At 37.1% G+C, this 53,605-nt stretch overlaps 4 protein-coding genes and 1 long non-coding RNA gene across 8 annotated transcripts; 3 read left to right on the top strand and 2 right to left on the bottom strand.

The window, feature by feature from the left end:
• The first annotated feature begins 431 nt into the window (after positions 1-431).
• On the top strand, positions 432-2,729 carry LOC148869114 (uncharacterized). Its single transcript, XR_016107989.1, has 2 exons — positions 432-1,829; positions 1,921-2,729. It is a non-coding gene; the product is annotated as an uncharacterized LOC148869114 (long non-coding RNA).
• A 3,479-nt stretch (positions 2,730-6,208) lies between these two features.
• LOC148869113 (protein EMBRYONIC FLOWER 1-like) lies at positions 6,209-14,650 on the top strand. 3 transcript variants are annotated; one of them, XR_016107570.1, is made up of 7 exons: positions 6,209-6,471; positions 7,069-7,158; positions 7,317-7,518; positions 8,327-8,757; positions 8,831-10,533; positions 12,026-14,115; positions 14,209-14,650. XR_016107570.1 is itself a non-coding variant. In XM_088971496.1 (6 exons), exons 3-6 carry the CDS (start codon positions 7,364-7,366, stop codon positions 13,817-13,819), a joined length of 4,083 nt encoding a protein of 1,360 aa, XP_088827622.1. In that variant the 5' UTR covers positions 6,209-6,471; positions 7,069-7,158; positions 7,317-7,363; the 3' UTR covers positions 13,820-14,650. The 3 variants fall into 3 exon arrangements, 1 of the variants encoding a protein (XP_088827622.1); XM_088971496.1 differs by having other exon boundaries at positions 12,026-14,650; XR_016107571.1 differs by lacking the exon at positions 7,069-7,158 and having other exon boundaries at positions 6,260-6,471.
• Positions 14,651-18,090: 3,440 nt separating this feature from the next.
• On the bottom strand, positions 18,091-21,476 carry LOC148869112 (cyclin-dependent kinase F-1-like). The gene is made up of 2 exons (XM_088971493.1): positions 20,991-21,476; positions 18,091-19,131 (listed from the first exon to the last, which is right to left on the bottom strand). Exons 1-2 carry the CDS (start codon positions 21,474-21,476, stop codon positions 18,205-18,207), a joined length of 1,413 nt encoding a protein of 470 aa, XP_088827619.1. The 3' UTR covers positions 18,091-18,204.
• Positions 21,477-21,702: 226 nt separating this feature from the next.
• LOC148869111 (cytochrome c-type biogenesis CcmH-like mitochondrial protein) lies at positions 21,703-23,968 on the top strand. 2 transcript variants are annotated; one of them, XM_088971494.1, is made up of 4 exons: positions 21,703-21,846; positions 22,639-22,812; positions 23,340-23,471; positions 23,562-23,968. In XM_088971494.1, the coding sequence occupies exons 2-4, from the start codon at positions 22,669-22,671 to the stop codon at positions 23,736-23,738; spliced, it is 453 nt and encodes a 150-aa protein (XP_088827620.1). In that variant the 5' UTR covers positions 21,703-21,846; positions 22,639-22,668; the 3' UTR covers positions 23,739-23,968. The 2 variants fall into 2 exon arrangements, with proteins under 2 accessions (XP_088827620.1, XP_088827621.1); XM_088971495.1 differs by having other exon boundaries at positions 21,755-22,561.
• A 7,708-nt stretch (positions 23,969-31,676) lies between these two features.
• LOC148869110 (rac-like GTP-binding protein ARAC7) lies at positions 31,677-35,075 on the bottom strand. The gene is made up of 8 exons (XM_088973446.1): positions 34,633-35,075; positions 33,924-34,011; positions 33,696-33,805; positions 33,377-33,440; positions 33,219-33,283; positions 33,050-33,115; positions 32,821-32,927; positions 31,677-32,140 (listed from the first exon to the last, which is right to left on the bottom strand). The coding sequence occupies exons 1-8, from the start codon at positions 34,729-34,731 to the stop codon at positions 32,110-32,112; spliced, it is 630 nt and encodes a 209-aa protein (XP_088829572.1). The 5' UTR covers positions 34,732-35,075; the 3' UTR covers positions 31,677-32,109.
• Positions 35,076-53,605: the final 18,530 nt, after the last annotated feature.

Here is a 53,605-nt window from a genome sequence, read left to right as displayed (position 1 = left end):
AAGTGTAACCTGTTCATGATCAGCCATTAGCTCAAAAGTTGAGATATCTAAAGAGCTGTTAACATTTATTCTTTGAGTTGAATGATGAACAATCTCACTGCCTGATCACTCTTTCATCAATAAATAAACATTCCTCATATCTACATACATTCATCGACCCATCGGTTGCATCGTTTTGATGGAAATTAAAGCAGAGAAAAAAGCAAAACTTTATGCCTTTGCTTTGCTGTTTTCAACACAAAATTACTATATATATATATATATTTACTTGGTCAGTTATGATCCAGAAGTAGCGTTACCTTAGCAAACGTGTGGCCGTGAGACTGTGAGAGCCTTATCGTGTTCATCGCTCATTGATGGTCACACAGCAAAGATAAATATTCTTAATTGCTTGATTCTGCCTTTTTCTTCTTAAAAAACCCAACCCCACCAACGCCATTGATTGTTTCAAGCTTCAACAGCTTAATAATATTTTGGCAGAGTACTGGTGCAGGAATGGAGGGTTTTTGGGTGGGCAGAAAGAGTGGAGGATTAGAATTCTGATCAGACAAGTTCAGCTTAAAGAAGTTCAGCAGATCCTGAGTACTCATTCCCATTAACTAGCTATGGGAGTGGGGCCCCTCATGCATCGCCTGCGAGATGGATATCGATGTATTGCTTCACGAATCTGGAGCCGAAGTTTCAAATTTTTGTACCAAAGAAAAAGTTTTGAATTTCGAAAACTTGGGCCGTTACATAACCGAGTCCGTGATATATATATATATATATATATTAAATTTATAGGTATTTCGGACGAAATATTTTTGTTAAATTTTTTACCATTTTACTGCTTTTGTTTTTATTAATCCGACATTTCAGCCGAAATAAATCACCGAAATCGCGAAAATTGACCGGCATTAATCTGAAAAACATGCCGACCGTCGCTGTTGATGAGGATTTTTTAAATTCTGGTCATCTTCACAAGGATTTATTGCAGCAGTGCCTCTCTCTATTCTAATGGCGTCTAGCATTTTGGTGGAATGATTATACTCTTGGCTCGCCATGAGAAAAGAACTCATTCACAACCTCTGGAATGTTCTCTATGTGAATTTGTAAACATGTACCACTGAGTCTTGGCTCAGTTTCGAGTTTCGAACTACAGCGAGAAGCTTTTGCAGAATGATCAGACAAACCGCCATTGAGCTTCTTTAGTGCGTGCAAGAGAGAACAAATCAAGCACCTGGGCTTGATTTCAAGGACGCAATGGTTGACGTAGATAGCTGAAAACTTTCTACCATTTCTAGCTTACCTCAAAAGATGTGATCGGTGTTGGTTAATGTAGATGGTTGAAAACTTTCTCAACAATGCATTTTTTTATTGCTTTCATCACTCTATACAGAGTCTTTACAAGCAGGAGAAGACAGTGCAGTGTTTCGTGATCTTGGTACTCCATTTTTTTTATTCCATCAGCTTATGGAATTCTCTGTGAAAGATCTTCGTTCCTGGCACTGAATTGCTTGAATTTCCTGATGCTCTTCTTAACTCCTCTCTCTCTCTCTCTCTCTCTCTCTCTCTCTCTCTCTCTCCATTTTTTAAGGCGTTTCATGCACGTAATTTACCATATCTGGCATTCCCAGATTGACTGCATCCAGCCCGAGGGCACATCTGCTGCGACATCCCAATAAAACGCGAACAGGTCAGCGAGATGGAAATAAATTCAAGACATGGCATGAACTTCTTTGTAATTTCCATGGCTGCGTGCCCGTGATTCATTGGGGGTCGCAAGGGAGTGCGTGAAATCATCCGGCCCAAAGTCTCGTCTCGATAAGAAAATTGTATCTGTCTTACTGGTAGATCGATCGAACTGCATACTTACACCAAGCTTGTTACTTGTGCAACTCTGTTTGATCTACTCCTCTCATTCGTTAATCTGGGCAGCAGGTTTATTGTATCAACATTCGTTAATCTGCAACCTTCCCATTGTGGAAGCTCTTCAGAGTCATCTTCTTCCATGAGGGTCGCCATTGACATGATGCAGCTAGCATGCAAACCCTGAGTTTATCTGTGTACACTTCTCTCTAATCTTTCATGCAGTCAACCCAAAGATGGTATTTTCTGAAGAACACTTGCAGATGTTTGATTCAACTGTCAAGTTTCAATGGAGGATGACAATATCATGGCAGCCTTCCAGCAACCTATCCCTTGTCAATTTATGCATGCTCTCAGTGTAACCCAGCTTAGATATTACAAAGACAAGTGCAATAAGCGCAACAGAATTTCCACAACTGGATGCGATTTCCTCTCGACACGCAACTGAATCCTCCAGGACTCGACAAAAAAGGCACGTTTATGAAATAGATATGACAGTGTAGATCAAGACAGAATATCACTATATCAATCTTTTGCCACACTTCCCTAATGAAGCTGAGACCTGCTTTATGGTTTATACTACTTGTGTTCATAAGTCTTAACAAGAACAAAGTAGCTTTGGAAGATTTGATTATAAGCTGCATGTTTCATCCATCAATAACCAGCTTGAAGGGGTTCAGGTAAGATCTTTTTAGGTAATCTAACATATAAAAGTGGGCGTTTAGCAGTAAGCTTTTAAATGGGTTGCTTCGATCGCTTACTGTGAACTTATTGGATCGCGTGATGCTTGGATTTCTCGGCCTGATAAATCTTTTCCGATGTATGTTCATGTTGGGTTGTCATGACAGGAAGAAATATATATATATATATAAATTGAATTATCGAGGTTTCTACGTACCAGAGAAAATGATTATGATGGAATAGAACTGCACACCTCAATTAATTAAAGTTATGAGATCTAGTTTAGTTTACTCCAGATTTGATATTTCAGTATTCGTCGTGTCATTTCATTGAATAGAAATGGGTATCAAATGCTACCACTGTGTATCGAGCGGGTGATCCAATGATATTAGATCGGCTACTGTATGTTGGCGCCAGAGGCTAATTAATTACTAAAACCCAAGCTCTCATTATCTTGTTTGGAAGAGTAGGGTCGTTGAGCATTGATTTTGGGTAAATCTGGGCCTCAAACATTAATTAAAAGGGCATAGGATACTACTTATACTGCAGTACTATTCAAATTGCTTTGCAGAAAAGCATTTAAAGGAAAACTGAGCGATAATCTAAAAGAAAATTTTCATCATCATGAAATGGGTGTACTTAAAAACTGTACAGAAAGATGGAGTAATTAAAGGAGAATAATTATGGAGTCTCCCCACCTTACATATTGCTAATCACTATTACCACAGTAGGTGAAACTATTACAACTACTACTATATATATGAAGAATCAGACTCCAAGTTATCTGGGCGCAATGGTGGTCTATAACAGCAGGACCCAAAAGGGATCTTTGAAATGAACACCTGATCTAACCAGATCATCATTCTGATTATCATCTTGATGCTCCACTCAATCTGGGTTCTGATGGTGGGAGAACTTGTTGAGTTGTTTCTGAGATACCATTATAAACATCAAGACTACAAGTAGGGCAGATTCATATGAAGCTGATTCCCTTCATGGGGTGGTGGGTCCTACAACCCACATTGGAGGATTAACCCCGTTCAATGTATAGACTTTCTTCGAATATGTGCTGTTATTTCTTTTCTTTTCCTTTTTCTTTGAATCCCCAGAAAGAAGTTAAAGAACGGAATTTGTTCGGATGGTTGCAATCATCTGATGAAGTGGGGCATCTCCTCTGCACTAACCAAGGAATGGTCTCTATCAGACACCATATTGGCTGTGCCCCACATGGAGCCATACTGAGTTCGTAAACTGTTATCCCATCTACGTTTCTCAGAGCACAGGTTTCCCATTTGGAGTTTTTGACAACGCCATCAAAGAGAGTGAAAACAAGAAATTAAACATGTACTCCTTTACAGAGGGAGAGCTCTCCAGAAATTGAAACACAAATTATTAGACCAAGTAATCCCTTAAATCTGGGTCTCTTCAAAATAGATCCAAATTTGATCTCTCAAGATTCGCACCCTTTAAGCCTCTGACGCCGATTCTGCTGCACTCGATATCTCAGGATAGAAGAGTCAGCAATACGCCATGAACTCGCCTGAAACGCCTCTCACTACCATCAGAAATTTACGCAAATCGCTTTTTCTAGCCTTTCGCAAAAGCATTAAGAATCATCTTTTTTCTATAATTGTCTCTTATATCCTTTTTGCAGGCTTTGTAAAGTGCTCAGTCTTTACGCTAGAAGCACTTAACAATATTGTAGATTTGATTGAATTAATTGGGCTAAGGAGGTTAAGTTGGAACAGCTAGTTGAAAAAAAAGAATGCACAAGTTATCATCTTCTGCGTGTGTGTGTGTGTGTGAAGTTTCAGTGTTTTAAGCAAAGGAGTTGTAACTGTGCTGGAAGAATCTCAGTTCTGATCAGTTTATTCTGACAGAAAACCTGTTTGGATTCTACAGCTAGCCTTTAGATTTCCATCTATTTTGTCATTTCATTATTAATTATTACACGAAAGAATACAAAGATAACATGGTCTTCTCTGCATGCACGACAAGCTGATAAGCTCACTTATGGGTGTTTCTCTTTAAAGTAAAAAAAAAAAAAAAAAAAAAAAAACAAAAAACAAAAACTTTGAATCAGTGTTTCAGTAATTTTCATGCAAATATATCTTCTTCCCATCTATGGAGATGGCTGTAATGACAATAAATGGCATCCTCTCTCTCTCTCTCTCTACGCAGCTGCCCAAATGGCAAAAATCTGGGGGAGGACCTGACTTAGATCAAGCATCAAAGCCTTTCAATATCTTCTTTTACTTGATGAGAACGCTTGTCAAAACCCTCTCTCTCTCTCTCTCTCTCTCTGACCTGAGTTAGATCAAGCATCAAAGCCATTCAATATCTCTTTTATTTGAGTATTTAAAAGAAAAATCTTTCATTCATTTGAGCGTTTCGTAACCTTTGGTAAGGTTAAGCCTTTGAAGCTTAAGTTAAAGTTGGGGAGTAATCTATTTAATATGCTTTAAAACAAGGCCCACCACAAACCAGGTCTTGATAGCTGATGCCCTGTCCCATCTTTGTATCGGCCAAACTAGTGGAAAAAAAGCTGCTCTGCGTCATCAATGGGGCCATCCTCATGTATTCATATATGGGCATGCATGTGTGTGGACTTCCATGGCTTGGAATGTCTACTTCATTTTCTTATTACCCTTTCATGTCCAAGAAGACCAAGACATTTGTACTTTTTATTTTGGTGATCTTGTGTCCCCCACAACATAAAAAGAGAAAAACAACCACCATTTGATCTAAACCAGAGATAGATTTTAGGTTGGAGGCTTACATCCACTACAGTAACTTGTTTCCCCAACTGCTCAACTTGAAAGTTTTCTTGATGTTAGTGGGGGCCACTGTACTTGCTTGATTCCTCCCACTTCTTTCTCTCTCTACATCTCCCTCTCTCCTCCCCCCCCAAAAAAAAACATATATATATATTACCATAAACTCAACCCTAATTTTTTATAACTACAACTGATGAGTGGTAGTTAGTTTTTTCTTAGAATAGTAACACTTAATTTGCAATATCAAATTCTCTTCCCATCAATCAACTAATCAATCCAGAAGCCAAACATTGATTATATTGGTGGTTGGGAATCTCTACTATATACCTCATATTTAATCTTTTGAGGGATGTGTTTAAAATGGGGTCCCCTTATTTGGAGATTAATTTACTCGTATGGTCTGTGATTTCAATTAAATTTTTTAAATGATCCATCCACATGATCATTAGATTTTTTTTTTTAACATTCATTCCATTTAATATGCCGTGTTCTATAGCACATTGTATCCAAAAATTAAGAACAACTATCTCATGAATCATTCTCATTTCTACTCTCAGATTTTGGTGGCAAGAGAAAAGGTGGCCAGTCAACAGATTAATATGCACTATTCATCACTAGTTAAGGGTATGAAGACAACAAATTTACCTTTCGCTATTAGGGTTAGGGTTTGCTTGTGGTTGGGCTAGGGTTAGGGTTCCTTCTTTTGGTTGTCCACAAATTAGGATTTTTAGGAAAATGGGTGGTGATGATAAGGGCAGCACCGTAAACAAGGGGACACGTAGGAGGTTTTCCATTCCTCTGAGTTCTCTTTCTTACACCACACACAACACGCGAATGGTACAACTTACGACATGTCAATATGTCATAGCGCGCTTTTAAAATTTTCCCTTTCACGGATAAAGGAAGATGAGAATAAAAAAAGATAAAAAAAGATCTCTCTCTCTCTCTCTCCTATCGAAAAAACCATTCAAAACCCTAAAAGGTAGGGTTTCACCAGCATTCGCACTCGAATTATGATCAACCAGCTTTGAATATTGTTGCTGGGTTGATCTGTTGAGCTTCGCTCTCAAATGGTCTTTGTTCTAAGATATGTTACTAGGGGTACCGTTGAGATCCGAGATCGAGCTGATGGAACATCGTTTCTCCTGATTTTCGTTGAGATAAGGTGTGTTGGATCTTTCTTGTTACTCTATGATCTTTTCTTTAGACGCCCGTGTAAGTGGCAGCTCGGTTCTAGCTCCGGTCCGTGTTTTAGGTTTGCTTGTATGTAATTTCATGTCGGGTTCATCTTGTGACTTTGGCTATTGCTTTTCAGTTCATTTTATGCTAAAACTCTAAGTCTTCTAGCTATCTATAATTACTGTTTCTGTTATATTTTGTGTGTAGAGTTTACTGTTTCTCAGCTGCGAATTCATTCTCATATACTACCCTAATATCTATTTGTTTTCAGATTAAGATGCATGATTTTATGTTATATTATAGACTTGGTAGAAATACGCCTCAAGATAGTTGAGGGTTCTATCATGAACCACAAGACATAAGAAACACCTTTTCTTGTTGGAAGCTCTCCGGTTAGCAAGTAAACCAGAATAAGTGTTTGTTTGTTCTCTTCGAAAGTGTTATTTTATGTTGTAATTTGCAATTTCTGAAGGTGGGTTCAGCTAGATAGTTATTTGTATTATATGAAAACCGTGGAAAAGCAAAAAGAAACATCTTTTCTCTTTAGCTTCACTGAGGAAGTGAGTTGTTCTAATTCTTGCAGTTAAAACCAATCATGTGCTCATGTTCAATCTGGATGATGTTACCGTGATGCAACTAGATCTTTGAAAGGAGTCTTTTAGTCGTGTGACTGGTTTCAAGCAGTTCCACCTTTCTCTGTTAAACCATAATTTTACTTGTTTCATTCCTCAAGTGCAATAGTAGGACTACCCTAGGATTTGTACTCTTCTTCAGTAATTAACATGATTGATCATCCCGTTACTCAATTATTTTTTGCATGAATGTGTGTAGGAACTTTATCCCTTTGGAGTGCAGTATTGCTCCTTTTGTTGTGTAATATGGAGGAGAATATTATGGGGTCAAGTAACTGTGAAAGAAGTGATTCAACTATTATTGCCAAGTCTACTATGTCAGTCATTGAATCAAGATCCATTGGGCATGTCTCTGCAGACAATAAAAAAGAGGGAGGCAAGTGTAGGCACTTTTCAATTCGGTAAGCTTCAAATGTAGTTATTTATAAGCATGCTAAAGTTAGTTACCCTTTTTGCAGAAATTCTTCACTAGGATAAACATCAACCTTAATTTATTTCATATGGATTAAATGATAAGGATTTTCTTTAATAGAATAGTGTGGTAATATTGCCAACTTAACTAGTGTAGTCTTCATGTTCATGAATTATGATTCTGGATATTTTGTCATCTTCTTTGAGTCAAATCAAAATTTTAATTGGGAACCTTTTATGCTGAGTTTGATATGTGAAATTACTTCCTCAAACAACATTTTCTATCTAAGTTATCTGAACTTAAAGTATTCCACAAATGAACTTGATATCAAAGAAGTACTGGATTATTTTGACATTCTTTCTCAAGATGATACTTGGATTATTGTAGTCCTTTATCAAGTGATTTACACTATTAAAAGAGGAAAGCAGTCTAATGAACTTATATTTGGATTATTGTACAGTTTCTTTTGTCTTAAGGAATTTATACTTTACCTTTTTCAAAAAAATAAAAAAATAAATAAATAAAACAGGAAAGCAGTCTAAGTAGTCACAGACAAAGATCAAGGATAGAAACCTCAGTCATCCAACCCTGCAATATCTTACTGAGAAATGGACAAGAGATTGAATATTGGGTTGACCAAGGGAACCTATTTTGGAGTGCCTATGGTTATGCTCTTAGAAGCTTGTGTATTGAGAGTGCTTTGACAAGCATAATCTTCTATTTCATGTTGTAGATATGGGATATATAGATTCTTTCTCAAACTTTTCTGGTAATTAATCATTTATTTGTGAACACAGTGGATATGTTGCTGAAATGCGCAAAAAAGACAGGAAGGTTTGTTGGCCATTTCCAACAGTTGGTAACCATAACGATATGGAAAAGCTTCCTCCTTTGTATGTTCCAGAATTCAGATGGTGGGGTTGCCAAATCTGTCTGCAGAAAATTGTTGCTAAAGATTCTCCATCTGAAGCTGGAATGCTTGCCAATTGTCATAATACTGGAATTAGAATCAACATGAATTTTTCAGATGGAACTCCTGTTATACTATCCCACGGTGATGCACAAAGGTTGCTTCATGATTTTCAACACGCACCTGCAATGAACATGTGTGGAGAAAGAAAAGCCGAATTAGATGCTTCTACTAATGTGAATGGTGTTGAGTATAGGCCATTATTGTGTGGTGATAAGAATGAAAAGGAAGCTGAAATTGCATATAGTATCAAAGAAGGTATACTCATTTCTAGCCCCTAAATCTCAAAGAAGAAACCAAAATCGTTTTCTCATTTCTTTGTTTTCTGCAGATTTCTGTAGATGTAATGGCCATTATGGTAGTCCAGAGGATTATGTTAACCAGGTAATTTTGAGACAAACTTATGGTGGAACAAAAGATGATCCATACTACAGAAAGGAAAAGTTCAGTAGAGAAGGTAAACTTACTATTACTTTTGAAATAGACAAGCAAGGCTGCAATTTATCTGCCAGGGAAACTGCAACTGCTTCTCCATTTGTTTCTCATGACAAGAAAGCTTCTAAAACTATTCATCTGAAATCAAAGAGTGATGAATTAATTGAATTTCATAAACCAAACAACGAAAGGCATGGAAATGCAGTTGCCAGGGAGAATTTTAGAAAGCTGAAATGCATGAGAAATGATTCCAAAAAAATGTATAACAAGGACCCAGAAGTTTGCACTGGCAATGTAGGCAAAATGAATGGACAACACAGGCACATAATGACAGAATGTGTGATATCCAAGGTAGCAGATGCAGGCATTCAGAAGAATGAGTCTCCAAATACTGCCACTTATCAGATGGGCAAACTTAATCCAATGGATCTGGATGAGAGTGACTATGAATTCTCTGAAAATGATGAGAACTTGATTGGAGATAATCTTGGTTATGAATATCATGCAAACCAACTTGGGGGTATTGGTGTTACTTTGCAGAAGATCAAAACAAGAAAGGTTCGTATGTTGACTGACATAATAAGAAGCGAGGTTTTGGCTGCATCCAACAAAAATTATAGCTCTGAGAGAGATGGAAGCATTGATCACACCAAGGTTGAGGGTGCTCAATGTAAAGCATCACAAAATTCTTTTTCTGAGGCAGGCCTATTTCCTGAAGTCAAAAGTCACACCGCCATCCAAGGAAATGATCAACAGGATATTCTGGTCAAGAAAAAGAAAAGGAAGATATCTTGGGATGAAGACAAGGGGCCCTCCAGAATGATCCAGCCCAAGGATGCTCCTCAAAAAGTTGGGATCTCTAAGGGAGATGCAGAAATAAGAAATATTGATACTACAGTTACTAATTTTGAAGTAGTTGATACATCCATTAAGGTGGATTCACATCCTGGTTCTGAGGCAGGTTTGGCCAAATGTAGAAAAGATAAAAAGATTGTCTTGTGTAAAAAGAAGATGCCTAAAAGTGAATGTAGGCAACCTTTCTTGGAACAATGGCAAGAAAGTGTTCAAAGAGAAGTTCAGGTTAAGAGGGATTTACAAGTCAAGTGCGCTTGGGCTGAAACCATTTCCCTTAAATCAGCAGAAGATGCATTTGCTGGGAGTGATCAGATATCCGGTCTTCAAAGTTATGTTGTTCCGCCAAACAATGGTGGCAAACATATTTTGGGTAAGAAGAAAAACAGAATTCCTCCAGTTGATGGAATGCCCTTGAATGATGCAACAGGTCCTTATAAATCTTCACAAAGTGCACTTGCAGGGAGTGATCAGATATCCGGTCTTCAAAGTTATGTTGTTCCGCCAAACAATGGTGGCAAACATATTTTGGGTAAGAAGAAAAACAGAATTCCTCCAGTTGATGGAATGCCCTTGAATGATGCAACAGGTCCTTATAAATCTTCACAAAGTGCACTTTCTAGAATGGGTAGCCATTGCAGTATGAAAAATCATGTAGCAACTGATAGAAAGTCTATCATGAGTAAGAAGTGTGACAATGTGTCCTCTGTTGAAGGCAGAGGTTCTTTCCTAACATGTGAGCCAAAGGTAAGGGCTTTTCTTTTGCTTGCATTTTTATATGTGTGGCACTCTTTTTCTTTGCAGTTCTTTATTAGGTATTTGCTAGGTACTTTTTTTAGTCTGTCTTCCTTCCTTGTTCATCTCGATACTGCAAGATACTTTATCTGCAATTTTTGCTTTAGAAATATGTTGTGTGGTGTTATGTTTTTCCCTTTTCTGATCCACTTTCCTTTGTTGTTCATGTGCACCCTATATCATGCTATGTAGGATTAATTTTCGCACTCAACTTTAAAAGCTGATCATTCCAATAACATTTAAGCATGAAACATACGCCTTGAACCTTTATGTGTTACAGAAGCATCCCAAATCTCCATCTTCTGCATTATAATCAGAGAATAACAACTAACTTTTGACAACAAATGAATATTTGTGTGGCTAGAGAAAATTTTGTTAGCTTCTATAGCTTAAGAAGGTTTAAATAGATTAAACAGATTATTTGCTTTGATCTAAGCATATAACATGTTAACATGGGTATTTATGATCAACTATTCTGTTAGTTTGGAACCATTATTGTTCTCTTGTCATGAAATAATTTTGGTAACAAGTGTTTGTTTACCCTTGCATTCTGGAGATCCAAGGAATATGTACTTTTTAGCTTAATTGAGTATGTTCTCCATGAGATACACAATGATTTTTTTAAACAAGATGACCATTTTCTCATCCAGTGACTAAGCCTGGAATTTATAGAAATTCTCAATCTAAACATAATTTAAAATGGCATCTTACACTTTGGTTAGCAAGATTTGATTTCAGTTAAATTTAGATATAATAACAAGATGATGTAGCAAAATACCACTGGAAGGGTAGTTAGAAAGGTGTTATCACATTATTGAGTCATGTTAAAATTGACTTTAAACTGTCTCTCAAGTTTTTTGGCCTAAATGTAGGTATTTTGATAGAAGATGGCAAAAGGTCATAGAAACAGGCTAAGACTAAGTTTAGCTTTTCATCACAAAAACTATAAACTATCTCGTTGCTACTTGTTTCCAACTTCTGAAGCAACAGTATATCAGCATCTATCCAGTGAAGAGGCACTGGTACTTCTTTTGGGCTTCTGGTGTCTCAGTTTATATGTATTTATTGCTTCTGTATCATGACCACATTACTGGGTTGATTGGGTCTTTTTTTTTTTTTTGAATTTAAATTATCTCTGTTTTCTTCATTACAGAAGTATTGTGTCTAATCTCTTTGACTTGTGTAATCCTGATTAGTTTATCAGTGCCTATGGATGTAATTTTCACGTAGGCATGCATATATATACAAAAATTTGCGTGTAGACATCCATGTATATACCGTTTTTATGTCAGTACATGCATATAGAATTTTATGTTCTTTTCCTTTGATCTCTTTTTCTTTTGATAAGTTCTTTTCCTCTGTTCTTTGTTTCTCTAAATATTTTCTTCTTGAATTGTTCCTAAGGTATTGCATTTGTATAGAAGTATTGATGTACTTATTTCAGGAAACATCCAATATGTGCAATTATGAGAATGTTACTGAAGTTGATGAGATTCCAAAAATTTCAACAAGTCAATGTGATCAAGGGGCTGATAAAGTGCATGAACAGGCAGTTTCTGATGACATCCCCATGGAAATTGTTGAACTTATGGCCAAAAATCAATATGAGAGGCGTCTCTTTTATGCAAAAAACACTTCTGAGAAGAGGTTCAACTTGACAGAAACAATTGACAACATCAAGGGTGCTCATATAACAAACTTTGCCGAAGCTCCTGAGGATGAGCCATTGGCATTGCTGCATAGGAAGAGCTCTCTCATGCAAAGCTGGTCCAGCAATGCAGGAAGTGGCATATGTTATAAAAGTAAAAGTGTTAAACCAACCAAATATGCTGGCTGCCCTACTCATGCCAATGGATATAACACCATCAATTTCAATGTTAGCCAGTCAGAGAAAGAACCTGCTTCTATGAGGTTTACTCTATTTCCAGAGTGTCAAGGGAAGCTATCAACTGGATTTCAGTTTCCTTTCACTTGTTCTGAAAGAAACTGTGGTACTCAAAATTGTAATTGGAGTAGGGATATGTTTGAGCACAGATGTCCTGGGTCTTGTTTCCAACCAATAGAAGCACATAATGTGTGTCAGAGCTCTTCCCGGCAGAACTCATGCTGCAAGGAATTATATGATGTTTGGTCCTCTGTGAGAAGAAATAACATGTCTTTTGGAATTAATAGCCCTCGGGAATTTCTCACTGAATCAAGTAACATAAACATGTTCTCCCAGTGTTCAGTCCCATTACAAAAGGGGAACCTGAACATGAATCATGGCCTGAAATTGATTAATGAAAATGTATCCCATCTTCAAAAGCAAAAAGTAGGCTTTGAAATGGATATAGAGAATAGGTCACATCTTGCTTTCAGGGATAAAGGAAATGAGTGTCATTCCAAAACGGTAGGGCCATTGGATCTGTATACTAATGAAACAATATCAGCAATGCATCTGCTTAGACTCATGGATGCTGGGGCATGTTCAAGTACAATTGTCAATGTAAATGGGAACCTGGAGAAGTTCCCCAAAAAGCCTCTCATTCTCAATGATCATCATGACAAGGTGTTGTCAAGGCCAGAATTTAGAGTATCTAAGAAGAGTGAGGCCTTGATTGACCCACTTTCATGTGATTATTTTGACAAAAACAATCATCCAGGAAAATCTTTTGAACATTTTCCTCCAGCTCATATGGTAGATAAGATTGGTTCTTCATTACATAAAGATGGAAATTTTGGAAGAGCTATTGGGTTTACAGATGTGTTTGTGGCTAAAACCAAACCCAACTCGCTTACATTTCAAGAAAAGAGGAAAACAAAAAGTTCCTCTACTCTGGCACAAACCAGAAGCCTGAAATCACAGAGGTCTTCCTTCAAAAATGATATTTCTAGAAAGATTCGTGGATATGTTTCTAATCATGATCTGCCAAAAGGGTTCTCATCTTTGGGTTCTATTCGATATGATGTACAATCACAGGTTGGAGAAGAATCAACCAAGCATGTTCAACTGGAAGTCAGTAAGAAAGCTGAAACAATATCACCAGTGAAAGCCATTCGTAAGACTGAAATTTGCACCATCAATAGAAACCCAGCTGATTTTACTCTTCCTGAGGCAGGAAATATATACATGATTGAAGGTGGTGATCTACCATATAGAAAGACAACATCTATTGATAGAGTTGGCATGATTAATATGGATGGGCATAAGAGACAGAGGATGAAGCTCACAACTATACCTGTAAGCCCTCGACAATGATGAAAAGGTGGAGATGCAGCTTTAGGGATGCAATTTTTGGAAATTGAAGCATCACATGATATCAAAATTATGTTAGACAGAAATGTCTTTTTTTTCAAATTCAGGGGCTTTCTTTGATTATTCTGTCATCATAAGTCGTCCAAATGTTCTTGCAACTCTGTTAAAACGCTAAGTATCAGAAAACAACTTCTCACATATCACACATAGATCAGGCATCGTGATTCTTGAAACCTTGATTCATGGAGCTTTTACAGGCCCACATATGGGGAAAAAAAAAGCAAGTTGTGGTGAAGCAGGTATTGCTGGCATTTTGATATTCTTCAACCTTGTAGAAATAGACCTCATGATTTTCAGAACCAAGTGTACTGTGACGTTTCATGCTTTTGCAGGTTAATGAAATTCAACAGTTCTCATTATATAGAGAGTCTCTTGAATGACTCCTCTGTTTCAGTCAACTGTAGATATTGATGGTGAAGTGTCCAGACGTTCTGCCACTAACCTAGTAGTGGAAGTGGAGCAAAGAGCATAGCGATCAGCTGTTTTAGATCCAACAATGTGATCTCAAAATCATTTCTATATGTATAATTATACTAGTACTCCTTCCAGTTGCAACTCTGCAGAGGTAATTTCAGTTGGATCTCTTCTACTGTCAAAGCTTTGCAAGATTTGCTAATCCAACAGGGGAAGGAAGTTTCTACTATACGATGCAAATATGGTGTCTTTGGATGAGTTGGGAATAAGACTTATGGCATGAAATTTGGTATTAAAGTGAAATATAAATAAATCAAACTTTATCCCCAGAATATAAATCTGTTTCTTGGGTTCACAAGATTTTCCTTTCCTACTTGTCTTTCATTCATGTTTTCATGGAATTAGCTAAAGATGTTCAGTTTTCTTTTATTTTTATTTTCTTTTCCAATTTAAATGCTGTGACTAGGGGATACCTATGTCCTGGTGCAATATTTTGAGGACTTCACATATGAAAGTCATTATTCCATTGTCTCCAGTCAAACTCGAGAACAGCATTGGGAGTGGATGCTGCAACCACCCAAATAAATTAAATGTTAGTAATTGCTTCTTAGGAAACTTGCTGTGAGTATTATCCGTCTCTGTCACATTCAAAATCTTTCATGGGTATGATCCTGTCAATGCATATAGATGAGTGACCAGTTTGTATCTTTATAAGGCATGAATTCTGGAATATAAGACCTAGGCAATTGGCTGGTTGATTAGTTGAAAGATCAGCTTGACCTACAGTTAATTATGTATTTTTTTCAATGTTTTATGACAAATTATCTTTAGGACAAAGGGGGAAATCCTGGGTGTTCATCCTTGTTAGTTTGTAGTGTAGGGAATGTGCAATTGTGAAGAAGGGAAACTTATAGAAAAAGTTCTTTTATTCTTGTTATTAACCACTTTAAGTTATTTATTATTTGCTTATTCGATTCTAGTGGGGCTTGAGGATGCAACCTACACCTTTATCTTCTTCTCATGTGTGACATGCTGTATGCTAACTAAGAAATCTTTCAACTATAGCTGATTGTGTAATAACTGTTAATCTGAAAGTGTTTCAAGAGGCTTAACCATTTGTTAAGGGATATATCCAAATTCCAGGTGACCTCAAACCCTAACCAAATTCCTTATTAGGCTTAATGGTAGCATGATTGCTATTCATTCTTCAAACACTTTCAACTATAACCAATGATATCATCTGCTTTCTTAATTTATTATTAGCAACAGGAATGCTAGGGAAATGTAAACAATGTTCCTTGTGGTGGTGATCTCTTAACAGGTATGGCAAGAACCTTCCCATATTGCTAGCATTGCTAGCATGCCTCCAAGCTTTTGAAGTTGACCACTTTCAAACATGGTTCAGAGTATAGATTCAAACACTCCGGATCTCCTACCGACAAACTTTTCCCACATCCCTACCCACTAGACAATTCTACCATGCATTGGGAACATCCCCCGTGAATGATAAGGGATATATTCCCAATGCATTTTGTTCTCTTTTTCTTTTCTGTTTCTTGTTCTTAATACAACTTGAGTATCTATTTTTACTTGTAAATATTTTACCTTTTTATTATTTTGTTAGTTTTGGCTAAAAGTTCTCAAAATTATAATGCTAGTATGTGCGTTTTTGCACATGATATGAAAATAATTTTGAGCCCGTGAACTGGAATGCTTCCCACTTTATGACCTTAAGCTCCCATGAAATGAGTGACTGGGGTTGTCTTTTCTCGTATGACAAACTTTTTTTTCCACACAGGAGTAGGACCTTTTTTAATTTGAAATTGATGGTTTTGAATTCACTAATATCAAACAAAATCAAATTTTGTGAAATCTTGACGGAGTTAAAAACCAATCGTCTTGGCAGTTTAAGCTCAGTTTGAGAAGAGTGTAAATACAAATATGTTTGTACCTGTACTCTTCCCAAATGGAGCCTTCAGACATCTTTATGACCTTAGTGCGGGGTGCACCATTTCTGTTTATTCTAACATGGAGACGGGATCACCTGCCAACATAATACGTTCCAACTCCTTGACATCATCTGACACCGCACATTTCATGCATGGCAGATTCTACTTTTATGGTGGCCCCCAATTTCATAGTGAGATGTGTGTAAGATCGTGTTGGAATGTGTTTTCGTAGGGTGTTGGAACGTGTTTTACAGGAAACAGGTATATAATAGTGTCTGAAATATGGAAAAAAATTCTAGAAATGCTTCAAGGACGCATTTTTTGGAAATATATTGATAGTATGTGGGAGCATTTTTGTTCCTCCGTGTGTAAAGAATCATTTCCAGTTTTCCTTTTTTTTCGCAATAATTTCCTGTTTCTGTGGGTGCAACTAGGGCTGGATTAGTCTTTAATCCATCCCAAAAAAAAAGTTGGATTGGGCTGGGTTTATTTGAAATTTGAGTTAGGGTTGAAAAATATGAACTTAAGGTTGGGTTGGGTTAGGCTTAGACCTTGGCCAATCTAAATCCAACATATTTTCATATTTATATGCATCCATGAATATATTTTGCTACCATGTTTGAAATTCTCGAGGGAATGTAGAATCACTGAGAAAGAGGTTCTCAAACAGGAGAATGATAATGAGAAGTGCAGGGCTTTGTATACATGGTGGCGACTGGCGACAGCCAGAAACCAGAATGAAGTCATTCAAGTATGACTTGTGTTGGAGGTAGGGGTGCAACTCAGGTTGGCCCGAGTTAATAGTTTAAACTGTTTCAGGCTCAAGCTTCGAATTGGGTTCATTCGAATTTTGACAAAATCTCACCCTTAACCCGCAAAGTTGCACCCGAGTTGCGTTGATTGATTTGTGGTGGTTGAGCACCTGTGTTCCAGAGATGCTACCAGCAGTTCATATTGTGTTTTTTGCATCCAAAGCGTGGTGGTCGGTTTCCAGATTTTCACAGATTTCACCAAACATTGCTTCTGCATTCCCGTGTTGGGCCCATTTTGGATCGTCAGAAACCCTTCTAAAAGGGCACTAATTGTTTGACCAAACCAGCACTCGAAATTATATAAGGTGTTCTTTTCACAGCTGATACACACGAGACCTTTGCTGTTTCCTCTTCAAAACCTGTCCTGTCCACCCAACCCTGTTTATAAGCCGAGGAGTCCATGACCTGACCCACATCAATATGATGGATCGCCAACGATTACAGACTAATTTGGTATTCTCAGATGAAAAATGTAGCCCTAACCAAGCCCATCCATATCCAGGCCAATGTTCGGATATCTTGACCTTGGTTAACCGTGAGCAATCTTTAAGAGATCAGATTAGCTGAATGTAATGGCTGTTTAGCACGTTGTGGAACCAATGATAGTGCCTCATACTAGTCATAAAATACATGAGATCCACATAATTCAACCTCACTTGTGGACCCAAATATTTTATGGCTGGTGTGGGGCATTGCCATTGGTTCCACAGCCCACTAAATAGCCATCACATTCAGCTACACATTCCAAATTTCACAAATCACAACAAAGATAACGATAGGGATAACAAAGGTACAGCCAAAGGAGATGGGATCTCTTGAAAGCAAAAACTATGCTAACACTCTGAAAGCACAGGCATCCAGCCACACATTGGAAACATCTCCCCATAAATTTAACATACATGTACAGGAGATATTCCAAATGTGTGGCTGGATGATTCTCTTAGATTACAGTCATGGGCTTCTTAACCATGTCCTATGCTTCTTCCTTCATATATACGTGAAGGATTTATTGTAGTTCAGTACCAAACTCCAAATACACTTCTATAATCATGGTTCTCTTATATTACAACTAATCGTCCTTTCAAGTATAGGTTTTTTATACATGTATTTGAGACCAGGGTGACTGAATAGATTCTAAACATTGACTTGAATGTCAAGAGAACCGACTAGAGAAACCTGTACCAGTGGTTGAAACATCCACACTGCCAAATTCATCAAAATCCGAGTCTGAATTCATGTCCTTGTAGCTGCACCACCCTCCAGGAGATCCTTCCTCTGGCCCAGTTTTTGTCGAAGGAACCCTCAGCTCAGACACAGGAACTGGTAGAGGTTCTTCATTTAAGTACTTGTCACGGAGCAGTTCCATTGCACTAGCTCTGCTTACTGGGTCATAGCAAATAAGTCTCTTCACAATACTGACTTCCTCAAAGGAGCGATTGGGCAGGCATGACTCCAAACTGATTGGATTTTCAACATTGCTGAAAAAGATTTTACCATAATCAGGAAGTTTTGAACAGCCCTGCCAGATTTCCTCAGTCAAGTTGCCCAAGACGCTAATTATCCTACTAAGTTGATCAATATCGGAAGTTCCAGGGAAAAGAGGCTCTAGATTGAAGAGCTCTGCAAAAATGCATCCTAATGACCACAGATCAATCTCTTGCCCATAATCTGTGGATCCATAAAGTAGTTCGGGGGCTCTAAACCAACGAGTTCCAACACAAGATGTTAGACCACCTGATGTGTCTTCTCCACCCTCAAATTCATAACAATAAGAGTTCTTGGAAAGTTCATCTTCCCTGTCACTTGTTGTGCATGTAGCAAGACAAGATGTGTCTCCATCAGGAAAGTTGTTCTCCTTATCAGTTTCATCCATTGAGTCCTTAGTCATGAAGCCATCTGGTTCTCTCGAAGGTTCTTTATTCATTGTTCTATGTTCTTGGTTTTGGGAGTCTCCTGGGCATGAATTGTCTGATTGTGGAACAACTTCACAGTGTTGAAGCATCCAACTTTGATTCAGAATATTTTGCTCACGTGGGTTCATGTCTCCCGCATCAAATCCAGGCTCCATAAGTATCCTTGACTGGCAAACCAATACAAATCAAACTATAAATTTCCGGTTGTAGAAGGAATTTTAACTTTACTAATATGTCCTTTCATAAGGAAAGAGAGCAGCAGGTGTTGTTGAACAAAGAGAAATGTATCAGCGTTCATGTAAAATAATGTAATAACACAAAAAGAAACATGACACCAATTTCAGATATGGACCTTTAGCTAGAGATTCTAAGACTAGTTAAAGTGAAGAGTTGACTGCTCATATAGGATGATGAACCAATAACTTACAAATAATGAAAAAGCTCTGTAGCATACTTTCTACCCATCATGGACCACCATGATAAGAAGGGAACTACCCCCCCCCCCCGCTTTGCTTATTTTTTCATATATGGTGCTTTCCTGCTTTTCTGATAAATCTCTCTCAGTTTTTTACTTTTTCCAAGGAGATATTCAAACTCAACTAAGCCTTGTCTCAACTATATGGGGAAAAGCGATACATATACAGAAAAACCATTTACAGGAGATTTAAAGTCTCAAAATCTGGGTATGTCTCTCAAGTTTCAAACTTTAGATGCTTCTGAAAACCTAATCCATGTATATAGATTTCTCTTTGGCTAAATTCTGTAGGACACATGTTAATAGATAAAAGGCCTTTACATTAAAGGGAACTCACAAAATGAATTGGCCCATAAACATATACACGATCAAGTCATACAGCATCATCTTGAAGCACCTTATGCACTAGCATTGGGAGCACTCTTCACGTCTGTAGCTCATAATCATTCAAAATGTAGGTTATAATTCCATTTTACTTTCCAAAACTAGAATGGGTTCTAATACCTGACATTGGTCCAATCACTACTCTTGCAGAACCTTATAATAGAATCGGCAGAACTAGGATACTGGAACAAAATGAGCTACCAATACCATGTAGTAGTACTTTCTGCATTAGTATCATCTGGGATGATCATTTTACTTTTTAGTTATGCTTTCCTTTGGCCAATGGCTATCTTGTTGTAAGCTCTGGGTGGAATATGCTCTTTCCCCTCATTTCTCTTCACCTTTAAAAAAAACATGGTCGGGAGGATAGAAAAAAAGGACTAATTAAGAAAAAAAATAGACACTAAAGAATGTCAATCTTTGCAATGCTGTTAACATTTTCTACCTATCTCATTACCAGAGTCATCATGACAAAGCATTATTGGTGGCATCATTTCCTTCTAGATTGATGCAATGGTTGAGCAGCGGAGTTTGTGAACATTTTTCCTCATTGATTGATGCACAAGTAAAGGAAATATAGGAATTTGGTATTTTAAGATCAAAAGGGCAATGGGTCTAGAAGAGCTAGGGGCAGACCAGAAGGGCAATGGATAAAAGTAATTAGGAACAATTTGGGGGCCCCTACTTTAACAATGAATATGCAATGAACAGTTGAAGAGAGGAATAGGATTCATGTAACCGACCCCATATAGTTGAGACAAGGCTTAGTTGAGTTGACTCAGTTGAGAGTTGTGTTGTCTGAACTGGATACATTTGCAATTGTATTGGTGTCTAATGATGGCAATGGTGTTACTAGTCTAGTCCCCAAGTAGTAAATCAAAAGCTCTACTCATTGCCTGGAAGCTTTGGCAATTCAAGCAGAAGTTATAACTCCTAAGGAACAACGAGTTTGACAAACTTCCACAGTTCCAGTTCCATCCAAGTGTCTTCATCTGAAACTGAAAGCCATGGCAAATTGAAAGCTTCACCTTCTTAGAATAATTCCAAAGGTGACTGACTATTCCATAATCATAAAGCAACAATGTTCGGATTTCTACTTCAAATTAAAGTCTGATAGCAGGAAATGCATAATTGGAGCAGGAAGAACTGTAAATTTTAGAGCATCACCTGTCCAAAGTCTGCCAATTTGAGAACGCCATCACTAGAAATCAACAAATTTGTGGGCTTGAGATCTCGATGAACGATCGAATTCCTGTGACAGGCATCAACACCATGCAATATCTGAATCATCCACCTCTTGACCTCCCCGACGGGGATGCCGTTCTCCCGATTCCTCTTAGTTTCTCTAATAACCGACGCGAGATCCGTAGTTAGAAATTCTAGTACGAGGACAGCATCCTCATCTTCCCGCCAAAAGTACTCGTGGAGCATGACGATGTTTGGGGAGTTTTGGAGGATTTGAAGGGCTTCGATCTCTCTGAAAGCGCTCCGGTAGTCGTGGACCTCTTTCAGAGCGACGATGAGACCGTCGGAGAGTCGAACGGCTTTGTAAACGTCGGAGTAAGTGCCCGAGCCGATTTGCTCAAGGATCTTATACCGTTGAGTGATTTCTGTTCGGCTAAAGATGCTCCAACTCTTAGAAGGAGGATCCATGGCGAACAGAGAAATCTAGAATTTCTGATTTCGTAGATTGATACTACAAGATTCGAGCTTTGTTGATTGCAACGTCAAAAGTTTAGGGTTTTCAGTTGCAGAGCTCAGAAATTTCAGAATTTATCAGCACCATAGGTTTATACCGTTATTGACTGTTTGTGTGAGATGGGAAGGTGGCCTCTCCTAGCCGTTGGATTGAATCAAGTCAGATGGGTTCCCGGGCCCCACCACCAACAAACCCGGAGGCTTACTTCTTCTCAATTCAAGTTTCGCAGCTCAAAGAAATTGAACTCTGAACTCTGAACCGTCTTCCTCTTCTTCGATCTTCTCGAAACTCCATTCGTATTCTGGGTTGGCCTTTACAAGTTAGGTAAGCTTGGATTTGTGTATTCGAGTTCAGAGTAATTTTCCATTTTCTTTAAATTTTGACTTAAACGTTTTAATTCGATTTGCTATATGGCTTCTGATTTATTTTGTGGAGAGATGTGCTTTGTCTTAATTCTATCCTAATAGAATTAGTTACTGGTTAATTTCTTCTCTTTCTCCAAGTAAGAAGTTGCAGATTTGGATCACATTTTGATATTCGCTTATGCTCTTCTCTATGATAAAATCACTGCAAGACCCACTTGACATTTGACTAATCTCAATTACACTGTTACAAGCTTACGTCATTTGGTTTCTCTTGGGTCATAGATATGGATTTTGATGGAAAATTAATGGTTGGTCGTATTCTTCTTTTTGACAAGAACTCCCTAAGGAATTGGTTTCCATTAATTCTAGTTTCGGGCTGTCATCCATGTAATAAAAAGTGGAGTTCTGGCCTGGGAGACGTTCCTCAGTTGTTTTTGCAGAGAAAGTTTTTGATGAAATGTTTAACAGAAGATGAGGCGTGGCAATGCGCTTTTGGTTTCTCTTTGGTCATAGATATGGATTTTGATGGAAAATTAATGTTCGGTCGCATTCTTCTTTTTATAAACTTTTTGTCTGTCATCCATATATAAAAAAAGTGAAGTTCTGGCTTGGGAGACGTTCCACAGTTGTTTTTGCAGAGAAACCTTTTGATGGAATGTTTAACAGAAGATGAGGCATGGCAATGAGCCATTCTTTTTTTTTTACTTAGTTCCTACTTTTAGAATTTGGATGTTCTATTTGCATTTTGCAGTCGTCTTGAGCTTAGGCAACCTGTTCCACGATGGAGAGTGAAGAGGATGCAATGAAAAAGCCACAGATGTTTGAAGCTCGGGCTAGAAACATTAGCCACAATGTTCGTTGCACTGAGTGTGGGAGCCAATCCATTGAGGACTCACAAGCAGATGTAGCCATTCTGCTCAGGAAGGTATGCCATTCGTTTTCATTTTCTGGCTTCTTTATCGCTACAATTACACTGCTCTCAGGTTTTTCCATATTTGAAAGTGAATATTGTTGGTTCAAGTGAGAACCCAATTATAATTTTTTTCCAAAACTGCAGCTTTTGTTCAAATCGTCAAGTTAAGGGGGAAAAAAAAAAAAAAAAACTGAGAGTAGGTAAGATGGAAAATTCTTGTCTGACCAAATTCACAAGACTTGTTTTTTTGTCACCAATTGACTTTTTGAACCCTGCTGAGTTTTTCAACCAATTTACTAGTATAAGAGGACCAGTCTTATGGTTGCACTCACTTATTTCCAAATTGCATACCATTGTTATGTTAAGCAGCTATAGCTATAGAATTCCCAATTTCTACCTAGGAAAAAGAAAATATCCATGTAACTCAAATCTGCGGGTGGAAAAGCAATTCTTATTTGTGTGTGTGTGTGTACCATCAATGACACAAACATTGGCTTTTTCCTATACCCATGCTGATGTTGCTCGAGCCCATATGGCAGTTGATTCGTGATGAAATTCGGGCTGGGAAGACTGACAAGGAGATCTATAAAAAGCTTGAGAAAGACTTTGGAGAGACTGTTCTCTATGCCCCACGTTTTGATCTGCAGACTGCAGCTTTGTGGCTATCACCTGTAAGTTGCATGACTGACAATTAGGCATAACCCAAACTGACATATATTTTCTGTACTGTACTAATATTCAAGTGTTGGGGTTGGTTACAGTTTCTAGTTGCAGGAGCAGCAGCAGGGATATGGGCATATCAGAAGCATAGACAGAAAACAAATGTGCATATCATGGCACTGAACCTGGTGAGAGGTGTTCCATTGACCCCAAAAGAGAAACAGACAATGTTAGATATACTAACACCTCCTCCACCGCAAAGAAAGAGGTGGTGGTGAAGTCATTAATAACCCTAGCATCCCTCATGTTGGTGTTACTTGAAGTTTGAGAAAACCAACCAACATATTTTTTTATTTTAATTTGATTTTTCACATAAAATGTGTAGCAGCCATTGCAATATTTTATCACCAAGAATGGTCATATGGTTTTTCAGATTTGTTAGAAGAATGCATGTGAAAGTACTTTTAATTTTCCGATTCATAATCTTGGTTGTATTTGTGCATAAAAACTCCTCCAGTTGAGTCCATGCCTCCTTCTAGGTTGGGCGTTTCTTGTTCAGCTCAATCACTAATAAGGTGATTTTCTATATGCATATATATAACAACCCAGCCACCATATTAGCCCTAGAGAGGCAGGGAATTTTACTACATTCCAACTTCCAGGCTAAAGGAAGCAGCTTCTGATCTCCATTGGAGCTTCAATCTATTGACAGTTTCTCTAGTGTTTTTCTTTATATGCATTAATTAGAAATTGTTTTCAATGGAAAAACCATGCAACTTTCTTCAATTGCAATTATGCCGAATATCAAAATTGCAACCAAACTAGGGGCCATTCCTTGATGCTGTGGTAAAATTTCAGGCTGACAAGCATGAAAACATGAGATCGCAGGCTAGATTTGGACTGGGCCTTGGTGTAAGGGCCTCTATGTGAATCCTAGCCTAGCTGGGCCTACACATTGGACTTGAAATGTAGGCCCAAGCCAGCCCTAACCCGTCTTAACAGGCTGGGCTAGGAATGATCACCCCTACTAGCTGGAATTAAATAGTGGGTAATAGCCCTTAGGACTCGTTTGCTTTTTGGTAAGTTATTTATCCGGATAAATGTAAGTACATGGATAAGTTTTTCCTGGGAAACACATACCCGGGTAAGTGCATTTACCCATGTTTTTTTATTTCCCATATAAACAAGGCAATGATCATTTTATCCATAAAAATCCATTATTAAAAGGGGCATTTTTTGTCCCATTCAAGTATTGGCAACTTTCCCCCAAACGAGAAAATTATTTACCCACCAATGATATGGGCATCACTTGATACCCCAGAAAATAAACGTTCCCTGGCCTACATATAAATCTGTAAAAAAACATGGGATTTTTTGTCAATGGGAACCAAAATTCCCCCCTCTCAAAATCCAAAAAAAAGAATTCCCCCTTAGTGTAATCAAACTCCTACAAATTAGGAATTTAACATGAAGGTCCCTTCTTTTATACATAAGATGATAACTGGTTCGTGCAGAGTTGTGAGTGGATCAGGTTTGTTGACAGGGTGGTACCAGTTCTTAATCACATCCTATCAGTTCTCTCGTACCAGACCTAGAATCAAATAGATTATTAATTGGTATAATTGAGTCTGACCCAATTTGACCCAATTATATTTGACATTTATAATTACCTATAACATAACAACTTTGAAACTTCATTTTTTTTATAATATAACCTTAATAAAAATGAGAAGAAATAGTAAATTGTTCATAAAACCAGTTTTTATCAACTAAAATTATTTTATAATTTATCCTTTTAGACATAAAATACAAGTGTAAAAAAATTATTAGAAAACCATGAAACCTATATAATTAACTACATAGTTGTTTCTAATTCTTTTAGTAGGAAAAGATATAGTGGATTTGGGCTCTTAATCAATTTGAAACAACAAGTACAAACCCGACCCAATTATTGCACTGGGAACATCTTCCGTAAATAATAATAACACCATGCACATCCTACCGCAAGTACGGGAGATGTTCCCAATGCACAGTGGGATGTGCCTGTGTAGAGTTGTGCGAGGAGCAGATCCCACTTCTTAACAAAGCGGATTATGGCATTACTGTTAGACAGTTTTGTATGCCCTTAGCTTCAATCAAAATTGATGTACTTTATGAATTTATTGTAAATGAATAAAAATGCATATTTGATTCATGCTCCCTTGGTATGTTTCTGTGTAATACCCTTAAACTGGACACTTAATGAGACTCGTGTTAGTTTAGAGTGTTCACAGCCAGTGGGTCGGTCTGGGGAGACCTATCCTGACAAGGCTGACACTGTGGTGCCACCAAGTCGGTTGGAGTGGCTTGTCTCAGCTACCGGGGTGAGACCCTAGGCACATACAGTGTGGGATTAATTGAATCTTTGAACTGGACCAGATTTCCAGTATTGCCCTGGACCTTGGAGATTGATAGGCAAAACTGGAAAGTTACACCCGACCCCTAGACTCGATTATGATACTGCACTATGTGTCGGATTGGGCTGTCTTTGATATACCAATCAGTGAGATCCTTAGCGGGGGTCAAAACCTGGGTATATTGGGACAGTCTGAGAATTCATCTGAGTGGGTGATCATAGTGACAGGATTAGCCCCTTTGTCGGACAAAGGTAATGATTGGGGATGCACTCTCACTAATGGAAACCAAGACTGCCGGTAGCCGATTTCAATCGTTGAGATTTGTTTTGCAAAATATATTTTATATGAGATATAAAAAGTATATATATATTATGGTTTTGAAATGTTTGCAAAAGGTTTTAATTCCCGGGATCCATATTTGAGAGAGTGCAACACTGTTCCTTGCAGTCAAGGGAGAGGTCCTCTCTTATCGGGCAGTGTATGATCATTATGGGCTGAGAGGTTAAGTGTAAGGCTATTGAGGATAATACATGATGGTCTAATCTTGCATCTGCCCGCAGTCCCTGGGTGTTACAAGGTGGCTTGGCCCAGGGACCACTTAGGGTAAGTGTTGGGCCCATAGAGCCCATCTGATGGGTTTCAGGGGGTGCACTGTCCATAACAGTGTATTCGGCCAGGCCTTGTAACAAAGACTGGGCTAAACCCATGTGGCTGATGTGTAGATCAATGTTTGGGTCCCACGCCATACAAGGAAGCCCAACTGGGCAACAGTTTGGAAGGTTTAATGAATACATAACCCTAAATGGGCCTTAAGCCCATTTCAAACTGGGCTAATTTGATTAGTCTTTAAGGGGCAAATTCTGAGATAAGATCAGCTGATAGGATTGGGCCCACACCCTATCCACTCAGAGAGTCCAAGATCTAAATGAGATTTAGATTTGAAAACTTCCTAATTAGATTAGGAACTTGCTGATCTAATCTGCAGATAAGATAAGGTTTATCCCTTGTCTTAAAGGGAATTCTAATACAGATATGATTTGGGTTAGCAACTCCTAATGGGATTAGGAGTTGATCCCTTTAAGTCTATAAAAGGAAGAGGGGGCGGCAACCTTTAAAAAAACAATCACTGGCAACAGTCTTGTCTTCAGAGCTGAGATCACAGAAGAGAGAATTCTGCACCCTGCAAATTCTCTTTAGCCGCCTCCTTCCTGCAGCCGCCGCCTATTGCAGTTCGATCTCCATTCCTTGGGGTAAATCAAGATTGGATCTTGATTCCAATCTTTTGGAAAAAAAGATTGGTAGGAGTTGTATTCACAAGCCGTCCAGGTGATTCTTGGGAAGAATCAAGTTCTTATGAAGGACACTGCTGATTCTGCTCCACCTTGCATTGTGCCATCTTCAGTGGGAGCAGATTTTGGTTTCTACATTGGGCGTGAACACCTCCATTGAGAGATATTGTTTCTCTGTATCAAGTATTATCTCTCTCTCCTCCTTTTGGTTCAGATCTGGTTTAGTTTATGGTTCAAGAATGATCATTGAAAATATGATTTTCTAAATAGGGAATTCGATTCCCAGTTGAAGGAAAAGAAAATTTTTTGAAATTCGCCCTCCTTTATTCCGCAATCTTGGGCGTCCATATGATGGATTTCCTATCCCTTCAATTACATAGCCTAAGAAGCTCGAAATACCATGAAACCATGTTTGGTAAACATCTAGAAAACCGAAAATAAGCTTACATGGGTCGTAGAATTACTCAGTAGCTTGCAGAAGCCCACCCGAGCTCTGGATTGGATTTTTGGCGTAACGAGGAATCCTTGCAATGGAGAGCTTCGTCATTTCCTTAGGACAGGCGACAACCCAATCCCAAAGACTTCACCATTGGTTAGGACGACAACATATTTAAGATATTAACTAATTTCCAGCAACAATGTCAGAGTCGTGTAATAGCCCAGATGACAATTAATGTTATAACACCTAACTAGCTTCTGCCCTTGAGCATGAGAGTAATGACTCGGCACTGTGCATTTATGTCATGGATGGAACAATGAATTTTGTTTCCTCTTCTCCTCCTGTAACGAGAGATTGAGGGATCGGTTTTGGAAATTTTCTGCATCCCGCTACACTCTATTAGTAAGAACACTGTGCTCGTATCAGCTCTGTTAATAAATGTTTATCAGCTGATCTTGCAGTCATACGGCAGGAGTGCTTCTCAGTGAACAGAACACCACCACCTGCTACTCCCCATTGAGCTGCAAAAGATAACCGAGTATTAATGCTTCTCCGCTTCACTGCACCAAAACAGAAACAGAATGATCTACAATCGAGAGGCCTGATATGGGATAGACCTTGCTGCAATGTCTGTAGTCATTTTGTCCTTCACCACCTGGCCTCTAGATCTTGGGCTGTTTTTTGTTTGATGGAAAAAATGTTGAGGGAAACCTGTGTAAATTCTGCTTTTTGCTTACAATGATCATCTTCATTATTAAGGTCATAATGGCTTTGCAACAAACCTGTCCAAATCAAGAAACATTGTCTAATCTTCTGATTCCAGATCATTGATTGTTGATAAATACAAGGACACTAACAAAGCTCAGCAGAAACAGATGCATATTTAAGCCTGTCTCCTGAAACAAGGTTATCTGAAAAATACCAATTACACTATTTGGATATCTTTGATCAAATGGGTAGGGTCCAAACAACCGAGAATGGAGAAACACCACAATCAAGTGAACCCATCAGCCCTCTGCCAAGGACAGAAGGGGATCATGAATTCATGAGGTGGAAAATGGGGTGATCGATGCACAGTAGAAGTGGGCAATAGAGCCCCTCCAGACCCTCCAATGGCTCAGAAGGTTGAGATTCAGAGTTTCAAAATAACCATATATCCATTCGCATGGTCCAAAATTCACTTCAGATGTTCACCATGAGCTAGGAAGTTGGCTTCGGATGATTGAATATTTTAGCCTCCAAGGCTCAGTTAGTTAACAGAGTAGTTGTCTCTACTGTGCACGGTTTCTGCAATTTTGAATCGTTTGTTTTGCAGCAACCCAAATTCCAGAGTAAGCATTCACCCAGACATTGCCAGCAACATCTCAGAGTAGCTACCGACATTAATAGCACAGAACACCATGTCTAAGTACTGCACATGAAATCCAACCATGACTCCAGAAAACTTCAGCATGTGGAAAACAACCCTCCAACAAATAAGACAGTGAAAAGAGAAAAGAAGTAGAACTTCTACCACCATATTTTACTGTAAAGGCAAGGCCTCAGAAAATTCGCATAGAACTTGCAAGTGGGGCATATGATCTGTGTGTTAACAAACAGACAAAACATCAAGAGATCCTATTTGACTACAGTGCCCCTTTCTTTTCTCAAGTTTATGCATTTATAAACCTTAATGTCCCTGTGGTAGTCATTCCGTTTGATTAAACATTCTCCTTACTGACTTTTAGTGCAGAGTGTTTGAAACCGTGGTGTTTAGATTTCGCATAAGCAGCAGGTAAGCATTTTAACCTTGCAGTGTCAAAATCATATTTGGTTGGGCATATTCAACTTTGAACATTTATATCACCATTTGCATAGAATCATGCATTTGGGGTGTTGGAAGTAGGAATGGCAACATGACAGGTTTGGGAGGGTTTTCTAAGTTGTAGACCCTCCCAGCCTCTCCAAACCTCCCAACTCATACCCACTCCAAAACCCACAGCGAGTTGAATTTTCAGAATTCAAACCCATGCGTGAAAATGCAAAAAAAACCCTACCCTTCCCACATTTGAGGGCCGCATTAAAGGGTGGGGCAAATCAGGGTCATGCATTTAGTTTCATGTACACTAATTATTTGATTGAACAAACATGTAGGAAATGCATAAATTATTTAGTATATGGGTAATGGGAGGATCAGGTTTAGCTTAATACTGTACACTACTCGTACCCACACCACGCAGGTTATAAAATCCCAAAACCCATCTCCGCCCCAACATCCGTTTTGGCATTTTCCCCACCAGGGTGGTGTTTCCACTTTGATTGTCTTATGTGGTGCCTAATGGCACTTGTATATTTAAAACTACAATAAACAACTATGCATTGTATTATATAAAACACCTTACTTCCTAATTTCCAATGCTTACATTCAAGTACGAATTTTGAGACTTTAGTACCAAAACGCCCACTTAGGGGTTGTTCAGTGGTGGTTCATTTGAGACAGCTCAATTCGGTCCACACTAGCATGAATTGAACTAGAACATCTTACAATTTATTGTCCACATTTAAATCTCATGAACCAATCAATGTCACGGTAGATGCAATTGTTTATGTAAAATCTTGCAATAAATTCCCATGGTACTATATAGAAAATTTTGTTTGACAAAAGCATTTACACTATCCACACGACGGGTGCAAAACATCTTGATAGAGTGTGGTGTGGTTTCAACTTTCAACCACTCCACGATTGGGCCTAATAGATTGAAACACTCCACATTTTATTGAGCCACAGTATTGAACAACCCCTTAGACTGCGTTTGGAAACGATGCAAACAAGTGTGAATGCAAATATGTAGAGTGTAAAGCAGTTTATATAAATTGCAAAGTTGGGTTAGTTTTGCACTGACAAATTTAACTTCTTACCAAACAGACTTTTAGCTGTAATGGATGCAACCATGAATTTCAATAAAGCATATGCTTTTTTTTATCAAAAGACCACTTGAATGCAAATTTACTTCTTTTTTATTGATGTACTTTTACATCTTATCATCAATGTAAATATGCATTGGTCTGTCATTTGTCAATGCATAAATGTAATGTTGCAAAACACAGGCAAAAGTGAACCAGAGTGCAAATTTACCCTGAACCGGGATTTACACTCCATTTGCATCGTTTCCAAACGCAACCTTAGTAAAGCTTTACTACATTGTTTGCTTTCATCCTCACAAAAAAACAAAATAAAATAAAATTAACATTATCTACAACGAAAGGACATTTCTGTTGGTACAACAGGTGAGGGACCTTGGTTACATAGTTTTCCATAGGTAACAGCTCAAACAGAGCACAAAATGAGTCCATATGTACTCCACATCGACCTCTTTCAATGAGGCATGTTTAACCCAAAAGTTTTCTACACAACTGCAGGGAGAATTTCCTCTCATCCCTGTTTATTTCAAAATGATTTCAGGTTTGGAATCTACAGTTACAATAAAACTCTTTCACACCATAATAAATATCAAATAGGCTTGAACTTGTAAAAATTAAAATAGGCCATCACTCAAGAATCAAGATGGTATTAATGAACAAGTATGGATAATAACCAACCAAGTTTTATCCTGTTCCCTAAGAGACATTGGACATTTGGATCCATGTCCACTCCCATTATTCCATATGTCATGGTGAGTTTCATTTTGTTATTAGAATTTGTTTAGCCTAAGGTCTCGCATCTCAACAATCATAGAATGAACCAACACAATGTAAAACTTGGACTAAATATAACCTAAACTAGTTAGCATAATTCGGCATTCAAAAGAATGTAAGAAAAAACACATGAATGAAGAATGGCCACCATGAAGAGTTGTTTTTCTGCAACTGACATAGTTTTGATATTCAGTAAATGTAATAACAATATGTCTTGTTTTTCCATGTTTCAGAAGCAGTGAGGGGTCAAACCCATGTAACAGAACAGGCTCCGTGGTAAGATGAGTAGATCTCACATGCACCCTCTCTGTCCCCACCCCTTAATCCCCATATAATGTGTAATATGTAATACCAAAAAAAGAAAAAAAAAGACTTATAGTAGTTATCATACTGCATAAGAAACATCAAAGGGGCTGATTTGAAACTGCTTATATTTGGTATACTGCATAATAAACAGGTCTTACTTTAACAATAACAACAAAGTAAAAGATATTTTTACTAACAAAGGCAGCAAAGAACAAAAAATTCCCTCTCCCCTTCCCCTATTAGATGTGGAAGGAACAACTAAATAACCAACACTAATATGAGGGTGTTGAAACTGCTTATATTTGGTATACTGCATAATAAACAGGTCTTACTTTAACAACAACAACAAAGTAAAAGATATTTTTACTAACAAAGGCAGCAAAGAACAAAAAATTCCCTCTCCCCTTCCCCTATTAGATGTGGAAGGAACAACTAAATAACCAACACTAATATGAGGGTGTTGATACCACACAAATATGAACATTCACAGAATTGTGAATTAATAGCATTTGAAGAAGGTCACCCATCCCCACCCAAAGATCCTTTATGCAACACAGCCTCCACACATGATGCTCCTGCAGATGATTCAAAAAAGAAGGAACCATTTAGTTATATTCTTAACCTCACTACCATGAGCAGAGAAGAAAAGTGGAGGACAAAACATGTCAAAGGTGGCCATAGGCCCATAGCTCTTGGGTTATCTAAATATGATATTATGATGCTAGGACCCCTCTGATGACCAAAGATCCTACATGCATAATGTTAATGTGTGGCATATTCCCAGTAGATTGTTAACTCTTCTACCAAGGGGAACAGATGGCCTATTACAATATCATGTTCAGTAAGAACAATATTAACATTATGATCAAGTGATGAATTTCCAGCTTCCAATCTATATAAAATTCATGCAGACATGTACAGGAAAGCAGGTTGCATGCTTTTATTGGCACATAAAAATGCAGAGTAATATGCATCTGTGCGGTTCATACATGTGCATTCTTGGTGCTGCATCCTAATGAAAGAAAAGAAATAGTTCTATATGTCGACTAAAATCCTTTTGGCTTCTTAACAATATATTTCTTTCAATTTCAGAGGTTCTTTCTTTTACTCAAAATCATGACAATTTGCACCAAATACAAAGAAATCTTATTATTTGATTAGAAGATTCATGTGTACCAAGGATAAATTTTACCAAATACAAAGAAACCTTATTATTTGATTAGAAGATTCGGGTGTACCAAGGATAAACACTTACAGGACTGAGCAACCTGACTTTCTATGAATTTTCTTCCTTGCCATCTCCTTCCTCCTTGGAGGTTGAAGGACAACCTTGATTGCAGTATCAAAAACAGCTTTGATATTCTAACCATTCAAATTGAAAAAGACATCCAAGCATCAAGAAACCTTTTAGTAAAATAGCAGAAAAGGGGAAGTTCAAAGCTAACAAGTAAAAAATATTCCCTACATGGGTTCAAGTCACCTACTTGTTGAGTTTTAGAGCTGCACTCAATATAAGCTGCTGCGCCAATTTGTTTCCTCAACTCTTCTCCCTAAATGCCACAACCCCAAAGAGGAGGTCAATTTCTTCTTTATCAAATAAATTACATTTATCAGACAGGATAACAAAATTGAATGAAATTAACCATTACATACTTGAGCAGATGTTATTGCACCAGAGCCAATATGATCAGCCAGATATCCTTTGTCATCACGAAGATCTACAGAGAAAAAGTAGTTGCCTTAATGCCGATTACTAGAAATATATTTCTCAGAAATAAGTTTCACATCAGACTTCTGAGATTGTTACATACCTAGCTTTGTCCCAACAAGAACAATTGGAACATTTGGAGCAAATCTACGAAGTTCAGGCATCCACTGAGGAAAAAAAGTCAAGAGAAAATTCAGTTGCTAGAGATATATAAAAGAAAAAGAAACCAAGATCTCAACCTGGTGGCAAGAAGCAACTTGTTTGGATTTTGGAGAGACAGAAGTTATAACTAACTTAAATCAATAAATTAATCATAATGTTCAAACAGAGTCAGTTATGTTGGTTTCAGGTGAAGAGTATCAACTTCTTGTAAGTACAAAATGTAAGTAAAAAAAAAGACAAGGAAGGATTGAAATGACTACCTTCTTGAGAATATTTTCATAGCTTGCCCTGCTCAGTAAGGAGAAAGCCAAGACAAATACATCTGCCCCTCTATAGCTTAGTGGCCTCAATCGGCTGTAATCTTCCTGACCTGTAATCAGATAACAAAGAAGAGTGGATGAAAAGAATAGCCAAATACCAGATTTGCTGAGCAACAGAAAAAACCCAAACATGAAGCAGAATAAACCAGCAAAACAAAGTAGCAATACCTGCAGTATCCCATAATCCCAAGTTGACAATGCTCCCATCCACAGCCACATTAGCACTGAAGTTGTCAAAGACAGTGGGTATATAGTCCTGCTCACAATGCCCAAAATTAGAGATGGAGAGTAAGAATTTTACGTTCCCAGAAGTGGCATTCAAACATAAGAGAACCCCTAAACGCAAACAGGAAGAGGGGAAATATGAAAACTGAAAGAAACCAAGTAAAAGAGGAAAAAGATAAAAATACGGAGTAAATATAACTTTTTTTCAAAAACATATTTTCTAAAAACTGCAAAAACAAAAACTCTTTTTTGGGAAAAACTGCATTAAAGGATATAAAGAGAAATATGAAAACCAAAGAGAAGACACAAAAGTGCAAAGAAAAATATCAAAACAAAACTGGTACAAGAAAAGCATACTGAACAAGGGAGACCAGCAACTCGAAAAGAATACCGGAGAAAACCCAACTCAGAGAATTGTTTTTCTTAGAGAACCATTACATAAAAGTCGACAACCTATGAGCAGAAACTACAACTGAAGGGAAAAATTAAGAAGGAAAAAAAAAAAAGGGAAACCATATGGATAGAAAAAGAAACAGAAGGGTGCAAGAGGAAACCCAGCTCATGAAATTAGACTCCATGAAGAACCACTGCATCTACAAGCCATCAGCAGAGTGCAGACATCGGAAAAGAAAACTATGTACTAAAAACTTACCGTTGGGAACTTGTTACTGGTATAACAAATGAGCATACAGGTCTTCCCAACAGCTCCGTCTCCAACTGTGACACACTTAATGAACTTTGAAGCACTCATTCTCTCGAACCCAAAGTCTAAAACTAGAACAGGAACCACTTCAAGGGTAGATGAAACAGTCTTGGATGGTTCGAAAAAAAGAGGATTTTCTTTGTTTGGTCTTGAAGAAGAAGAACTACTGACTAGGAATAGAAGAAGAAGATTGCGTTTCAACAGTGAGAGTAGAATTGATATATAGACTCTTTTTGTTTGGTCTTGTGGGTTCAAGAAAAAAAATTATAAAAAATGAATAACGAGAGAGAGAGAGAGAGAGAGAGAGAGAGAGAGGTTGGTGGTCAAAATGTCTTACCAGTCACCATTACCTCTGCACTTTTTTCGTCCCTCTCAATAAATTTCAAGAGCAGAAATATTTCTTTTTTTTTTTTTTTTGAAATGCAGAAAGCAGGGAAAGGTGGGTCCCGCCCTTCAAACGGCATTTCTGATTTCTCCACCCCCCGCCCTGCTTCTTTGAGGTATTGGGATCCAACCATAAAAACTTCTTTTTCTCGGTTGGGCAGTGTGGCCTTTCATTTAAACGCCCTTCCTTTGGTTGTTAATTTACTAAAAAAGCCTCTGTTTCTGCGACCGTTGCACTGTATAATGACGAAAATAGCCTCGCTCAACAGCTGGACCACTAAGCTTCACAAGTAACAATGAGGGGTATTTTAGTCTTTTTGAGAGTTCTCTTTGTTATACTTATTACCGAAGGAAAGCAAGGTTGATTGTTAGTTGGTTAGCTCTTTGTCCTTCCTCTCCTCCTCGGCCTCTGGGGAAGAAAATTCAAAATCCGCAGACTGAATGGGAAGTGCAGGATAAAGTGTCGAAAAAGAAAAAACGAAAAAAGTGTAGGAAATGAGACGCCGAGCCCAGTATCAGTATGAATCTACTAGACTACTACAGTTATATTAGCCATATTGAACCAATCACGATTCACCACGTCAGCTTTGTAATGCGAGTCTCGTATATCCGGCTGACGTGGTCGTCAGCAACTTAGCATGATCCTCGGTATCTGATATCGGCCAGTGAGTTAAATCTTGGGCGGTAAGACAGTAAGAAGTGAGAGAGAGAGAGAGACTTGGGCAGTAAGATACTTTTGAGGCAGTAAGATACTTCTGAAATTCGTATTTTTGGATTTCTTTTTTACTCAGGTTCTCCGGTACATGGACAAGGGTTGTATTTGTATTCTGCTTCTCACGGGCAGAGAAACTTGGGCAGTAAGATACTTCTGAAATTCGTATTATTTTGTTTTTGTACAGCTAATTTTCTTGGGAGGATGACGGTTCAACCTAGAGTTAGAATTTTTAGGCCCAAAGTTCAGTTGGGTAGGTGTCAGCTTGGAATTAATGTTAATTGGAATTGGTGTATAGAGTGAGAGTTTTTGACATTTTAAAAGTTTATGGCTCTGTAGTGGAATTCAGAAATCTACATTGGGCCTGTCCGTACTTTTCTGTAATCTTCTTTCACTCTTTTTCTTATTTTCTTTGGAATTGGAAGAATTCTTTTTCCTAGAGTTGATCCAGACTTTTTAAATATGATCATTTTCCTAGCATCGATGCTAAATCCATGGACAAGATGCGATTTATGGGGAGGCTACTAATAGATTAGGAAGGGCTGTAGTTTCATATTTCTGAGGGGGAGTGCAATCTACTTATCCCTAATTTTATTTATTTTTTAATATCATTAATAGTTAATAATTAAACTTAAATTATTAAAATATTATATTGTTAATTAACAAATAATGACTTAAAATTAGATTTCATCAATAAAATGACAGAAGAATGACGGTTTAGCCTAGGGTCAGAATTTTTAGGCCCAAAGTATAGTTGGGGTGGGTGCCAGTTCGGAATTGATGTCAATTCATGTACAAGCATTGGTGTATAGAGTGGAAGGTTTTTGAATGTTTATAGCTCTGCATTGAAATTCAAAAATCTGCATTGGGCCTGTAGGTACTTTTTCGTAAAATGACTTGGTCAATAACCCACATTTGTTGAGATGGTCACTTGGCATCTTGGCACCAAAGTACGGGATACTGTAGTCTCTTTTTAGTAGGTTTGGCAGTGTCCCTCATGTGCACCCTACTCTGCCTCCCTTGTAATGTAATGCATATGTCATACCAAAATTAGAAAAAAAAAAGGAATAGAAATGACTTGGAAGTATCTTTTATAAGATATATTCATGTAAACTATTATTTAGTGAATATATAACATTCAAATCAAGTTTTCTATTAGGTAACTAGAATTTTTTTATAGGTTGTGAAACCATCTTGGTATGTGGAAAGGAATAAAAATGATTTGGGTCCGGTTGATGATTTGGTTAGGGTTATGGTTGTTCATGGGGCTACACAATGGGAGGTATCCCATCCCCTTAAACCCCCATAACCTTGGCAGTAGCGACATTTGATCCTAGGTCTCTGCTATAATGATTCAAAGATCCTAAGAACGTCATATAAGTTGAATTTATGTCTCTTAGTGAAAGACCAAGGTGGCATTTGATAAATCTGAAATCTGAAAAGTTAAAAAGATATTGTGTTTAAAATCTGAAAATAAGCATATATTATTTTATACTTTTTAGAGGCTCTAAATAGATAAAGTTATTTGTTTTAGATGAATATTTCAACATCTGAAAATGCCTAATTTTACTACTTCACCCCTAGAACAGATGCAGATTTAACCATTACTGATTCTAAACAAACGAAGGATCAATCTAACAACAAATAACGGGAACCAAGGAATTTAAAACATGGAAGTAGCATTTGAAATGAAAATGAACAGTGATGATGGCAAACAAACACATAGCAGCCCCTCTCATCACTGCATTCATCATCGGCCATGGATCTTACAAAGGACAGTTCTACAGAAACCAGCTTGGCAAAGGTTTCATCACCTGACTTTGATGACCTCCTCAGACCCCCATTTCATCACCTAACTTTGTCAATCCTGTTCAATTAACGAAGAAGACAAGGACGATGGGAACGATGAATGGTTTGGGGATCAGAGAAGGTGAGAGAGAGAGAGGCTGATCGGAGAAGAGATTAGAGGGAAGAAAAGCTCCCACCTCCCTTATTTTGTCGTATCTAGGCCTGATTTGAGTTTGGGAGGTTAGGGGAAAGAAGCAAGGGATTTCAGATGGATTTGGATGATTAGAGAGAGAGAGAGAGACGGTTATGGGAGAGATGACTCATCGCCTGGTGTGTTCAATGAGGTAGTAGCAGAAGCAGTGCGGTAGCTCCCTTCATTGTCCAAGAAAAAGAGTTCGAATGAAAATAAATTTGGGTTTAAAAAGGGATATATACATTGTCCATTTGAATGTTATCCGGGGCATTTTAGATCTTTAGACACATCTGAAACACGTCTGAGTGCATTCATTATGGCCCGCATTTTGATCGTTTCAGATCTGAAATACAATTTTAGATGAACTTTCATATGCATATCCAAACACGTCCAGAGTCTGAAAAATAGCATTTTTATATTTCAGACCTCTTAAAAGTGTTATCAATCGCAATCTAAGAGAACTTAAGAAATTTTATGAGGATGGGAGAAAGGTTGGGAGTTTGGTTAGGATTGATGGGTTTTAGGTTGGTTTAAGGTTAGAATTGACTGTTAGGTTATGGTTGCAGTTCAAAACCTCAGGATAGGCTAGGGTTGACCTCAACCCAACCTAATCCAATCCGACTTACATCCATTATCCTTCACATCCAAAGAAATGTTTTTAATCCATGATTGAACTAGATAATAAAAAGCATCACTCAACTAGATTTTCAATCCATTTCACCCCCAACCACTTATAAAAAAAAAATATTGACTATAGTGAAATGGGTAGTTGAATCATTTAATGGTTTGATTCAATCAATAGTCTCGAGTTAGACATAAAGTCTTCTTTTTATTTTTGTGTTTTTAATAATTTCAATTATTAATAACAATATTCTTCATTTATCACACTTGTGTTATTTAATATGATGAATATATAATATTAAAAATATGTCTAATCTTCTACAATTTTTTTTCTTATAATTATATCTATTTTTTATTTAATTTATAATATCAATGATCGGTAATCATTTGTTATTGTGATTCAGTAATTCATAACAAAGGAGAGATTGATGATAATGTTACACTCATAGAATTAGAATATGATGGGCAAAATGAAGGGATGCATCCAAGGTCTTATGTGATAAACAAATACCACTTCAATTAAAATGATAACTCTATAGACACCCATAGAATTAGAATGTGATGGACAAAATGAAGGAGTGCATCCAAGGTCTTATATGATAGACGAATACCACTTTAATTAAAATGAAAATTCTATAGAATATTTATAAAGCTAAGGCTAATTATGTTTTATGGAGCAGAGTATTGGGTATAGTTAAGAAACAACATGTCCAAAAAATGAGTTTGGCAGGAATGTGAAAGATGGATGAGTGGTAGAAATAGAAAGGATAGGATTAAAAATGGAGGTCATAAGAAGGGACCTAGGATACATACATACATATATGCACATTTACATGTATATCGAATTTTAGTGGGGGCTGATTGACCAACTACTCAGGCCCAAGCCCAACCAAAATGTATCAAATTTTAATGCATGTTGGGCTTAGGTTGAAAAGTTCAGGCTTGACCTTGTGCTTGGACTTTAAGCCCACCAATTTTGGGGGTTGGGCCTGGGTTGAGCTAAAATCCGTCTCAGCCCTTCTAACTTGAATTACTTTGTTTTTTGCTTCATGGGGCTACACAAAAAAGGGTAGACCATTCTCAATCCCCAATCCCCAATTGAACCACCATTAGGGCCTGTTAGTTTCCTCTTAACTCTTATCTCTTGAGAGGAATCTCTTAACTTTAAGAGAAAATTAGTTGTTTGTTTCCTCTTATCTCTTATCTCTTAAAGTGCAATCATACAACTTTTTGTTTTGCAATGATAAACCCAAAAAGACAAATAAAACCTCTCATATATGGGGTCAAAATGATATTTGATACTTTTCAGAATTCAAAATTTAGAATTAAGAACAACATTATCTGCATTCAGAGTTCAAAGAAAAGAAAAGTTCATCAATACCAATATACCTCTTAATGTAATTATTACACTTTCAGATAGGGGTGGCAATTTTTCACCCAACCCACCCAGTATCTAACCCGCCCATTTACTTGGTAGGTTGTGTGATCAACCCGTCACCCAACCCACCCATTTAAATGGGTTGGATTGGGTTGGGTTGTGGATAACCATTGGGTTAATCATTACAGACATTAGTATTAATTCCTTGGCCTTTTTTTTCTTCATTTGAATTAAATAATTTATAATTAATGCATTAATTTTCTATTAATTACTGACTAAATTTAGTTTTGTCTTGAATCAACACACTTCACCCAACATAAATCCAAATCAATTTGACCCAAGTCCGAACCAGTTCAACGCGGTCTAACCCGATCCAACATATACCGATTCGGGTTGACCTCATCTGAAATAGAGCTCAGACGGGATGGCTCAATATCGTTTGCTTTGCCCAGTTTGGATCATCCGGTCCAACCATTGGTCAAATAGCTTGGCTTGACCCGATGCAAGCTGATATGGGCCGACCAGAATCCAAAATGGGTCGAACCGGGTGGGGTCCGAACCCTAAACTACCCGCTTGATTTGCCTGGTTTGGATCGTCTAGTTTGGTTTGTACCCACAAACCCGACCCGAATCCGGCCCGATCTGATTTATTTCTTTTGACTCGCTTTGGGCCAATCGGTTTGGCCCCAAACCCATGTACAAACCTGATATGATCCGACCCAAGTCAACCCACCATTGACTAAATCGGTCTGGTCTGGTTCGATCGAATTGAACCGGACTGGTCAGGTATGGCCCGACCAAACTGAACTGGCCCAATCCGGTCAGGGGTCTGGTCCGACCAGACTAAATCCGGTCCAATCAGGTTTTGTCCGACCAGACTGAACTGGTTTAGGCAGGGTATAGTCCGACTAGACTGATCCGGATCTAAACGGTTTAACCACTCTTGAACTTGATGTGATTACCTCGAAGACAATCCAATTGGATAGTTCAAGTTGGTTTGACCGGTTTGAACCTATGTGGTTCGTCAAATCCGAAACCCGAACATAGTTAAATAGCTTTGCTGCTTGTATAAAAATAACATGCATGTAATGTGATTTAATCATTCCTCACTTGTGTAAATGGCAACTACTATTACCATTAAACTATGACTAACTTATTTGTTAAAAAGGAGTTAGTTTTTTGTTTTAAGTACATAAATATAATATTAATGGGTTTGGGCGGGTTGGATTGGGTTAAAGTGGGTTTCCCATTTAATTCTATATAACTGGGTCATTAATGGGTTGGCGGGTTAAATGGGTTGGGTTGAAACTCAACCCAAACCAAACCCAACCCAACCCAACCCAACCCACCCAATTGCCACCACTACTTTCAGATGTCAAACTTCAGAGCAAAAGAACGGGCCCTTAGAGATCATTATTGAGATGGTCTGGTCACATGAGTATAAGACTACCTAAAGCACCTTTTAAAGAAAAATATTTTGTTACAAATTGAAGTGATTAGAATCCAAAAAAACTTGCTTGAAAATAATTAATAAGAAATTATTTAAGCATCCATAGTTCTATGAATATAGCATTGAATAAAATGAATGACAAAACAGATTTCATGCAACCGATCCCATATAATTGGATTAAGACTTAGAGCTCAGTTTGGAAGGAGTACAAATACAAATATATAGAGTGCAAAACCTTGTATTTTGTATTATTTTGAATGTATTTACACTCCCCACCTCCCTGAATTTGATAAATAACCATCTAATTTATTATATTTTTATGATACAGGTTAATTGGTTATAAAGTTTTTTCAATATAATGGTTCAATCATAAGAGGTCTATTGATAACAGCTGAGGTGGCTGAACTGAAAAGATTAATGCTTTATCTTTTAATCAATAAGATTTTAAGGAGGTCAGGGGCTCCATAATAGTTGAAACTGAAGTTGAGTAGCTCAGAATATTTTATTATTTAATTATTATATCCACTGAAAGACAAAAGTAATAAGACATTCAGTTATTTTAGCAGTTATCAAACGGCCTCCCGCCCCCAGTTAAAATATCCAGAATCTCCAAGAGTACGCGATCGAAGAGAAAAAAGTCTCACTAGTAAAAAACAAGAAAAACAGATATAAATATGGGTGCGTTTGAAATTGCAAGGGACAGAACTCGACAACTTTTTCTCTGTCGCCTCTCTACTATGCAGTTCTATCTGTAAAAATTCTTCATAACGCATTTACAGATGTTTTGCCGAAATCCAAGGAAAAAAGCTAATGTAGATAAACAGAAACGACGAATCATACATTGTATAGTTTTGATCCTGATGAGTACAGATTTATCTTTTTGTTTGACGGACTCGGACAATATCCTAAACGAAGTGTGGAAGGTCGAAATAAATTAGAGCAAGTGTACCTGTTTTTTGTCGATCAGTGAACCCGCCACCCATTACAGTGAACAATGTACGAGGAACAAGTTAAAAAGCAGAAAAAGGAAGAAACGACGTGAAGAAAGCTTTCTAAACAAGTCTCACGGCTCTCACCTTTCTGGAAGGCATGGTTTTCTAACCGTTATTGATCCGGACGGTCGGACCATTTGGCCTGAGAAACGTCTAAGTAGTCGGTTCCATTTTACCCCAAATTTGGTCATTTGCCAAAAACCGTTGAATCAGTTAATGGCCCACTGACTTGGGCGATCGAACCTTCGACCCGTTGAGCCATTCAATGGTTTTTTGTAATTTTTTTTTTTTTGTCAGAATAGGCCATCTGTTCGAATCGGACAGACAAACCGTTGACCCGAAAACTGGTGACCAGAATGGTTCCGTTTCTGGATCATTTTTTAAAACCATGCTAAAAAGTGTTAGATGTGCAACTTGGATATGGGGTTTGGAGCCTTGGGATGGAATTTGTTGATTTTTTAATGACCCAAACCGGAATCTATATAATGAAGTTAAAATTGGGTAAATTACAAATACCCTCCTTACTATGGGGTCAGTGACAAATACTTCTTTTACTTTCTTTTGTAACAAAACCCCTCATGTTGCAACAAGGACCTCCCCTATAGGCGTTTTATCAATTAACTTTGGAAAAGATTCTCATTTATCTATTTAAAGCTTTTTTAAATCCTAAAATTGCCCTTTTATTATTTGCTTGGATGGTTTTATCCAGCAATTCCCGAAAATATTAGTTCTCATATGGTTAATATAACCAACATGGCATATGTGTACATGAGTTCTTCTTGGGCTATAACAATAAAAAATAGGGAAAATTCCTGATTAGTACCTTGTACTTTGGGCCTAGTGCCATTTTAATCCCCGAACTTTAAAATGCAACAATTCAATACTTGAATTTTCAAAATGTGTCAATCTAGTACCTGTTGTTAATCAACTGTTAATAATTTGTTAAGTGGCATTTGAAAAAGACACAAATGCCGTTCGAGTGTATCTAAATTTCTTGATCACCCATCCAAATATTGACAAAAAAGAAAATTAACAATCCCAAATCTTGCCTCTTCTATTCAAGAAAGTTGGGGTCTGTTAATTTTTTCAACATTCTTGAATAGAAAAGTCAAAGATTTGGGGCTGTTAATTTTTTGCCAACATTCTTGAATAAAAAATGCAAGGATTTGGGACTGTTAATTTTTTGTCAATGCTTGGATGATTGATAAAGAAAATTAAATAATACTTGAAGAACATTTTTGTCTTTTTCAAATGTCATTTGACAGTTGATTAACAGTTGATTAACGATAAATACTAAATTGACACATTTTAAAAATTCGGGATACTGAATTGTCGTATTTTAAAGTCCAAAAACCAAAATAACATTAAGCCCAAAGTACAAAATATTAATCGGAAATTTTCTGTAAAAAATACTTTTTTCTCTAGTATTTTGTATTTGGCAATCGAACCAGACAGCTCTTCGCGCATGAGATGAGATGGTAGCATCAACTTTTGGCGAAGAGAGATATAGGGTTTTCCTCAAATGGTTCTTCGAAGATATATTTGTATAGACTAGGGTTTAAGAGAAAATTAAAAATACGGACAAAGAATAGACAAAAGGAGGAAATGGCTTTGCTCATTTTTGTCATTGTGAAAATTTCATCTTGACGCCCCTTGAATTACAGAAAGGGCATTTTAATAATTTAACACCTTCTATCAATTCATTAACGGTCAAGGGGGTCTTTATCGTTCATGAAAAGAGTGGGTATATGTCACTGGCCCCATGGCTCATGCTACAAGGAGGTCTTTGTAATTCACCCATTAAAATTCTTCAAATCAGACAATCCGATTTATACATTTGAAAGTAGATTTTTTTTTAATTAATCCATTATTTGTTTTCTTCTTTTTTTTTTTTCTTTTTTAGCTATGTGAAAGGGGTCTTGTGCATAGTTGATCCAGACCTCAAATCAAATAGGAGAGTCACTAGATGTCCAATGTCAGTTTATGTTTCGTCATAAAGCCCACTTTATATTGTAATTTATCAAATTAGTTTTAACGTTCATTTTTTATTTTTATCTAAAATTTATTTCCCTACAGCCCAAATCAGATTGCAAGTGGCATAAACCCAGATAAAAAAAAAATTGAATAATTAAGATATATTTATAATATATAAAGCGAATACTTGTTTTATTTATGTGAAAGCAATAAAAATTAAATCATTTAATTAATTTGCATTACATAAAAAAAAAACGCATTATATGTTTTTTCGGCTATCCGAATCAGAATTGGGTACGTGGCCGCATTACTTACAAGTTACAAGTAACAACTTGCTTCTTGTAAAAGGATCTGAATGGTCCAATGTAATACTTTGCTCATACCCAAAACAACGCATACATGTACAAAGAGCATAGCAATAGGGATAGTGTTTTGGAGCTCATGATTTTTACATCTATATTTATATTAGGCCTGGTGTCTCTATCCATACGGGCTATTGGTTGTTTACAAGTCCTATATCCGATATTTTGGTTTTATTTCTTTTGTTGAGAAAAGATCTAACTTACCAAAAGATATTGTCCCCAAAAAAAAGTACAAATCTCATTTTGAGTTATTTTTTGGAAGTTTCAAATGGAGTTTTTCATTTTTTTCATTGTGTTTTGGTGAAAAAAACACATAGGAAGATGCGCCTTAACCAAACAATCTTTAGGTTGTTAAGATTTTAATGCAAAAACTTACATTGTCTTTTGGCTGTCAAATCTGCTAAAAAATCTTTAAAAAACACTTACTTATATAAAGGGAATACTTACTTTATTTATGTGAAAGCAATAAAAGTTAAATCACTACATTAATTTGCATTAAATAAAAAAAAAACCGCATCATATCTATATATTAGGGTTTTTTTTTCCTATCCTTTTATTTTATACACATGCGAATTGAATAATAGGGTACATGACGGCATTACGTACAAGTTACAACTTGCTTCTTGGACAAGGATCTGAATGGTCCAATGTCAGACTTTGCTCATACCCAAAACAACACACATACACCGAAAGAGCATGGGGATAGGGTTTTGGAGCACACGATTTGTACATCTTTGTCTAAACCCTTTTGGGTTCCAATGGAATACTTTTTGTTTTACAAGATTATATATGTGTTTGGAACTGTGGGTGTTTATTTGTTAAATGTTTGTAATTCATTTATTTATAAAACCGAGTAAAACAGTGAATAAATGTCTACCGGTTGGGGGAAGTGCTAAAATGAAGCTTCCTCCAACAGTAGTAAACATGCATATAAATCAAGGCATGTTTTTGCAATTCTCTATGCGTATGGATTCGCAAAATGGGAAAATGCTGAAACGATGCCTATATGGTAGCGCTTATTCAATATACGCCCACAATTCCAAACACACGCTATATCCGCATAGATTTGTGCCTTAGAAGATTTGAATCGGTGTAAAAACATTTTCCAATGTCGTTGCCCATTTATTATTGACTTTCCTACTCTCAGTCATGTGGAGCCCTGCTTTTTTTTCTTGTCTTCCTTCTTTCTTCTTTTTAATTTTTTGAAAATAACCCTTATGCTTGTTTCGTTCATCTTAAAAAAAAAAACATCACAGAATTTGAAATAACTCCCGATGTTCACTCCCAAGGTTCCATTTGAGAAGAATGCAAATAGAGTACAAATACAAGTGCTTCCTAATCCATGCAAATGTAATTCAATGATTTTTAATTGTAATAGGTGTAAACACGAATCACAAGATTGAAATATACCTTTTTAACATTGATCAACTTTAAGTGCAAAGTGCATATATGCACTTTGTGAAAACTTTGCTCTCATTTTGGGTGCAAATATGCCTTGTAATTTGTGAGAATTATCACTTTCAATATATAAATGCATTCTTACTAAATACTAGCAAAACTGAACGTGCACTAAATGCACATTCACATCTTGCCAAATGTGAGTTTAGTGCACTCTTTCCAAATTTGATGTTGTTCGATCCGAGGTGTTTCGAATCGAGGATGTAGTCAGATAATCTTGCCAATTGGACGAGGCCGATGTAGAAGGATGAAGTCGTGCATTGTGATCTGCAACCAAGAGGGAAAGTCAAAGGCCTGAGGAGTTATTCCTCGAGTAGACACTCTGATGCTTAAGTCAGTTGAATGGAAGGGTAGGTGGTCGGGCTGAGCAGGTAAGAACAGTGTTGGTTCGAGCATAAGAGTTAAAATAGAGGTATCAAGGTCCAAAAATCCCTTATCCTGAGCGAAAATTATCTGTTTATAATTAGAGGTCCATGTTCTACTCAGATGAGATTGCTTGCCAAGGTCTTTGGAACGACTCCTCTTCCCTAATGGGGTTAACTTCTTTGTCTATGTGGGACACTCGGTCATGCTTATCTATCCTGTGTGGTGCTGACATAGCTGAAGAAATAAGGTGGCCAAGGAAACTGCTGCATTGGCCAGGTCAACCATAATCCAAACAAATATATCATGATTAATCCATGTGAAGGGTCCATTATTAATCCAAAATCACTCATTGTTTTTTCAATACTAATAACACCCTAACATCAGTAGAATCTTTGTACTTTTCTATATCCATATGTGACAGGTGTTCCATAATACATATCCAAGTAACTTCTGCACCGAGTCTAGAGAGTTGAGATCCTCTACCAATTTGATCTAATACGGCGCATCTCACAATGACTGATAACCACCATAAAAGTGGGAATCGCCATGTATGATATGTGCAGTGTAAAATCATGTGTTGGTAGAGGATTGGAACATATTTAGTGCAGCAGGTCAGGATTCCACTTTTGGAAGCCCATCTGACAGAACTCAGCAATGGTTGGCAGCTGGACCAAATGACTTTGGTTGTGCAAGTATTCTTTGCATTTTTGTTTTTTCTATACTTAAGTAGAGTAAAAAAGATTACTGAAATGTTTTTACAAATTCTCCTATTTGTAGAATTTTTTTCATAGTGGTGTAGATATTGGGGTTTATCTATATAGAAATCAAGAAGAAAAATTAAACCATTTTCATGCGTAAGTGCAATTACAAAGATAAAATAACAATTCGAGATCTGATTTATACCAAGTATTCAATAAGTCGTGCACATTTTTTTTTTTTAATTTCTTAAAACTATGAGATAAATTTCTATTTTTCACCAAAAAAAAAGAGATGGATTTCTATTCATGGTGCATCTCTGTTTTAATGAATTGAATATAATTTAGGATTTGTTTGGATTATGCGAGTGAATTTTGATATGAATTCCATCCCTACCTAGATATCATAGAATTGAAATGACTAGTTTGTGTAGAGTTTATATACCCTAACATGTGTAGAGTTTTAGTAGCTAATTCAAAGAACCAAATTAAAGTAAACAAACATAAACTACCTCCACTACTCATACCAAAGGTAACCATGAAGGATAAACATCAGCAAAAGATTTTCATAATAAATATATTACGAGGGTTAGAAATGAGTAGGAGTATAAACGGATCGAATTCGAATATGATCAAGCAATATCTAAATTCGAATCCAATTAAATATTCGAATATTCGATTCGATTTGAATTTGATTAATTAATTATTTTAGATAGTTAATAAATATAAAAATAAATATTTTATTGATATAAAGTATATAAATATAGAAATTATATAAAATATTTTATATATTGTATATAAAAATTAAATAATCGATCGAATTCGGATATTTATTGAATCGAATCAGGTCATATCCGAATTTGAATTCAATTTAACTGTTCAGTAAGAATAGAATATCTAAATTAGATTCGATTATATCAAATATCGAAATACCATTGACAACCCTAGAAATGAAGTCATATGGAGGAACAGGAACTTAAGAATTGATATGGTTTCGTTACATGCATAGAAGACCACCTAATAAAAATATTAGAAAAAGTGATGCATTACAAGTCAAACGGACTAAAAGAATTAGGGGCGGACTGAAAAAAGGAATTCGATGGAGGTAATAATAAATGATTTAGGGTGCATTTGGCATTCTTTTAAGGACTAGTCTTCTTTTTACAGTATTCATAAGGGCATTTTAACTACAAAAAAAGAGATAAATCTTTAAAATAAGGAATGTATGATGAATACTATGATTCTTTAATATACTTACAGGATTCAAACTAACTATACTAAATAGGTATATATCAATCTTATGTAAATACAAGAATAAATGTAAATGCTTAAATATTTTATGATCGATTTGTATTGAGATAGATATATGTTGCATCTAACTATAATTTAGATTGAATTGTGATTAGAATTTGATGCTTTTTGTTACCAAGAGCATCAGAAATGTTAAGGAAGCGTTACCATCTGCCATCCAAAGGCCCTGTCAAACGGTATTTGTTTAAGAGGTTGTTGTTCATTGATATGTACATAATTGCATGCATGGCGACCTTTTATATATTTGTCTATACAAATCTTGTGCTAAATTTTGGAGCACAAAAAAACTGCAGATAAATTCAATTTTTTTTTTTTTTTTGCAAAAATGTAAGTGGGATATAATTTTTTTTTTTTTTGCAAAGAAAATCCGAAAATCCTTTGATTCTCTTGTCACGAGCATAACTCAAACTTGTACTTGTAGCTTGTCACGGACACGATCCGAAAAGCTTGATAAGTTGTAAATGTAAAAAGAACTTGCAATTATCAATTTTATATGAACAAAATAGGAGAATTTTCTTTACACGTAGTAATTTGATAAGGCTTTTGATTACAGCAATTCAAAGGCCCAAATCCTTGGTCGATGTGGCACAGAGCTGCAGTGGTTTTGAAGCTTTATTGGTTGAGGAACCGAAATTCCAATCCTTCTTCCCTTGATTTTGGTGTAGCCCATCTCTTATTCTTTGTCAAAAGCAACGAAACCCAAGAAGAAGAATTGATTTGCCAAAGGAAGAAAACCCGAGAGAGAGGACCAAAGATGGAGAGAATGATTTCAATTCAGCATGCTTCTTGACATGCATGTGGCTAACAGCATTTAACTTGAAACTTTAACAGCAACGAGGAACTAGATTTCTTCCTCTTAATCAAGACAATATATATATAATATATTATTAGAGGCTCTAGCAGCCATTTCAAAGTTACGTTCAATAAGAAGAATTGATTTGATGATTTCACCATCTCCAAAACAGAAAAAAATATTGATACATAAATTAATTTGGCAAGCTGATTGTTCATCAAAAGCCAAAATTGAGAGATTTACAACATGAAAGCAATGTGTCTATGTCAGCAGCAATATTGTGCAGATTGTGATATTCCACCAACAAAACATGTTCCAATCCTCTACCAACATCATCTCACAATGCACATCTTAACTTGAGACTGAGAGGCACCATTAAAGTAGGACCTGCCATGTATGAGATGTGTGGTGTGAGATGATGTTGGTAGAGGGTTGGAACATGTTTTATTGGTAGGCGATCTAGTCTCGAAATTAATGTGCAAACACCTGCATGTGTTTTGTAAAAAACACAGTACTATGTTCAGTTGAGCATTATTTCACTTAAACAAATTAAAACACAAAAAAATAAAAAACACTTGAACACTTTTTTTTTTTTAGAAATTAGTGATTCCAAATGCCTCAAAGTTGGTAATCTTGAGGAAGCCATTTTAGGGTGTATTTGGCAATGTGTGATTTTATTTATAAAACAAATACAAGTATCATATAATATAATTTTGCTGATCTATGTGCTGTTTTTGTTTTCAAATACAAAAACCATACACATTGCCAAACACCATAGGTTTGCTTTTGCTTCACTGTGATTTTAACCCTGGACTAAAATCATGAAATCATGGCCTTTGATGTATTATTGTAGTCCCATCTTAAAATTTTGAAGGCTGTGGTATACTGTTTTGGCCCAAAGTTGAAACCACACGTCGTAGTTAAAAGTAACATTCACCAAAAACCCCATGAAATGTTATAATGAGATGGTTCAATTCAAAATTGAAAATTTGATAAACAAGAAGTAACATAGGTGTTATATATAGCTTTCTACTTGTCCCAACTTTTAAATCATGCCTATGGTGGGAGTATCCATCTTTTAAACTAAGGGGGTATCCAGGTATCCAGTACCTGTTCTTGCTTAAACGAAGCATGAGGAAAACATTTGGCTCCTTCCTATTCAGAGGACATGAGTGCATTTTACATATTAATTTCAGGGTTTAAGGTTTTAGGAGTTAGGAGTTTATGTTTTAAGGTTTAAGGTTTAATTAGGGTTTTAGGAATCAAGAGTTTAGGTTTTAAGGTTTAGGGTTTAAAGTATCGACATGTATGAAAATAAAAAAAAGGTGGTCAGAACTAGGACTCAAGGTTTAAAGTATCGACATGTACCAGCCGATAGGTATCGTTCTAGGACCTCTTCGATACGCTCCTATAGTGGGTGTATCAGGGGTCTGACCAGTTCAGGGGGTGGAGGAGCTCTAAACCGGCCCCCTTAACCGATTTTGAAAAAATATAAATAAATAAAAAGGCATCGATTCACCTTAAACCTTTCTAGGACTATAGGTTAGGTTGCCTGATTTGAATAATTTCAACTACATTAGGCTTAGATTAGAGGGTTCAAGTTTATTAAAAAAATAACAAATTCCCAACCTAACCTAAGTTACACCCTTAATTGGAGCAAAGTAATGTCTTGAAATACAATGCAGATCCTTCTTTTTTTTTTTAACAAATCTGTTTGAAACAGACTAACCAAATGGTTTTCTTCTCATTGATGTGACACCATTTATAATGAAAATAACCATATTACCAAACAGCCCCTGAATCATTTTTTATTACTTCTATCTAAACCCTTGGGGATGGATGAATTCAAAATATTCACAACACAACTAGTAAATTGGGCTAGTAACAATATACATCTTGTTATTGTCAGTTCCATGCATGGGACCTAGACATGATTTATTGTGATTGGGAGAGGATTGTGGGTGATTTTATTGCCAAGTCTATATCTACATGACTACATCTACATCTGGTAATAACAAAGCAAACAGCTTTGTACCACATCTCTTGGACATATGAAAAAATAAACATGTGCGTGTGTCTTTAAATTCTAATACATTGGTAGGTGTTCAAACTTGATGTATGCAACTTTATTTGTTACTAGAAGATCCGCAAATAATAATAAAAAAGCAGAGTTTAGATCTGCTACTCACAATACAATACATTACATCTTGACTAAACATCTTAATTGTCATTAATGAGATATGTTATTGGAAGTGGTTCTGCAATGCCTGATGGGAGCAGATCCAAGATCATGTTATGTTGCTGGTGCATGGCTGTAATGTCTTGTGGGTACGTAGTGTTAGTAGCAGAACTGATGGCCATTGAATATAACAAAAGGTGTGGATAAATAGGCCTGGAGTCCCTTCCCAAACGAGTCTGGATCTCCTGTCCACGAGAATCCTGCCTATGTTTATTACAGTCATGTATGGAGAACATCTCATCCCTGCATAGACCTTCATGGGCCGGGTGGCCTGACCCCCAAACGGGCTTGAACAGTCTGACCCGCATAAAATTCGAGCCAGGCTCAGGCTTTGCCAAAATAACCTGGCCCGGCCCGACTTATAGTTAAACCTAAGTAAACCCGGCCTGAGCTATAGTTAAACCAAAGTAAAAATCCTATGTGATGTCCATTTGAATAAATTTTTTGATTTGAGAATGTTGTTGATTCACTTGTAAGCCCATTGTTCATTTAAATAGGGGAAAAAAACATCTAAATTAAAAAAGAAAATGTCCATTTGAATAGGGAAAAATTCGAATTTCTTTTATTAAGTCGGGCTTCGAGCTCAGGCTCGAGCTTCGGGCTTTTTATCATGGCTGGGCTCATGCCCAAATTGTGGGCCCATTGGTCGGGCCGGGCTTGGGCTCGGGCCTAACATTTTTCTATTAATAAAGAGTCAAAACCCGACCCGAGCTATGAACATATCTAATTGTGAGTAGGTGTGGACAGGAGATCCGGAATCCCTGAAACACTAGCATCTTCCTCTCACTTATTTGGAGTATCTTCCATTCATGTGTGTTAAAATCATGGTGATGATCCTATTGTGATGCGATTTCAGGGTGTGTGCAGAGTTTTTGTAAAGAGGGGATCCCATTACAAGTACAACTAACTCGCTGATTGACCAATTAGGATATCACTGCTTCCCACAATACGGTTGTTGTAGGATAGCGTGCTTTTGGGAAATAAATCTGAGTTGTTAGAGTAGTAGCGGATTTGCGGCCCCCATATATGAATACGGATTCAGTGCTCACAGAACCGTTTGGCAACGTTTAGTGAGAGTGTTATTTTAGTTCTCTGCATGGTTTTTAAAACTGATCCGGTGATTGAACCGATTAGAGGTCTGGCTACTAGGTCGAATGGTCTGACCGTTAGGCCCATTTTGACAGAAAAATAAAAGAATTCAAAAAAATAAAAAATGGTCAAAACCGTTCAAACGATTAATCGCCCAGGTCAGTGGTTTGGTGACCAAAATCAACAGTTTTGGAGGAGAATCTGATTTTTGGGGAAAACGGAACTGGTCAGGTCCCGGTTTTTCTGGTCTAACCGTTCAGTTCGGTCCGGTTTTGAAAACTATGGTTTTCAACACTCATGAAACAAAAAACATTTTTGTCACAGAAACATAAGAAATAAGTCATTCCAGAGAGAAAATAGTGTAAAAAAAAAACATATTCTTTGAGAATGACAAATGGACACTCCAAAAGAATAGCATGAGAGGAATATGTGATTCCCACAATGTATTACATTAGTTGCGAACACATGTACACAGTTCCATATGCAAATAGAGACGGAATCACCCCCTCACAAAACTGCCCCCACACAATGTCTTACAGCACATCACTGTCATGTATTGGAAACATCTCCCAATAATATAACATCATCATTCTAGATATTATCATCAGGGGATGTTTTCAATACATGACGGGATGTACTGGGACGTTGTGGGGCTGATTTGAACTCGTGCAGATATGGTTAAATCAGAGATTTTGCTAAAATAAACTCAAACCCTATTCGATCTCTGGGGTCCAACGTCTTTCTTCAATTCATTCCACTGCCACATATTACGGGGTGAACATCATTCAACATTAAGTCCAGAGATCGGAGAGCATTACAATTTTGCATCGGAAATATTTCCTCGTACATGAAATCATAGAAATAGGGAGTTCGGTGGACGGCTGCAAAAAAGTTGAGACTGTAAGACGGTTTTGTGAGGAATGAATCCAAGTTTACCTTATGAGGGGCCAATGGTTTTGTGAGAACGGTTTAAATGGCTTGTATCAGAGTCTTGAACCCCATTTCAGCCTAAATATTGTGATAAACCAATGTTCATGAAACCGGATCGAACATAGAACTGGAGAAAGGAGATATTCATGGGTCAGAGATTCAACCTGTTGAGATTCAACCAGCGTCG

The sequence above is a fragment of the Nelumbo lutea genome, chromosome 2 (assembly GCF_056320005.1).
Source record: "Nelumbo lutea isolate HS-2025 chromosome 2, American lotus-T2T, whole genome shotgun sequence".
Taxonomy (NCBI): domain Eukaryota; kingdom Viridiplantae; phylum Streptophyta; class Magnoliopsida; order Proteales; family Nelumbonaceae; genus Nelumbo; species Nelumbo lutea.
Note: the sequence above shows the minus strand (reverse complement) of the source record. Positions and strands in the feature narration are given on the sequence as shown.

Bases quoted from the DNA above. Each gene is read 5' to 3' on its own strand.
- LOC148869113 (XM_088971496.1), top strand. From the start codon at position 7,364: ATGGAGGAGAATATTATGGGGTCAAGTAACTGTGAAAGAAGTGATTCA. The intron at 8,758-8,830 runs GTATACTCATTT...TGTTTTCTGCAG, and splicing joins TGCATATAGTATCAAAGAAG to ATTTCTGTAGATGTAATGGC. The intron at 10,534-12,025 runs GTAAGGGCTTTT...TACTTATTTCAG, and splicing joins TCCTAACATGTGAGCCAAAG to GAAACATCCAATATGTGCAA.
- LOC148869112 (XM_088971493.1), bottom strand. From the start codon at position 21,476: ATGGATCCTCCTTCTAAGAGTTGGAGCATCTTTAGCCGAACAGAAATC. The intron at 19,132-20,990 runs GTGATGCTCTAA...TTGGTTTGCCAG, and splicing joins AATTGGCAGACTTTGGACAG to TCAAGGATACTTATGGAGCC.
- LOC148869111 (XM_088971494.1), top strand. From the start codon at position 22,669: ATGGAGAGTGAAGAGGATGCAATGAAAAAGCCACAGATGTTTGAAGCT. The intron at 22,813-23,339 runs GTATGCCATTCG...CCCATATGGCAG, and splicing joins TAGCCATTCTGCTCAGGAAG to TTGATTCGTGATGAAATTCG. The intron at 23,472-23,561 runs GTAAGTTGCATG...GGTTGGTTACAG, and splicing joins CAGCTTTGTGGCTATCACCT to TTTCTAGTTGCAGGAGCAGC.
- LOC148869110 (XM_088973446.1), bottom strand. From the start codon at position 34,731: ATGAGTGCTTCAAAGTTCATTAAGTGTGTCACAGTTGGAGACGGAGCT. The intron at 33,441-33,695 runs GTAGTCATTTCA...TTTTTTCCTCAG, and splicing joins ATGAAAATATTCTCAAGAAG to TGGATGCCTGAACTTCGTAG. The intron at 33,284-33,376 runs GTATGTAACAAT...TTTTCTCTGTAG, and splicing joins TCTTGTTGGGACAAAGCTAG to ATCTTCGTGATGACAAAGGA.